General features: G+C 47.7%; 3 protein-coding genes across 3 annotated transcripts in view; all 3 read right to left on the reverse strand.

Moving 5' to 3' along the window:
- Window positions 1-5,476: 5,476 nt before the first annotated feature.
- On the reverse strand, window positions 5,477-23,043 carry LOC120388834 (maestro heat-like repeat-containing protein family member 2B). The gene is made up of 8 exons (XM_039510927.1): window positions 22,988-23,043; window positions 22,516-22,635; window positions 22,158-22,280; window positions 20,879-21,031; window positions 20,158-20,184; window positions 19,710-19,832; window positions 19,242-19,295; window positions 5,477-5,488 (listed from the first exon to the last, which is right to left on the reverse strand). The coding sequence occupies exons 1-8, from the start codon at window positions 23,018-23,020 to the stop codon at window positions 5,477-5,479; spliced, it is 645 nt and encodes a 214-aa protein (XP_039366861.1). The 5' UTR covers window positions 23,021-23,043.
- Window positions 23,044-26,803: 3,760 nt separating this feature from the next.
- On the reverse strand, window positions 26,804-32,224 carry LOC120388120 (maestro heat-like repeat-containing protein family member 2A). Its single transcript, XM_039509725.1, has 9 exons — window positions 32,176-32,224; window positions 31,634-31,703; window positions 31,403-31,516; window positions 30,282-30,355; window positions 29,897-30,019; window positions 28,527-28,610; window positions 28,006-28,150; window positions 27,499-27,539; window positions 26,804-27,174 (listed from the first exon to the last, which is right to left on the reverse strand). The coding sequence occupies exons 2-9, from the start codon at window positions 31,674-31,676 to the stop codon at window positions 26,992-26,994; spliced, it is 807 nt and encodes a 268-aa protein (XP_039365659.1). The 5' UTR covers window positions 31,677-31,703; window positions 32,176-32,224; the 3' UTR covers window positions 26,804-26,991.
- A 32,329-nt stretch (window positions 32,225-64,553) lies between these two features.
- The window catches only part of LOC120388118 (C-type lectin domain family 17, member A-like), a 10,668-nt gene continuing 4,555 nt past the window's right edge, over window positions 64,554-70,666 (reverse strand). Inside the window, exons 4-9 of the mRNA XM_039509722.1 lie at window positions 68,509-68,571; window positions 68,252-68,314; window positions 67,182-67,271; window positions 66,404-66,549; window positions 66,205-66,311; window positions 64,554-64,889 (exon numbers count right to left, since the gene is read on the reverse strand). Coding sequence (XP_039365656.1) covers window positions 64,742-64,889; window positions 66,205-66,311; window positions 66,404-66,549; window positions 67,182-67,271; window positions 68,252-68,314; window positions 68,509-68,571 — 617 coding nt within the window. The 3' untranslated portion in view covers window positions 64,554-64,741. The remainder of the gene's footprint in view (window positions 64,890-66,204; window positions 66,312-66,403; window positions 66,550-67,181; window positions 67,272-68,251; window positions 68,315-68,508; window positions 68,572-70,666) is intronic.

The raw sequence follows: 70,666 nt of genomic DNA on the forward strand, positions 1-70,666 counted from the left end.
TGTTTCTGAATCACCAACACTGTTTTTTAGGACTGATTAATAATAATTAGAAATAGGGTGACCAGATGTCCCAATTTTATAGGGACAGTCCCGATTTTGGGGTCTCTCTCTTATATAGGCTCATATTATCCCCCACCCCAGTCCTGCATGAGTTTCACATTGGCTGTCTGGTCACCCTAATTGGAAATGGCCTTAAATAATAACCAAGATCTATCCCTTTACATCTAACCATTAGGTGAAAAGAATATCCTACGCCAGGGGTCGGCAACCTTTCAGAAGTGCTGTTCCGAGTCTTCATTTATTCACTCGAATTTAAGGTTTCGCATGCCAGTAAGACAATTTAATGTTTTGAGAAGGTCTCTTTCTATAAGTCTATAATATATAACTAAACTATTGTTATATGTAAAGTAAATAAGGCTTTTAAAATGTTTCAGAAGCTTCATTTAAAATTAAATTAAAATGCGGAGCCCCCCGGACTGGTGGCCAGAACCTGGGCAGTGTGAGTGCCACTGGAAATCAGCTCACGTGCCGCCTTTGGTACCCGTGCCATAGATTGCCAACCCCTGTCCCACTCTTTCACAAATGGGAAAATGGCCTACACTTACTCCAATAGCTTTGAATGCTCATGACAGAGGGCTGCTGCAAGAACTTTTTGTTTAAAGAATTAGTCCAGGAAACCCCTCCAATACAGCCAGTGGCAGGGTAAAGAGAATGAAAATGTTTAGTACCAAGGGCTTGTCTACATGGAGATAGTCAAGAAAGCTAATCCAAATTCATTTTCAAACTGCATTAGTTAAACTTCATTAAACACCTCTGGGGACACACTTATTTAGAATTAAAGGGGCCTTTTTCAGGTTAGTTTAATTCATGTAATTCACTAAAATTAAGAAGGGCCATTTTCATTCAGAATCAGAGCATCCACACGTGTTTAATGACACTTTAAAATTTACACCTTTAGTTCATTTGGATTAACTCTCCTTAGTGTCCCTGTGTAGAGAAGCTCTAAGGAACTGAGCAGTTATCTACCTGGTGCAGACCATTTATTATTTGTACAGTTCCCAGAAGTGTGCCACACTCTTTACACATCATAATCGTCTCTTCTAATGAGCTATTTACAAGATGCCCACCACTCTGTTATCTAAGTGCCAACAGACAGGACAGAAAGAACTAGAGAGGCAAAAAATGGACATTACAACAGTGAAAGAAGGGGAAGAATTACTTATACCTGCTAATGGGGAAGAATTACTTATACCTGCTAATGGTCTCCTCACCTTGTATACAGAGAAGGCAGCTGATACAGTCAAACACCCACTGACGAGACGTGGCCAGTGAATCACAGCTGTATGGTGCAATTGCTCCAATCAGAGATCCAAACTGATGAAAAGTTTCCTGAGCCTAATTAAAAAAGAATGAAGAATGAACGTTCTCCAGCTGTACTAGACTTCACTTGTTGATACCAGTCAGCTCTGTGTTTTTGGGGAACCAGGGCACAGTATCTAGCTTGTGTGACTCATGAAGGACACCCCCAATTCCCATCTCTGTTTGAACCAAAACCGATCAGAGAAAAGGCTTGCAGAGAACAATGAAGGGTTTGGGGAGACATACCTAGATGCCTCCTGACAAGGGTGACAAGATTAAGACATCTCCATTTGCATACAGAATGAAGAACAGAGACAACTCCGCATGCCTCAACTGCATGAAAGATGGAATAGGGATTAGCATAAAGAATGAAGAACAGAGAACCGCACTGAACTCTGGGACCAGAAAGCAGGGACGCATTGAATCATGGGAATCCCTGCTCCAGATGCTAATGAACCTATGCCTGCACACACTCAGCTCAGCAATTATCAGACCAATTCTAGTAATAAATCTTTGACTCATATCTCAAAATACTGAAGCAGCCTAGTTGCCTTGTGAGCTCCCCGGAAGAAAACAACACCCATAGCCAAGAATGATCAGCTCCTATTGTCTAGCCTAAAGAAAACCCTTGAGCCATCAGTTTACCCATAAACAAATCTAGTGTTCTCCCTTCAACCACTGTATTTTCTCTACAAACTCCCCTACCTATGCCCAAGAAAGGGTTCTGATGTATAGACCCAAACTCTGCATCAGTTCCACTGGGATTCCACCTCCTGACTGATCGTGCTGGGGGCTCTGCCTGTCTCTAGCACTCAGGATCCTGAGCTACCACCATCACCTGGGAACCCCGACCAGTTCAAGCCTCATGGAGTGGGTGAGATCCATCTCTCTCTCTCTCTGTTTTCTTTCCTACCTCAGGTATTAACCTTTAAAATGTAGCTGCTATGTTTGTTTAGCCCTCCTGGTGTGGTTATCACTATGATTCAATCAATAACTGTTATGGGTCAGCTGGTTGCTTCTCTCTCTATCAATTTGAGATTTTTGTGTTTTTAGCTTCCCCCATTTACTCTGCAGCAACACTTCTTGTACCTAAGCTAAAGATCCCTGTAGTGCCCCAAAATACTGTGGGGTTTGCTCATCAAATGGGTTACTACCAGTACAATTGTAATGTGAAAGTGTGATAGGGATGTGTTCAACTTGGGGCACATAAGTGGGTGCGGGGAGCAGTGGAAAGTGCTGCTGAACCCAGCCTGTTGAGACCAGGGGCGCATGAGGGTACCAGCTTCAAAGTGCTGCTTAACCCAGCCCACTGAACACAGGGACATATGAGGGGGATCAGCTGGGGAGTGCTGATTGACTTGCTCTGCTAGTGTGTGTGCATGTTCGTCTAGTTCTAGTTATTAGCCCTGGGGAACCTAGGTCCTGCAGGAGAGCTCCATTGGGAGGGGACTTGTAGAAGGAAGGAGTAGAACCCACAAGTGACATAAGCAGCACATTAATAAAATTACAGAACCGCCCCACCCCTCCCTTCCCCCACAGAAGAGTAACCCTAATTAATGAGCCTCCCCAAAGTAACAGGCACGTCTGGTAACATTGTGCCTCTGATTCCTGTACTGAACTGGGTAACGCACATTGGAAAATATAATCCCAATTGTACATACAAATGGATGGGGTCTAAATTAGCTGTTATCACTCAAAGAAGAAACCTCAGAGTCATTGTGTACAGTTCTCTGAAAGCATCTGCTCCACATGCCGTCAAAAACGCTAACAACATTTTAGGAACCATTAGGAAGCAGATCGATAATAAGGCAGTAACAGGGCCGGCTCCAGGCACCAGACGAGAAAGCACATGCCTGGGGCAGCACATTGTAAGGGGCAGCATTCTGGCTAATCTTGGGGCGGGGCATTCCGGCCACCTTGCCGTGGTTTTTTTTTGTTTGTTTTGGCAGCCCGGTCTGCAGCTCTGGAGCCCCCGGCTGGCTCCCCACGCTCCGCCAGTCCCAGCCCAGCTGGGGCATGGACCCCGGCCCGGGGGTGGGGGTGGGGGGCAGGAATAGCGATCCCCGCCGCTCACCGTGCTGCCGGGCTCCCCGGGACGTGCCACTCCCCGCTGCCTGCACCGGCCTCCGCCTCCCATGCCGCTCTGAGCCCGGCCCGGCTGAGCCGCCTTTAAAGGAGTGGCTGAGCCAGCACCTCCTGCAGCCCCCAGGAGAGGCACCCCAAGGCCGGAGGAGGGAGCCCGTCTCACCCGGCTGCGAGCGGGCTGCAGCGCCTGGCTGCCTACAGGGGGTGGGCGCCACCATTCATCCCCCTGCGAGCCGTCTTGACCACCCTCCACACGCTCCCTGCGGCTGCTGGTTTTTTGTTTTTTGTTTTGTTTTTGCTTCGGCAGTCCAGCCACCCCTTTTTTTTTTTGTGCTTGGAGCAGCAAAAAAGCTAGAGCTGGCCCTAGCTGCACAGGCTTTGAGCTGTCCAAATCTCATTCATGTCAATACAAATTGTACTGCTAGAACTTCAGATACTGCTTTGTCCCACTTAATGATTCCTGAATCTACAGAATCTGGTGCCCCAATTACAACCCCAGCACCTTTCCCTACACACTGCACTTTCTGCTGCTCATCATGTATTTTGGAGATAGAGTGAGCAGACCCAGATGGGATTTTGCAGACTCTTTTTTATTCCCCCCTTCTCTTTTGAGCTGGATGTCAGATTGGGGCATTTTGTTGTGTTTGTCATTTCTAAGACATGGGAAGTGACTATTCCAATCTACTCATCACTGGTGAGGCCTCATCTGAAGTATTGTGTCCAGTTCTGGGGACCACACTTTAGGAAACATATGGACAAATTGGAGAGATTCCAGGGAGCTAGAAAAATGGTAAGAGGTTTAGAAAACATGACCTGTGACGAAAGGTTGGACATGTTTAGTCTTCAGAAGAGAAGGCTGAGAGGGAAGATAACAGTCTTGGTTGTTATAATGAGATGGTAATCAACTGTTCTCCATGTCAACTGGGGCTTGGGCAAGAAGTTATTGGCTTAGGGTATGTCTATACTACCCACCGCATCGGCGGGTAGTGTTCGATGTATAACGCATTGATTTATCGCGTCTCATCTGGACGCGATAAATCGATCTGCTAATCGACACCCATACTCCACCTCGGCAGGAGGAGTAAGCGGTGCCGACAGGGGAGCCGTACCAGTCGACTCGCCGCCGTGAGGATGGCCAGATAAGTCGAACTAAGATACTTCAACTTCAGCTACGCGAATAGCTTAGCTGCAGTTGTGTATCTTAGTTCAAACCCCCACACCCCCACTAGTGTAGCCCAGGCCTTATTCAGCAGCAAGGGAGATTGAGGTAAGATATTAGAAAAACTTTCCAACTTTAAGGATGGTTAAGCACTGGCACAGGTTAGCTAGGGAGGTTGTGGAATCCCTGAAATTGGGGGTTCTTAAGAACCAGTTTGGACAAACATTGGTCAGGGATGGTTTAGGTTTACTTGGTCCTGCCTCAGCGTGGGGAGATGACTTCTTGAAGGTCCGTCCAGCCCTACATTTCCATGATTCTTAGCAGCAGAGCATCCTGCTCTATGGTTGGGGCCAATGCTGTTCCAAGGTTAGCCTCCAGGAGAGGCTCAACTACCATCGGGGCATCATATCACCTCAATTCTGAAGATAAAGCATCACCACCTGTCCCCATTTGCAAAGGTAGCAACAGTCCCAGTAGTCACCCAGGACCTATATTCCATCCATGCCATAAGGCATTTTTTTTAAAAAAAAACAGTGATGGTGATTAACCATTGGAACAAAGCTAGGGATGTGGTAAATTCTCCAGCATTTGATGTCTTCAAAACAAGAGCGGGATGCCTTTCTGGAAGAGATTCTCTAGGGTAAAAGTTACTTTAACTATATCATGTACATTAATGCTACTGATGGAGAAAGTCAAAAGCTAAAAGCTTTGTAGTCAATGTAAGCGTGCCTTGGCTTAATGCCTCTGTTATTCACCTGAATCAAGCTAGCACTTTGCTGGACCCATCTGAGTAAGGCAAAGGACTCGGCTGCTCTTTCATGTGTGCGTGTTTTAAAGATGCATAGCACAATACAGGCTCCTACAGACAGACCCTTAATGAGAATGCTGCAGCACAGACATGAACATGAATGAAGGAATTGCAGAATACGTCGACCAACACAAGAAATTAAAGGCAGCATAGCTCAGATTCTGATCTTCTAATCAGTCCCCAAATGCTTGGCACTGCTAAGTATGTAAAAGGGTGTGGAGATACTGTGGCTGTGAGTAAACAGACGTGTTATCTTTCCCATTAAAGTACGGTTGCAAAGACTGCTCCCCTCATCCATCACAACGTGACCATCCTGCCAAGCAAGAGGCAGGCAGTAGCTGCTTCTGATGGGCTTCAGACTGTAGCAGGAGTGAGGAAAAAATAAAAGATCCATCAATTGGATCCAAAAATTAAAAGATGAAGGTTGGAAGTGCCAAGTTCTGAACAGCATGGTGCATCTGGTGTAGGGAGGGGCGAGAGGAAAAGTGGGGCCTCTTTTCCTGCTTAGTTCTCCTAGAATGCTCCTAGCGCTGCACTACCCTGCTTCAGTCCTGCTGCATTAGCTGGGGCAGGTATCTGTGGGGCATCCATCCACTGCGGTGTGATATGGTGGCAGAACTGAAGCAGCTGGAACACCTCGGAGAGGGTACTGTGTATAAACAGACATACATGAGTAAAGGAAGAGGTGTGAGGGAGGACAGAGAAGGAAAAAGGAGGGCTTGGATGAAAACAGAAGGGAGGGAAGAAAAGAACAGAACTAGCAGGTAAAGACAGACAATCTAGGAAGTTTCTGGAAAGTGTAGGGGACAATTTCCTGGTGCAAGTGCTGGAGGAACCAACTAGGGTAAAAGCTCTTCTTGACCTGCTGCTCACAAACAGGGAAGAAATAGTAGAGGAAGCAATAGTGGATGGGAACCTGGGAGGCAGTGACCATGAGATGGTCGAGTTCAGGATCCTGACACAAGGAAAAAGGGAAAGCAGTAGAACAGAGACCCTGGATTTCAGAAAAGCAGACTTCGACTCCCTCAGGGAACTGATGGGCAAGGTCCCCTGGGAGAATAACATGATGGGGAAAGGAGTCGAGGAAAGCTGGCTGTATTTCAAAGAAACCTTATTGAGGTTGCAGGAACAAACCATCCCAATGTGTAGGAAGAAAAGTAAATATGGCAGGTGACCAGCTTGGCTTAACAGTGAAATCCTTGCTCGACTTAAACACAAAAAAACAGCTTACAAGAAGTGGAAGATTGGACAAATAACCAGGGAGGAGTATAAAAGTATTGTTCAGGCATGCAGGTGTGAAATCAGGAAGGCCAAATCACACTTGGAGTTGCAGCTAGCCGGAGATGTTAGGAGTAACAAGAAGGGTTTCTTTAGGTATGTTAGCAACAGGAAGAAAGTCAAGGAAAGTGTGGGCCCCTTGCTGAATGAGGGAGGGAACCTAGTGACAGAGGATGTGGAGAAAGCTAGTGTACTCAATGCTTTTTTTGCCTCTGTCTTCACAGACAAGGTCAGCTCCCAGACAGCTGCACTCTGCAGCACGGTATGGGGAGGAGGTGACCAGCTCTCTGCGGGGGAAGAAGTAGTTCGGGACTATTTAGAAAAGCTGGACGAGCACAAGTCCATGGGGCCGGATGCGCTGCATCCGAGGGTGCTAAAGGAGTTGGCCGATGAGATTGCAGAGCCATTGGCCATTATCTTTGAAAAATCATGGCGATCGGGGGAGGTCCCGGATGACTGGAAAAAAGCTAATGTAGTGCCCATCTTTAAAAAAGGGAAGAAGGAAGATCCAGGGAACTACAGGCCAGTCAGTCTCACCTCAGTCCCTGGAAAAATCATGGAACAGGTCCTCAAGGAATCAATCCTGAACCACTTAAAGGAGGGGAAGGTGATCAGGAACAGTCAGCATGGATTCACCAAGGGCAAGTCATGCCTGACTAACCTAATTGCCTTCTATGATGAGATAACTGGCTCTGTGGATGAGGGGAAAGCAGTGGATGTACTATTTCTGGATTTTAGCAAAGCTTTTGATACAGTCTCCCACAGTATTCTTGCCAGCAAGTTAAAGAAGTCTGGGCTGGATGAATGGACGGTAAGGTGGATAGAAAACTGGCTAGATGGTCGGGCTCAACGGGTAGTGATCAATGGTTCCATGTCTAGTTGGCAGCCGGTATCAAGTGGAGTGCCCCAAGGGTCGGTGCTGGGGCCGGTTTTGTTCAATATCTTCATTAACGATCTGGAGGATGGTGTGGACTACACCCTTAGCAAGTTTGCAGATGACACTAAACTGGGAGGAGTGGTTGATACGCTGGAGGGTAGGGATAGGATACAGAGGGACCTAGACAAATTAGAGGATTGGGCCAAAAGAAATATGATGAGGTTCAACAAGGACAAGTGCAGAGTCCTGCACTTAGGACGGAAGAATCCCATGCACTGCTACAGACTAGGGACCGAATGGCTGGGTAGCAGTTCTGCAGAAAAGGACCGAGGGGTTACGGTGGACAAAAAGCTGAATATGAGTCAACAGTGTGCCCTTGTTGCCAAGAAGGCTAATGGCATTTTGGGTTGTATAAGTAGGGGCATTTCCAGCAGATCGAGGGATGTGATCATTCCCCTCTATTCAGCACTGGTGAGGCCTCATTTGGAGTACTGTGTCCAGTTTTGGGCCCCACACTACAAGAAGGATGTAGATAAATTGGAGAGAGTCCAGCGGAGGGCAACAAAAATGATTAGGGGCCTGGAGCACATGACTTATGAGGAGAGGCTGAGGGAACTGGGATTGTTTAGTCTGCAGAAGAGAAGAATGAGGGGGGATTTGATAGCTGCTTTCAACTACCTGAAAGGGGGTTCCAAAGAGGATGGATCTAGACTGTTCTCAGTGGTAGAAGATGACAGAACAAGGAGCAATCGTCTCAAGTTGCAGAGGGGCAGGTTTAGGTTGGATATTAGGAAAAACTTTTTCACTAGTAGGGTGGTGAAGCACTGGAATGGGTTACCTAGGGAGGTGGTGGAATCTCCTTCCTTAGAGGTTTTTAAGGTCAGGCTTGACAAAGCCCTGGCTGGGATGATTTAGTTGGGTTTGGTCCTGCTTTGAGCAGGGGGTTGGACTAGATGACTTCCTGAGGTCCCTTCCAACCCTGATATTCTATGATTCTATGAAGAGAAAATGAATGGAAAGAGGAACACAATAGAAAGGACAACAATGGCAAAGCTGACTGAAGCAGGGTTAATTAGAGACTCAGGAGAGAACTCTGCAGCAAACAGAGGCCTCTGTTGGCTAAGTGGTGAGGATTCCCCCAGCTATTTTCATTTATTAGTGCTGACCCTCCACCCTCTCTGAGAAGGTCAAATCACCCCTCCAAAGAGCAGCATGCAAGAGCAGTGGCGTGACTAGGAGAGTGCACACAGACAGAGTACAAGAGCAGCCTTTGGAGAAGGGGACCAGTGGATTGCAGTAACCAACTGCAGTTGCTGAGGGCTATTTCAACCACCATTGGGCATCAGTTCCTACTGCTGCTCTAGCGCCTCCTCCAGGAGAGAGGGACTTTAGGGTGCTCCCTACTGAGAGAGAAATGAAAAGTCAGTCACTGGGATGGGGCCTGCACAGGAATGAATGGGCAGAGTCAGACAAGAGCCTGTGGCATGGTGCTTGAATGAGCGGAGGGTTACACACAATGATGGGATGCAGCTGTGACGGAGTGTGATGCAATTAATATATACCGGGATTGAATTGCGGGTTATGCTCATAAATCTGACTGCAATTAGTACAGGTTTCTGGATTAGAGAGGACATGAAAAGGAAAGCAGAAGGTTAGAGTGCACATGCCACTGCTCCCTTAAAAGAACTTCTAGAGTCTTTTAATGTCATGAGTGAGTCAGCTCTCTGCAGCATCAGCAACAATGCACAGCTGAGCCACAAGCTTTGCAAAATAACTGTTGAAGCGCCTGTTTGGAGCAGATTTAGCATTGGCTGCAATTCACAGAGCAGGATTTCTGATAGGACATACCACAGGAGGATACTGGGTCTTTATAAATGGAGAGCCTGCTCTTCCTTTCAGCAGCACAGACCTGGGTTGACTGTCCTGTGATAAATCAGCCATTCTTTCTCATTCTATGAGCAGAACACAGCAGATGACAGCCTGTTGCTTATTCAGCTTACAGCAAAGGGGGACACAGGTCGCTTCAATTCCCAGACTCTGCCTCTCATTCATCTACCCAGTTGGGTGTGTGAAAGCTAAATGAGCTGGTATTCCAAACTCCCAGAAAGGCAGTGGAGGAAAAGAAAGTGACCCTTTATAGGCAGCTCAGTTCAGTCCTCGCTGCTGAAGGCAGTACTAAGGGAGGATAATCAATAGTGCATCTGAGACTAGGGTTTACGATTTCAAAAGGGCTAACTTTACTAAATTAAGGCGACTAGTTAGGGAAGTGGACTGGACTAACATATTTAGGGATCTAAAGGCAGATGACGCCTGGGGTTACTTCAGGTTGAAGTTGCAAGAGTTGTCAGAGGCATGTATCCCGAGAAGGGGAAAACGGCTCGTAGGTAGCAGTTTTAGACCGAGCTGGATGAGCAAGCGTCTTAGAGGGGTTATTAAGAAAAAACAGAAAGCGTACCAGGAGTGGAAAATGGGAGGGATCAGCAAAGAAACCTACCTTATTGAGGTCAGAGGGTGTAGGGAAGCAGTGAGAAAGGCAAAGCGACGGGTGGAGATGGACCTAGCGAAGGGGATTAAAACCAATAGCAAACAGTTTTTTAGCCATATAAATAGGAAGAAAACCAGGAAAGAAGAAGTGGGACCGCTTAAAACTTTAAACGGAGTGGAGATTAGGGATAATCTTGGAATGGCACAATATCTAAACGAATATTTTGCCTCGGTCTTTAATGAGGCTAATGAAGGGCTAAGGAATAGTGATAGAGGGACCGATGGGAATGAAGATATGGGGGTAGACATTACGGTATCTGAGGTAGAAACCAAACTTGAACAACTTAACGGAAGTAAATCGGGGGGCCCGGATAATCTTCATCCTAGAATATTAAGGGAATTGGCGAGTGATATTGCTAGCCCGTTAGCGATAATTTTTAATAAGTCTCTAAATTCGGGGGTTGTACCGTTTGACTGGAGATTAGCTAATGTAGTTCCTATATTCAAGAAGGGAAAAAGTGACCGGGGAACTACAGGCCTGTTAGTTTAACATCTGTAGTATGCAAAGTCATGGAAAAAATCTTAAAAGAGAGAGTGGTTCCGGAGCATGAGGCCGATGGCAACTGGGATAGATTACAGCATGGATTTACGAAAGGTAGATTGTGCCAAACCAACCTGATCTCCTTCTTTGAGAAAGTAACAGATTTTTTAGACAAGGGAAATGCGGTGGATCTAATATATCTGGATTTCAGTAAGGCGTTTGATACGGTACCGCATGAAGAATTACTGGTTAAATTGGAAAAGATGGGGATCGAAATGAAAATCCAGAGGTGGATAAGGAGCTGGTTAAAGGGGAGACTTCAGAGGGTAGTATTGAAGGGGGAACTGTCAGGTTGGAGGGGAGTTACCAGTGGAGTTCCTCAAGGTTCGGTTTTGGGTCCGATTTTATTTAATCTATTTATTGCTGACCTGGGAACCAAGAGTAGGAGTGGGCTGATAAAGTTTGCGGATGACACCAAGTTGGGAGGTATTGCCAATTCGGAAAAGGATCGGGATATCCTCCAGGGAGATTTGGATGACCTTGTAAACTGGAGTATTAGTAACAGGATGAAATTCAATAGTGAGAAGTGTAAGGTTATGCATTTAGGGATGACTAACGAGAATTTTAGTTATAAGCTGGGGACTCACCAGTTGGAAGTAACGGAGGAGGAGAAGGACCTCGGAGTCCTGGTTGATCGTAGGATGACTGTGAGTAGGCAATGTGATGTGGCTGTTTAAAAAGCTAATGCGGTCTTGGGATGCATTAGGCGAGGTATTTCTAGTAGGGATAAGGAGGTGCTAGTCCCGTTATATAAGGCGTTGGTGAGACCTCATTTGGAGTATTGTGTGCAGTTTTGGTCTCCCATGTTTAAGAAGGATGAATTCAAACTGGAACGGGTACAAAGAAGGGCCACTAGAATGATCCGAGGAATGGAAGGCCTGTCGTATGAAAGGAGACTTGAGGAGCTCGGTTTGTTTTCCTTAACCAAAAGAAGGATAAGAGGAGATATGATTGCACTCTTTAAATATCTCAGAGGATAAATACCAGGAAGGAGAGGAATTATTTCAGCTCAGTGCTAATGTGGACACGAGGACAAACGGATATAAATTGTCAGTCAGGAAATTCAGGCTTGAAATTAGACGAAGGTTTCTAACCATCAGGGGAGTGCAATACTGGAACAGCCTACCGAGGGAAACAGTGGGGGCGAAGGACCTCCACGACTTTAAGATTAAGCTAGATAAGTTTATGGAGGAGATGGTATGAAAGGATAACGGGCTTAGTCAATAGGTCAATTAAGTGCCACACTGGTAAATAGTACAATGGGTCAATGATATGATATAACCTTTTTCCAGAGGGTATGGCTGGAGAGTCTTGCCCGCATGCTCGGGGTTCAGCTGACCGCCATATTTGGGGTCGGGAAGGAATTTTCCTCCAGGGAAGATTGGCAGTGGCCCTGGAGGTTTTTCGCCTTCCTCCGAAGCATGGGGCAGGGGTCGCTTGCTAAAGGAGTGGGTGGATCGGCTTATGTGGCCTGCATCTAGCAGGAGGTCAGACTAGATGATCATAATGGTCCCTTCTGATCTTGAATTCTATGATTCTATGATTCTATGACTCATATTCAGCTTTTCGTCCACCGTAACCTCTCAGTCCTTTTCTGCAGAACTGCTACCCAGCCATTCGGTCCCTAGTCTGTAACAGTGCATGGGATTCTTCCGTCCTAAGTGCAGGACTCTGCACTTGTCCTTGTTGAACCTCATCATATTTCTTTTGGCCCAATCCTCTAATTTGTCTAGGTCCCTCTGTATCCTATCCCTACCCTCCAGCGTATCAACCACTCCTCCCAGTTTAGTGTCATCTGCAAACTTGCTAAGGGTGCAGTCCACACCATCCTCCAGATCGTTAATGAAGATATTGAACAAAACCGGCCCCAGCACCGACACTTGGGGCACTCCACTTGATACCGGCTGCCAACTAGACATAGAACCATTGATCACTACCCGTTGAGCCCGACCATCTAGCCAGTTTTCTATCCACCTTACCATCCATTCATCCAGCCCAGACTTCTTTAACTTGCTGGCAAGAATACTGTGGGAGACTGTATCAAAAGCTTTGCTAAAATCCAGAAATAGTACATCCACTGCTTTCCCCTCATCCACAGAGCCGGTTATCTCGTCATAGAAGGCAATTAGGTTAGTCAGGCATGACTTGCCCTTGGTGAATCCATGCTGACTGTTCCTGATCACTTTCCCCTCCTTTAAGTGGTTCAGGATTGATTCCTTGAGGACCTGTTCCATGATTTTTCCAGGGACTGAGGTGAGACTGACTGGCTGTAGTTCCCTGGATCTTCCTTCTTCCCTTTTTTAAAGATGGGCACTACATTAGCTTTTTTCCAGTCATCCGGGACCTCCCCCGATCGCCATGATTTTTCAAAGATAATGGCCAATGGCTCTGCAATCTCATCAGCCAACTCCTTTAGCACCCTCGGATGCAGCGCATCTGGCCCCATGGACTTGTGCTCGTCCAGCTTTCCTAAATAGCCCCGAACTACTTCTTTCTCCACAGAGAGCTGGTCACCTCCTCCCCATACCGTGCTGCAGAGTGCAGCTGTCTGGGAGCTGACCTTGTCTGTGAAGACAGAGGCAAAAAAAGCATTGAGTACACTAGCTTTCTCCACATCCTCTGTCACTAGGTTCCCTCCCTCATTCAGCAAGGGACCCACACTTTCCTTGACTTTCTTCCTGTTGCTAACATACCTAAAGAAACCCTTCTTGTTACTCCTAACATCTCCGGCTAGCTGCAACTCCAAGTGTGATTTGGCCTTCCTGATTTCACACCTGCATGCCTGAACAATACTTTTATACTCCTCCCTCACTTTCCTGACTGGAACTGCACTTTAGAGACTCAACATTCAGCAAACAATTCGAGCTGAATATGAGATTCTGGTTGGATAAAGTCAAAAGACTGAGAAAAACTTTTCACACAATAATGCACAGATCCACGTAGGAGGCTTTGAACATATGGACTGTATGTTCAAACCCAGCATGGGTAGTGATCCAACCAGAACAATAAATGAGAAAGTAGGTGTGCGGCTTGGTTAGACCTCTGACCAGTGCCACTCTTCCATGTCTGCTTCTTCTCATTCACTGTTACCACAGCACAAATGAAAACAACATGAAGGGAATGTCCAGGGGAGGTTTCCACACTGGATAGACCTCCATGCAAGAACACACCAGGAAGAAATGGTGACAGCAACTGGTTTTGATCTCATTTAAAATTCACAAGTTATTGTACTATCATCTCTTAATCTTTTAGTGCCAGGATTGGGCTGTTCCTATAGCTAACATCAAGTGCTATAACAAAAACTCTAACTTTTGCTGTCACTGTGTTCAACTGCCAATATTGGCATAAAATGCATTAGTGCAAACTACAAGGTCTATCAAAGCAAATACACTGCTAAGATAAGCTTGATGCTCTATTAGTTCCATCATAAGCTTAAATGAAAAGTCACCAGGTTCTGCATAAAGTTAAAAAACAACTAGGAAATCTGCTGTTACCTTTTGCATAAAGGGCACCTTCTCAAAATATACCAAATGGCACCAACTCTCTCAGCTGATGCACTGTGAAAATGTAACCCTTAGCAGCCTGAATCCATCCAGCAGCAACAAATTAATAAATGCAAATGATCTAACCATTTCTGATCAGTACCTTGGACTAGTATTTATTTTTCAGACTCCAAATTTTCCTGAGCATTAGCAAGCAAGATTTTTAAAGATGAACTTGGAGAATACATTAATGTCACTTCACTAGAACTCAGGAAATGAATTCACACCAAGTAGTTATTTTATTTTAGCAGAGTTTTCTTGGACTGAATTCTTTCATTTCCTGTTTGCTACATTTCTGGCTGTGTGCCACTGAATTGTGGCCAAAGCAGTAGGCCTGGTTTGGTGAACCAACAGCATTAGGATAAACTTTTTGTTTTCCTGAGCAGAAGGGGAGGGAGGTGGCATGTAGCCAGGGCCGGCTCCAGGCACCAGCGGGCCAAGCGCGCGCTTGGGGTGGCATCCCCCAGGGGGCGGCAGACAGCTCCGGTGGACCTCCCGCAGACATGCCTGCGGGAGGTCCACTGGAGCCGCCAACCGGCAACCGCCAAAGCGCCCCCCCCAGAGGCGCAAATCCTAGAGCCGCCCCTGCCTGCAGCCGCGGGGAACCAAGAGCCCTTTAAATCCCAGCCGCGGTGGGGAATCAAAGGGCTCTGGGCTGCCCTCAGCGACGGGGAGCCCAGAGCCTTTTAAATCCCAGCCGCGGCTAAAGCGGCCGGCTGAATTCCCCCCCCCCCCCCCCGCAGGGCGGCAATTCAGCCGGCTGCTTGGGGCGGCAAAAACTGTAGAGCCAGCCCTGGGCAGTAAATATCATTATACTGTAGATATAGAAACCTTGAATACTGCATGCAGTTTTGCTCATCTCACCTCAAAAAAGATATGTTAGAACTGGAAGAAATACAGAGAAGAGTAACAAAAATTATTAGGCATATGGGACAACTTCTCATATAAGGAGAGATTAACAAGACAGGGACTTTTCAGCTAGGAAAAGAGACGACTAAGAGGGACTATGATAGAGATCTATCAAATCATGATTGGTGTAGAGAAAGTCAATAAGGAAGTGTTATTTAGTCCTTCACATATCACAGGAACAAGGGGTCACCCAATGAAATTAATAGGCAGCAGGTTTAAAACAAAAAAAAGGAAGCATTTCTTCACACAATGCAGTCAACCTGTGGAACTCATTGCCACGGAGAGGTTGTGAAGGCCAAAAGCATAACTGGGTTCAAAAAAGAATGAGATGAGTTCACGGAGGATAGGTCCATCTCTGGCTACTAGCTAACATGGTCAGGGATGCAACCCTATGATCTGGATGTCTCTAAACCTCTGACTGCCAGATGCCGGGGCTGGGACTGTCCAACAGGGGATGGTTCACTTGACAATTGCCTTGTTCTGTTCGTTCCCTCTGATGCATCTGGCACCCACCACTGTCAGAAGACAGGATACTGGGTAGGTCAACCATTCTTCTGGGGGATCCAGGATAGCCACTCTTATGGTTTATGATCTTAGCTGATTACATAGAAATTCAGCTTTAGCATCCTGGGAGCATAAGAACCAAGAATGCATTTGTGACACTGGCAGATCAGTCAACCTGTGTATGACCCATAATAACTTAACAAGAGGCACTTCTACTGTGTCAAGACAGTTCACGTGCATGTGAATTTCAAAGAGATGTATTAGACTAGCAATCATCAACTCATTCAAAAATGAACAATAGATGCTAAGTGTATTTGTCTATACCCGGTTAGAAGTTTCACAATGTAACTAAATTAGCTTGTAGATGCCAATTCCCTTTCATGGCTTAATTGCCTTAATTATGTGTGCAAGGTGTTCAGTTAGCCTTAAAATCAAAGATGTAAGACACTTCAGGAAACCAATCATTTCTACATTATCTTCAGCTTAACTATCTGTGTTATAATGGAAGAACGGCTAATTACCTTATGTGAATGAATGTAACTAGTTTACTGGGTATGCACAGGAAATAGAAGATTATCTTCAAAGCAAAGTACAACAGGCCATCCGCATTGGGGGAAGGGCCTTCTGTGACAATTTCTGTGAGGTAGGCTTGTCAGACTGGTAGAATAACTATAAAAGAGAAGGCTCGGGCCTGATCCTATCATCTCTAGACTGCTTAAATGTTGAACAGGGACAGTGTAAGCCATAGGACAGAGATCTTCCAAATAATCATTTGGAAGAACCTGGAAAATACTTTCTTTTAACAATAAATCTTAGATTTAGTTAAGGATTGGTTGACAGCGTGATATTTGGGGAAGACCTGAGATTCACATTGACCTGGGGATAAGCATCTGGGCCTTTATGATCAGTGAACCCCACATATGGTGAATCAGGTTTCCAGTAACCCCTCACTATATTAGACATAGAATATCAGGGTTGGAAAGGACCTCAGGAGGTATCTAGTCCAACCCCTGGCTCAAAGCAGGACCAATCCCCAGACAGATTTTTACCCCAGTTCCCTAAATGGCCCCCTCAAATACTGACCTCACAACCTGGGGTTTAGCAGGCCACTGCTCAATCCACTGAGCTATCCCTCCCCCCTCTTCCAAGACAGAGATGTTTAGATGGGAGCCAAGGTCTGGAATGCCAAAAAGGGGACCGTGTTTGGCATCTTGTTAACTACGGTGGAAGCTCTTTTGTTGTTGACTTGGTGAATCTAATGATAGAATAAGCCATCAGTTTGGCGGTTGTCTCCCTCTACTTCTTGCAGTCTGCCCGCAGTGTGGTCACAGCATTGTTGTGTAAACCTCTCACTCACGGAAGCAGAGGGATGTTAGTCACCTTGAGATCCCAGCTGCTGTCCTGGAAGAGTTTTTCATGCATTTGCGTTGAGTGTCAGATCTGACGTAAGCAGGGAAGTCAGCTCAAGGAAGAGTACGGCTATACTCACTGTGCTGTGAACTGTCTCTCGATAGGCAGTCAGCAGCTGGGTGCTGGCCTGCAAGGCCCGTTCTCTCTCCCACTCCTTCCCCGAACTGAACCATGTCCTTAGGAGCTGTTGGCAGAGCAGGGGAATGGACAGAGTTAGTACCAGAAAATCCTTCCCAAAAGTTCCTCTTAAACAGGTTTAATTGTCACTAAAATCCCTCTCCAAAGCATCTGACCTCCATGTAGCAAAGGAATCACATGTCTAATGGAAGAGCCCCTTAGATATACAAGTCCCAGGGGCCAGATTCACCTCTGGTGATTGAAGCCAAAGGAGTTACATGAGAGATGAATCTGGGCCCGTGTATGTGATGTCTGCTGTAGACTGTCTGATGGGAGCTGTCTAGCACATTGCATGCTGTTTGATGTCTGCTGCTGTGGTCTATTTCCTGGGCAACTTCTCCCACATTGATTGGCAAAATGACAGAGAGGAGCATTTCTTTTTATTAATTTGAATAAGAGCAGAGAAGTCCCCCCAGCCCAGCTCCTTTTATAACTTCATTTTTATACTGAACGTGCATCAAACTCCCCACCCCTCAGCTCTTCACGATATTCTGTTCATGTCTGAGGAACAGGAAGTTTCCTCTGAATGAGTTTCCATACACAGGGCTTAACTCAATATTCATGAATTCCTCTTAGAAGAAGTGATCAGTTTCCACTGGTTCTCTTGGATTTGGCTACTGCAGTGGTGATTTTCTTGCTGCTCCAAGTAGTGTCAAGGACACTGTAAGAACCTGGTCCCAATCCAGCCCTGGCATAAAATGGCATAGCTTCCGTGGATTTCAGTGGGGCACATGCCCACTTATCCCAGGAAGAATTTGGTGCTTTCTCCCTAAAATTCACTCCATTGTGGAAAATTCCTCCACAACTGAAGCTTGACCCCCTAAATCTCTGACTCTTCCCTGCTGTAACACAAGAAACAATCTGTACCACGGTTCAATGATCTACTCACTTCAAACATTTCCTGGAACCAGTCTGCGGTTGGTTCTTCCTCCAGCAAAGTCTCCACTAGCTTGCCAAGGGCTTCCAAGGACCTCACGTAGAGTGACTGAACCCAGAAAAGAAGGAGTGAGGCTCAGCACAGATCATTTGTGTGTGTGGGCTGGGGAAAGCTAACCATAACCTTGCCAGGGAGGCCATGTGTGACTGCCATCACCCAGTGCCTGCTGGGCAGAAATACAGTGGATGGTGCCGGAGGAGAATTGTTGTCACGTACTTGTATATGCAGAGCATCCTTTGCTGTCCCGTCTTCCTCTTTCATCTTCTCCAAGGGAGGAAGGAGAAATAAACTTTTGAAGCACTGACCAAGGAGCTCACGGTTTTCCTCCATGGTCAGAGATGGTTTGAGCTTGCTGGCAGAAGAAAGATAGAGAGAAAAGTCATGTATTAGACTCAGTACCACCTCAAAGTAAAAGAAATGTGTCCAATGACTAGAGATTGTCCCAATCTAGAACCCCAAGTGCAAACAACCCTTCACTTTGCACCTCTGTTAAGTATTGGCTCCTCTAGAAGTAAAAATAAAACTTCAAATCTCCTTTTAGAGAAACCCACAAGCTTCCTCCCCCCTGCCAGCTAGCCAGACACCTCCCTCCCCATCTGAACTCTGCTCCATTGTACTGCATGCCCCACAACCTCCAATCTTGTGTCTTTCGAGCACAAACCCCCAAATGGACACATTCAAATCCTTAAGAACTGAAGTCCTGCTGGTGAGCAGCATGTGAGCCACAGGGCCACCCAGAGGATTCAGGGGGCCTGGGGTCTTCGGCAACGGGGAATTGCCGCCGAAGGTCCAGCACTTCGGCGGTGGGTCCCGGGGCAGAAGTTCCCCCCGCCGCCGAATTGCTGCCAAAGACTGGGCCCCCGTGAGAGTTTTCCAGGGCCCCCGGAGTGAAGGACCCCACTCCAGGGGCCCTGAAAAAACTCTCGTGGGGGCCCCTGCAGGGCCCGGGACCTGGGGCAAATTGCCCCATTTGCTCCCCCCGGGCGGCCCTGGTGAGCCAAAGCCTGCAGGCATTAGACTGCTCCCAACCTGACTTTCATGAATTAACAAATAAGAAGGCATCACAGTGGCAGAAAATAGCCTACCTCAGATGTCCAATGGCAAGAACTGCCTGGTAGCGAACTGGAGATGTCAGGGAATCCAGTGGTTCCATTTTAATGAAGTCCTGAAATGCATGAATGGGGACATCAAAAATGGGAAATGGATTTGAAAGGCAGAGAGGCCTTCCTCTCACACCCTGAAACAGGGCCATATGCCAGACCTGGAATAAACAGACACCGTGCCCAGCAGGCTCTCTGCCTCAGAAATGGGCCGTAGGGCCATCTGCAGGCTATACAGAGGACAGAAAGAGAACTCACAAGACACAAGCCATTCCTTCCAGTTACAGCCCACAATATATGTCAGCATCCCTGCCAAGCTCAGAGTGGACCCAGCATTCTGGGTGCCATGCAGGTAGCTCATGAGACTGCAGTAGTACAGTCACAGCCAATGGATAAAATATCATCTCCCAGAAAACCAGTCTCATTACATTACAACAAACTCTCTTGTACTTCAGTCCTCAAAGCTCCTAATCACTCACCAACATGTAGCCAAGGAGCTCCAGTTTGTATGAGAATTCGAACTCTTGGGAGTCTCTGGTCTCCAAGATGGCACAGCTAATCTCCATGACATTCTGGATGAGGGTTAATTTTAGGTTCATGTCCTACATAATCCAGAAGGAGAAACAAGAGGATGTGGATGAGAAACTGAGAGAAGAACCATAGTCCAGAAGATAAAGATCAGGAATTAAATCTAGCCTCGGGAGAGGAGAGAGGTGTCCCCAGACCCCAGAAGGTAGTGGACTCTGGCTCTGCACCCACCTCAGAAGAAGAGAAAACCCAGGTTCATCAAATAAATCCAGGCCTACTTACACCAGAGCAGCCAGGACTCCTGCTTGATGTAGCAAGGAAACCAAGCTCTGTGCAATTTAAACAAGCAACTTGTGTACAGAAAATGCAAGAACTGAGGGCAGATTATTTAGAATGTACCTTGTTCGCAACAGTGATGCCCAGCACCTGAAAAACGAAATGCAAAACAGCTATTAGCAATGTAGATAGTCCCACATAACACACATCCTCAAAATGTCCTGGCTGGTGAATATGGAGCAGAGAGAAATCACTATTGTTAAATCTTCCAAAAGGCAGGAAAGGTATCCAGTGAGGGTGTTTTGCAGAGGTCAATATCAGGGGCCATCCTCTGTAGTATTTGCATTTGTGAACTACTGGAAGATCTCAGTTTGGTTCAACTGTTTTTGGCAATGCCTAAGTGAGAGTCTCAGTTAGACAAGGCAGTACTGAATGGCAAAGTGACGTGGAGAGGTTGCATTGAGATGAGAGTCAGGACCAGCAGTCAGGCACCTGGGGAACAGAAATAAAGCACACAGACAAACAAGATGACAGATAAGAGGTAAGGGAAGTAGTGAGCAAATCAACTAAATACAGGCTAGCACTAGTCTCTCTTGGGTAGCAAAAGATAGAGCTAGATACACATCCATATCAGGGGAGTTAGAGTGTTATTCTGAATAGCCTGAGTGTCACTGCATCTGAATTACTGTGTAGCTGGGGTCTACAGAATTTCAGAAGAATATAGAAAAACTAGAGAGACTACAAAGAAGAGCAACAAAAATGATACAACATGTGACAGCTCATGCTCCATCCATTACAGGTTTAAATTTGAGTTATGTGACACTTATCACGCAAAAACTCTTACCTGACAACTGGCTCTGTAATGGAGAAGGATGTTCTTTGTGATGTCGGCCTCTACTCGGGAGAGAAGCTGTTCTTTTGGAGCATGGACAGCCACGCTGCTGTAGGTCAGCATCAGGGTGCTGTGAATCTGGCCTCTTCTCCCATGGTGGTAGTCCTTGACAATCAGAAAGTTCTTCTGATGCCTTTTGCTTTGGAATTCTGATCTGCTGCTGACCGAGGAATTCCTCACAGCAGCAATAGCAGCTTGCACTTGCAAAGCTCTTTTCAGCCAAAGATCTCAAACCACTTGCAAAAAGTATTTAAGCAATATAATAACTGTGAGGCGTGGAGATATTAGTATCTCCATCATTCCCACTAGGTAACTCTGACACAGAGAGCCTAAAATGCTGAACCTACAGCAGTGAAGCACACGGGAGCTTAGTCATTGACACTGGTGGGTACAAGATCAGGCGCTAAATGTCTTGCCTAAGGCTGCACAGTGAGTAAATGGCAGAGCCAGCAGTGGAAGCCCAGAGGCCTAGTCTCCTGCTCTAGCCTTTAGATCAGTGGTTTTCAACCAGAGCTACTTGTGTACCCCTGAGGGTCTGCAGAGGTCTTCCAGGGGGTTTATCAACTCATCTAGCTATTTGCCTAGTTTTACAGCAGACTACAAAGAATGCAAGTACAATATTTATATTCCAGTTGATTTATTTTATAATTATATGGTAAAAAAGAGAAAATAAGCAATTTTCAGTAATAATGTGCTATGACACTTTTTAATAGTTTTATGCCTGATTTTGTAAGCAAGTAGTTTTTAAGGGAGGTGAAATTTGGGGTACACAAGAAAAATCAGACTCCTGAAAGGGGTACACTAATCTGGACAGGTTGAGAACCACTGCTCTAAATCACAGGTTCCATAATTGTCATTCGTAGACCACTGGTGGTCTACCTAAAGCAGGTTGGTTGGCCACATGTTGCTTGCAACACCTCCTCATTTCCAGCTACTAACTGGGATTAAAAAAACGCTAAAAATACCTTAAATGCTTTTCCATGCAAGCAACTGAGGTAGTTCCCACACATTGTGCATGGGAGGGGCGCTCAAGCCATGAGACATCAGATGATAAAAATCATTTGAGAGAACCCCAGCTCCAGAGTGTGCTCCTCTCTGCTTAACTGCAGGCGTCACGTAGAATGCACACACTGGGGGACAATGCAAGCTGAGCAGAGCAGACACTACCCTGGGGCTGCTGCCCCTGCTATAGAGGGAGAGGAAGTTGGAGAGAACCCCCTGGCTCCTTTACCTTCAGGCGGCTGATGAACCCAGGAATCGTAACCTTGCTCATTGCATCCCCAAACTCCTGAAGTGTGTTCAGGGTGAGGTCCAAGTGGCTCTCAGCAGAGAGTGCGAGGATGGAAATGACTCCCTGTCACCCAAGAAAAATACTGGTTAGGATCTAACCCACGAGTCCCTTCCTTTCAGCTGAAGGAGTGTAAAGCGCCAGTCAGGCGTCAGACCCGTGGGCAGCGGGGGCTGAGTGAAACAGCAACGAAGAGGATATGAAGCAAAATAGCATCTGTCCCAGGCCAGCTCAGAGCTGAGCCCCACAGGGAGCATTCAGGGGTTACTTGGTAAAGCGGGGAGAGGGACAGGGTCCTCACCTGTCTCTCAGGGGCTTCCATATAATCTGTTGCTGTCAAAAATTGATGAAGCTGTGATTTAATATGGACCAGGTCCTGGCAAACTGCTAAGGACGTTCCTAGCGCCTTATACAGGAAACTCTGAAAGAAAGAGACCGGCATTGAGATACCAGTAACAGAACGTGCCAGTCAGTACAGACCCAGCTCAGCAACACTCAGGAAAGAACAAGATAGCCAAGTCCAAGCACTCATACTGCAGAAACATCCCATCATCTAGCCCAGCCAGAGAACCAACAATGCAGCACAGACGAGCAGCCTGTCCAAGCAAATATTGGATGGGCAGGGGGGCAAGAGAGCAGGGAACAAGTAAAAACAAATTTTATATGCAGAATAAAATATAAAGTAATGAAGCCTTGAGAGAAGCCTTATGCAGCCCCCCAATCAGAATTTCAAGGAAAATTAACTAGAAACTAAGCCTTAACAGAGAACAAACCTTCTCAAGGGAGGGGCTGGCATAGCTGGCCATCTGCTGGTTCAACTCAAGGCTTATCTGGCTGCTCCAGGCACTATCGTCTATCATCCCCAGAGATGTTCTTAGGAACTGAGTGTAAAAGAAGAGAGTTAAAGCAGATGGTTAATTGCAAGAATTTGGGGGTTGTTGTGGGGTTTGTTTGTTTATTTGTTTGGTGTTTTTTTTCTTCCTTGTTCTCTCTTGTAAACTTTCCAATATTCAGGTGTCATGGGAAGGTTATTTCCCTATTGAGAACTATAAACATCGACAACCCAGATTTCCTCTGCTGTTGTTCTTTAACCTTTGTGTGATGATTCCTCTCAGTCCTCAAATCCAGATGAACAGTGAATTGGAGAATGAGATGGAGCCAAGAAATCTGACCATTGAGGAGTGATTTTATAGTGGATGGAGGATGGGTCTAGTAAACTTTGAGCAAAGGGCCCTGGACTACGAAGGACCAGGCACCTTCTCTGAAGTGCTATGAACTCATTCTGCCACCTCCTGAGGGTCCCCAGGGTTGTGAGGTACCTCACTACCCCTGCCCTTAGCATGAGAAAGCCTTCTCTGTGCCTGCCAGGTGTCAGCTCCTGACTCAGCCAGCCACAGGAAACACAAGCACGCCCTTCTCACCCCATCCAGGTTCCACTCTCCTTCTACAGATAAGCAATCGGTACAGTCCAACCGCCGAGCCCTCTCTGCAGCCCCACAATGTCCAGCCCCTGTTCCACTGGACACTCACAGAATTCATAGGTTTGCTACACATCACCTTACCAGTTTCACCTCAGCATCACCGCTCCATTTCACACACTTAGATACATTTATAGTGAAAACAAGCAGAGTTCAATTGACAAAGATCAGAGAGTTGAGAAGCAGCAAGTAAAATTAATGTAAACAAATGGTTACGTAAAAATAAAATCCTAACACACTTCTAGAGCTTGAACTTAGATAACCAAATATTCCCCTGTCTCACAAAGGATAGCTCCCCCAAATCTCTCTCCCAGCATGAAACACCCAGACCAAAGATCATCCTCCATTCATAAGACAAGGAGCTGTCAGTTCGTCCAATAGATGAAGGATACCTGGGGCCAGATACCTCTGGACCTCCAGATATAGTTCCACGCATCCATTGTCTTCATTTGAAAACAGGGTACCCCCTATTGTTTGCTTGTTTTTCTTGTATCAAATCTCCTCTGGAGACTTCACAATCACTTGATTAGAATTTTCCTCTGTTGATTAGCATCCACTGTGAATAATTACTCACAGGCAGATAAGCGTCTCCTGCCTGAAAGAAAGTTGTTTATCACTTTCTGGTGACCAGCCCGAACTCACAGACCTTAAAAGCATCAATTTCAGTATAGAACCATAGCACCTTATATATTATCCATCCAATCACTGTGCAATGCTTATGATGAGCCGTGCGACACAGGTATCCAGTAAAGGCTTTACATGACACCCTTTGATTATATAGAGATCAGATCCAGGGAATCCAAGGTAATAATTGGAGATGTACTAATCTCCTAGAACTGGAAGGGACCTGGAAAGGTCATTGAGTCCAGCCCCCTGCCTTCACTAGCAGGACCAATTTTTGCCCCAGACTCCTAAGTGGCCCCCTCAAGGCTTAAACTCACAACCCTGGGTTTAGCAGGCCATGCTCAAACCACTGAGCTATCCCTCCCCAATCCTGTAGCCTAACTCAGTGGACACCCAAAGGACCAGGAGTCACACCCTCATCTCCCATTGAAGTCAGCCAGAGGTTAGTAACTTTCAGCACTTTGCTGTTTCAGGCCCTAATTTTGAACAGCAGCCAGGAAATCTCAGAAACCTCACAAGAAAACCTAATCTTAGTTGATTTTTTAGCCCAAAGAATTTCAAAGGAGGCTGGATCTGGAATGGGGAACTCCAGAGTGTAATCCAACCCCAAATGGAACTGCAAACCTTCTGGGGCGTATTTGTCACTAGGTCCCTTCCTTTCATTTTCAGCACTTGCCATCAAAGTGTTCCTTGTCTGGATTTACACGAGGCTGCAAAGAGCTCTTTCTGAGCAGAAAGGCTTCTCCCTGAGATACAGTCACCAAACCCTGTCTTGTCTCTTTTCCTTTTGGGGTTTCTCACAGCAAATTTTCTTTTGAGTGGCAAAGAGAAAAAAAGAATCCTTTCTATGTCCCCCAGTGGTGCATTAGCACCATGAGCATGCTGGTTTTCTGGTTATGTTGTGTGTTGTTCCCAGTGGTAACGCAGAGTTATTTATAACTAGCGCTGGTTGAACAATGGTAAGTCCATTTCACAAAGCAAGTGGGAGTTTTTTGTTTTCTTGATTTTTCAACACACACATGAACAGTGAAAGAAACAAAAATATTTTGCTTTTCAAAATAAAAAATGACCATTATTCAGTTCTTTGTTTTCCCCCTTTCCTTCCCTTTATGCCTCGTCCCCAGGCCTTTCCTCCCCTCTTCCACTTTGTGACTGAAAAAGCCGGGGCGGGGGGAGGGGAGGCAGGGGGAAGGAGACAAACAGGAAAGCAAATGAAAAAAAAAAACAAAAAAATCAACTTCAGTTAAAAAAAAAACTGAACATTTTCCAGTTGGGTTGGGTTTTGTTTTGTGTAAAAAAAAATAAAAAAAAAAATTTGAAAGTCTCCCATGAAAATAAAAAAGGCCAGTTTTCACTGAACAAAAGTTGCAAATGAAATGGTTTGACCAGCTCTGCTTAGAATGAATAGTTTATCATTAATATTTTCCCCAGCTGATACATTTGGAGGGGGGAGGGAGGGCTGTGACAATACAGCTGAAAGCCATCTTGTACCTGAAGCAGCATGTGCTCCCACCGCGCGTGGTCCAGGGAATTCTCTGTGTTTCCTATGAAGCAGGAGGCAAAACAATAATATCAGCTAGGTTAGCAAGAAGAGTCGTCCCAGGAATCTCCTTTGCAATCAGTCCTTCAAAAACCCCTGCTCTGCCAAGCTGTAACATGCCTGGGCTTTCAAGGCTAAATGGGACCTACGCCAACGTTCTTTGTTGGACCAACAGAAAGTATCATGTTATGTACCCTGCTGGCATTTTTATTCAGGGTCAGTCAACCCACCAGGAGTGAGATGCTGAGCACTCCCAATTCCTTTTGACTTTAATGGGAGCTGAGGGTACTTAGCATCTCAGAAAACTGTTCAGCACATCAGAAGACTGGGTTTAATGGGAATACAAACTTTTCCTGCATAATAAAAGATTCTGGACTTGATCCTAACTTGATGTAAATCGGTGTAGCTTCACTGAAGACAATGGAATTATACTGATTTACATCAGCTGAGAATCTGGCCCCGTTTCTGAATGTCCAGCTCTAACCTACCCTTCTTTAATGTCGGCACAAGGCAGTACTGGGGACTCTGTACAGCAACAACTAGGGAAGATACAGCTCATTTTTTAAATCTTTTTTTGACTATCAAACCCACTTGAACACTGACTGAGGAGGTCAATAGATTCATACCACTGTAAAATTGCTGAAAGACATTATTAGGCCCACAATACCTAGAGTCTACATGGGCACCCACTTGGCCAACCTAGCTTTTATGGCTCAGGTTTCCTTACAGAAAGAAAAACTCTGGGTTTTTAATTGAATCACCCTTGAAAGTAAACATGGGGTGTAATTTTCAGAAACATTCAGTTTGCAAAATCAGACTATATCTGGAACCTCAAAATATTTCACTAACCTCCAACTTCACGTGTAATTCACCTTCCCAAACATTAACCTAGCAAATGTGTGGGGGGAACTGCTGTAAAATTTCCATTCAGCTGAAACCTTCCTGGCCTGATTCTGCCCGGATTGAATTGGCTTCAGTGGTTTAACTCTAGATTTAGCCCAGTGGTTCACAGTTATCCAGATGAAGGAAAAGTGAGGGCCTAGAAGCCCAATTTCAATTCCCCACTGTTCCCACATACTGCAACAGGAATGGCACAACACGTGTCGATACGAAGCTGCATTTTCTGGCTTCCCTTCTATGCTCCATGGACCGCACTCCTCCTAACTAGCACTTTACCTTCAATGTACTGCAGCAGAGATGGGATCTTTACTCCCCACATCTCACCCACTGCTACATGGATATTTTGGTGCAGGGCCTGTAGTAACTGCAAGGCAGCACATCCGTGTCCTTCTCCTGCATAAGGGGACGAGGCTACTACCTGTCAGCGAGAGAGGAAGAACAGGATAAGTTTGGTCAGCACAATACCAGTGTGGTCCTGAAGGAGTGAATAGTTCAGACTCTCTCATTGTGGAGACCATAGAATAGAGTTGTTGATTCTACTGCAGTGCCTTCCTGAAGAAGAAAGCATTCTAGCTAGTATGAGGATGCAGAACAGTGCGTCTCAGGAGAGGGCAGAGACAGAGAGATCCAAATCATACACATTCCTCAGCATGTCTACAAGCATCTAGCTAGAAAACCCATTTTTATAGTTAACTGTCCCACTTCACATTCCACAGAAAACCTATTCTCATGGTGTACTCACCAGGAGTCGTGCCAGCAGCCCCTGGGGTCTAGGGAGTTTCACTAGGGAAAGAAAGAGAACATCATGAATTCTGCCAGACTTTCAGAGAGTCCTGCTGATGTTATTCACCTAGCCATTTCCAACGTGCCCACCAATGTTGCATGCAGCTGATCATAATTTGCATTTCCATAGTGCTTTCAGTCTGAGCTTCTCAAAATGCTTTACAGCCATGAATGAATTCCATCTCACAGCACCTCTATGAGGTTGCCATTAATTACTCCTTCATTTCACAAGTGGGGAAGCTGAGAGAGAAAGATCAGGTGATTTCCCCAAGGTCACATCAGAATTTTGGTGGCAAGCTGGGAACAGAACCCACATTTCCTAGCTCCATCCCATGGCCATGTTGTAATCACAAGACCATCCCTCATTTTAGCCTTCTCATTGCAGATGAGAGAACTGGAGCAGACTGAACCTGTTCATTGCGTAGTGTGCCTGGAGAGCATAAATGAAAGAGTTTCTGTTATAAACCTGGTCCACCGTAGTCAAGGCAAGCAGCTTCTTCTCCTTCCTGCTGCTTTTTCTCAGCCAGCTCCCTAAGGCATCTGCAGAGAGGCTTCAAAGTACCAGTGTACTGAACTGGCACCACATATTCGAGAAGCCTTGGCCATAACACCTGCAGAGAAGAGCAAGACTGTTCAGTACGCAGCTATTTCCATTCCCCCACCTCCAGTATCCTGCTGTCGGAATCCCTCCCTTTCATGTAGCTTGTAGCTTAGCCCCCTGGGGGACCTAAGGGGCAGTTGCACTCAGACAGTGGAAAGAATGAAGAGAAGATCTCTGCAACATGATTCCTTCCAGTTCAGTTGCTTTCTATCTTTTCTCTAATGTCAACCACTTACTCCGTGATGAAGGGGTCACATCCCTGACATGAATTTGACATGCTGTTCCTCCATTATGCTGACTGTGCAAAAAGCTTCCTTGTGGGGAGGTACAAGGAAGACAAGGAAGAACGTCCCTGTTTCAAGAAGCAGTAGCAACAGGTCACTTACTTGGGTCATTCCAGTGACCGAGGTGTCCAGACATTGCAGGATGTCAGTGCACAGGGTTTGGATCATGTTTTCTTCCGGAATAGCCTGGGTGAGAAGTGTTGTACCCTGCTGTGAGACAGCTCTATAGAACTTATTAGCTAGTAGCAAGACACTGGCTAGAGTATCAGTGTCCTTCTCTTACAAAGCTATCTTGAACATTGACCTATGCCTGCTTTCATATTGCACTGGAAGTGCACAAACATCTGAAGGGAAGAGAATAATGGAAACTCTTAACTGGTGGGTCAGATCCCAGGCTTAGGAAAGCCCTAAAGTGAAGGGAATGATTCACTGAACACAAGAGTTTCCCCAACAGGGTTAATTTTCTTTAAATTTGAAAAACTGTTTCATCTTTTTATCTCTGAGGAAAAACATTCAGTCTCTGCCCAGTGGAAATCAATATTCAGAACCAGGGGGATCCACTCTGTTTGTTCTGATGCCCCAACCAGCTTGGTCATTCTGGGTGTAGTGAGTGTGATTCTATCAACGGGCCTAATTCTGCTCTTACTTACACCAGACTAAATATTGATTGACTCTACTGATTTCAGTGTAAAGGAGAGCAAAACTGGCCCGAGGAGAAAAAGCAGCCTTCCTTAAGATGGATGTGTGTGTGCGCGTGTGTGTGAAAAAAAGGCCCTTGGAGAGTATTGCCACAAGCTCCAACTTTGAAGAAAAGGGGCCAGGCAGAGCTAAGATCTTCAACAACTTACTGTAAAGTTGAACTGTTTATGTTAATACAGATCATGGATCCAATCATGGAGCACAAAGTTTCTGGAACCTCTGGCTGTGTCCATGGATAGAAATACGGATTGAAGACATTTTTAAACTAGTACATGTAGATTAGAGCATGTAGTGAGGGAAATATGCAGCAAGCTTTTCCAGGCTCTTGACAGTCTGGGATGCAACCTGCACAACCTCGGTATTTTGCTGATAGTTTATGTTTGCTTCAACAGCCACAGAATTGGGCACCATTATGTTCTCTGGAGAGTCTATTGAAAACAAAGAGATGTGCTTCCTTGTACAAGAACATTTCACTGAAAAATGGTGTTTTCAGAATTTTCAATGACTCATCAGAGGGTTGAGGAACCTAGATGACTCTGTTAGATGTAAATACCCAGTGTGAGAGTCTGATCTGTTACACTAGTATAAATCCAGAGTAACGCCACTAAAGTCAGTGGAGTTACCTTGACTTTACACCAATATAACTGATCAGATTCTGGCTCTAATCCTTCAGTCCAGTTGTCCTTGAGTCAAAACTCCCACTGAAGGCAAGGGGAGCAGTCAACATGCAAGAATGGTAGGACTGAGTCTTAAGTGTTAAGAAGTCTCCTTACCAGTTTGCTGGTGGACACACTGAACTCCGTGAAAACATGTGCTACCATATCCCAAGCTGCACAGTTCTCCACACTTTGTAAGCTGAGCAGCCTCTGGATGAAATGAAGAACTGCCTTCCTCACCTGCAAGGGTAGAGATGACACACATGAGTTATTGTTATCCCTTCTGCCTGAAATAGGAGATAGGATATGAGAGTCCTTATGCTTTTGATTTGATCTCCTTGGCTTATAAACATGGATCCATTTAACACAGTCAGGATAATGACATGCCTTCTCTAGTCTGCAGTCTCTCCTCTAGATCTGAATGAAAGCTCCACCCAGATGTCCATTCATCCCATATCATTGAAAAAAAATTGAAATATTTCACTGCTCCACACAATCTTACCGTAGCATTCTGATCACTGAAAGTGGATTTCACTGCCTTCACAATCAGACACTTTTTCGGTCTTGTCTCAGGCACTGAAAGATAAGGAGAGGTGTACAGTACTTCTTTGATCCACACACTCACTTTCCACATTGGAATGAATCCCGGATTTCAAAAGGCCCTATTTAAGAATAATACCAAGCTTCTCTCATACACAGAATCAATGGGGAAAACATAGGACCAGACTCTGGTCTGAGTTACACTAGTGTAAATCTAAAGTAATTCCAGTTCTATAAATAGTGCCATCATGCTGCCATGATGGAAATAGTATAAAAGAATTAGATAGACTGAGGTCAATCTGTGTTTAACACAGTCTAACAGAACTCAGAATCTAGTCTACAGTGTCTAATACTGATGATTATCAAGTCAGGGGTATTATTTTATTTTTGATTATCATTAATGTGTATTAGCCCCAAGTCAACTTCTGTATCTGAAGTTGAAAAATATCTTGGGCTACATTCAGCACTTAGTTGAACCTGTTGATTTCTGTGTGGCCATAGGGGGGTAACTTAGGGCAGCATTTTGCCCCTTAGTGGATATCCAGACCACTGGTGACTGTGTGTTATAGAGATTCTGTGCCCCATTTGCAGAGGTGATGAGTCTGTTACAGCCCTGCCGGGCCTACAAAGCCTTGGTTCTTTAGCTCAATCTATAGTAGCTCATGCTTTTAGCTCTGGATCAGGGCTGGCTTTAGGCCGATTCCTCTGATTCTCCTGAATTGGGCCCCGTGCCTGACAGGGCCCTGCACATAACAGGACCCCGCGCCTAGTGACCTTTTACATTTTTACTCACCCGGCAGCACTATGGGTCTTCGGCGGCACTTCAGCGGCGGGTCCTTCACTCGCTCCGGGTCTTCGGCAGCACGTGAAGGACCCGCTGCCGAAGTTCCACTGAAGACTCAGAGCGAGTGAAGGACCCGCCGCCGAAGTGCAGCCGAAGTCTCAGGGCACGCCCGGTGAGTACAAACCCCACAAATCAGGCCCCGCACTTCCTAAAGCTGGCCCTGCCCTGGACGTCCCCAACTCAACCCTCAGCATGTCGGCCAAGAGGGCAGCTGGCACAGTTGCTCCTGTGTTACTTACAGTCAGCATCAACAATAGCTCTGAGCAGCTTCAAAGAGGTCACACAAACAGCCTCATTCTTAATCTTCAGCTGTGAGTGCAGAAAGGCTATCAGATCCTCTGGAGAAGAACGGGCTGCAAGGGAAGAAATCACGTCCTCGCTGATGACAGAACTCTTATTGTTACCATACCTTACAAAGGTAAGGAAGTTACAAGGAAACTACTGTGTAACTCAGAGTTTCTTCCCCTTACCTAGTTGAACTACACAATGGACCAGCTCTGTGTGATTTTCCATGCTGAGTGGCCTAGCTTGAGAACAGATCTGTGGGAAGAAGGGAAATGGTCAAAGAAAAACTAATCAGAAGCAATTGAAAAGAAAATGTTCAATTAATATCTAAGCTTCCACTTCCTACTTGTCCAACTAGAGGTCTGAACCCCAGGTGGATGGTACTGAACGCACAGCAAGAATCAAACACAATGTCCAATACATTAGATGAGAGAAGCTAAAGTGTTTTGAACGGCAGAGCTCATCGAATCAAGACACAGCCACAGTGTTTACTGTACAACTCTGACTCCCCCTGATAATCGGCTTCTGGTAAAATTGCTTTACAAACTGAGCTGGATATTAGCCAAGAAAGTGAGACCTCTACCTGCTTACTCTTGAGCCTGCAGAAATCAGTAAGGCATGAGGCAGTCCCCAGGCTCTGCACTATCATTTCATAGATTTGGATTGTTAATATGCTTCAGATCTGCTGTGCCTAAGCTCAAGGGATCCAAGCAAAACCACCCCTCACCTGGTTATGCAGAGCACTGCAGATGGCTTGAAACTTCCCATCAGGGAGAGGGATCTTATATTCACCAGAGACCTCCAAGAGCTGGCTCAGACTCTGCAACAGAGGGTGAAAGTCAGATGGTGGCACTCACAGGAGCAATATGTAGTGACTGAAGCAGATTCAGGGGATTCATGGATTCCAAGGCTGAAAAGGATTATTGCCATCATCTAGTCTGACCTCCGGTATAACACAGGCCACAGACCTTGCCCAGAATAATTCCCAGAGCAGAGCTTTTAGAAAAACATCCCAATCTCGATTTAAAAACTGTCAGTGAGGGAGAATCTGCCTCGGCCCTTGGTAAATGGTTGTAATGGTTAATTATCTCACCATTAAAAATGGACACCACATTTCCAGTCTGAATGTGTCTTGCTTCAGTTTCTAGCCACTGGATCAAGTTACCCCTTTCTCTGCTAGACTGAAGAGCCCGTTATAAAACATGAGTCCCTCATGTAAGATATTATAGACTGTCATGAAGTCACCTGTCACAGGATAGGTCCACCCCGTCAGGGTGGTACCAGGTTGTGGAGGAAATGAAGTAGATCTCGGGCGGCCCAGCTGGCCTAGTCTCCTTAGCCACCGCAGCAGTCCTGACTCCTATGGCAGCATAGCCTAATGGTTGGGATCAGCGCAGCAGCCCTTCAGTGAGGGTCCACAGCCAAACAGCCTGAGTCTGTAGGGCTCCCCTTCTAGGTATAGCAGTGCGGCCTAGTGGCCAAAGTCAATGGAACCACCCTTGGCAGCAGAGCAATGCGGCCTAGTGGCCAGAGTCATTAGAACCACCTTTTGCAGCAGGGAAGTGTTGGCTAGTGGCCAGCCCTTCTCCACTGGGTCCTACGTATTCCACAGGTCCCAGCCCAGGGCCCTGTCTTGCCGCAAGGGTATCTGCCACCCTTCAGCGGGGATCCTTCCAAAACACGCCAAGTCAAAGCCCAGTGCCTCAACTGGATCAATGCTTAGTCTACCTAGGATACTTTCCACTCAGGAATTCTGTGGTCTCTCCTCCATCTCTGGCATTGGGCGGCTGGGGGTCGGTTGCAGCCACAGTCTGGCTGACCTCTGAATCCTGGAGCACTGGCAGTCTCTCTGCAGGAGCCTCCAATGCACCCAGGGCCGGCGCTTCCATTTAGGCAAGCTAGGCAGTCACCTAGGGCGCCAGGATTTGTGGGGGGGCGGCATTTTGCCTGGAGGGCGGCAGGTGGTTCCGGTGGACCTCCTGCAGATGTGCCTGTGGAGGGTCCGCTGGTCCAGGGGCTCTCGTGGAGCATCCGCAGGAACGCCTGCGGGAGGTCCACCGGAGCCGCGGGACCGGCGGCAAAATGGGCAGAGTCGGCCCTGCGCCTAGGGTGCCAAAAACCCTGGCACTGCTCCTGAATGCACCTCTGCTCTCTTCGGCAGCCATCCCAGACTGAGCTGAGTGGCTCTCTTTAATATCCTGGTTCCAGCTGAAGCATGCCCAGCAGAGATGAGGGGCCATGGCCTCCTTAACCCATAAAGTATGATTATCCCGTGTTGAACCAATGTTGGGTAGCTAAACCCAATCACACACCCTTTTACTTTCTGTTTGTTAAACTAAATAGATTGAGTTCCTTGATTCTACCACTGTAAGGCATGTTTTCTAATCCTTTAATCACGGGGGCTCTTCTCTCAATCTCCTCTCCAATTTATCAACACCCTTTTTGAGTTGTGGGCACTAGAACTGGACACCGTATTCCAACAGTAGTCACACAAGTGCCAGATTTAGAGGTAAAATAACCACTGTACTCCTCCTAGAGATTCCCCTTTTTATGCTTTTCAGCTTTTTTGGCCACAGCATGAGCTCATGTTCAGCTGATTGTGGTGATCATGATGAATAATCTTTTTCAGAGTCACTGCTTCCCAGGACAGCATCCCCCATCATGTATGTATGGCCTAAATTCTTTGTGCCTAGATGCTCACATTTACATTCAGCCATATTTAAATGCACCTTTGTTTGCACCCAGTTTACCAAGTGATCTAGATCTCTGTGAATCTGTCCTCTCCATTTTTTACCACTTCCCAATTTTTATCTCATCTCCCAACTTTATCAGAGATGTTTTTATGTCCTCTGCCAGGTTATTGATAAAAAAGGTGACAATCGAATTCCTTCCTGCATCTAAACACTTTTCTCCTTTGCTGCTTCAAGCTTCCAGAATGTCTCTGATGCCATCTACAGATTTTACTATATTGAAGCAGTTCTGTAGTGCTCTGATGCTATCAAACAAGTCCATCATGCATTGGTTCCCTCCAAATCATGGGTATTTCAACCCCCAAAGTGACCACATACTGTACCAGAAAGCTTCAACCAACAGAGATGGTGAGTAAATATCACTACCAAGAAGTTATAGCTGTCTCGTGAGTTCATTTACAACAGTGTAGCCGCACTGAAGACAGAATATGGCCCCTTAATTCTTGCTCATGTGGTACTCAGGGTAGATGAAATAGAGAGAGAAGGGGAGTGAGACAATATCTTTAATTAGATTATCTCACCCACCTTGGCGCTGTTGGGACCAACATGGCTACAACAGCACTGCATAGAACGGGAGGTGAAATAGACAGGCAATGCTTTTAGATCCATCTAGTTACATAATCCAAAGCAATCACCCTCAAGCCTCCTTAGTATTAATTTTCAGCCATTGACCATTGGCTTGGTACTGACCAGAGACAACATATGGCAGACCATGCTCTGAGGAGCTTATGAACTAAAAGAGAGACGCAGAGTTGACAGGATGTACTGGGAAATCATGAGGGAGGATCTTGTTGGGGAGGGGGGCAGGTGCTTTGTTTTTTATCTCCTTATCATCCTCCCCAGGAAACAGAGGATGCTTTTCATAAGAGGCATTTACCTACAAATCTTCTTGCCTGGCTCACCATGTGTATAAACCCAGAACTCGTGTGGATATTTATTTTCTAACAAGTCACTGTCTCAACCAGGAAACCCCACTGGCAGCAAATTCCTTGTGCAGTTCATACATGCACACACATAGACAGTTACCTTAAGGAGTGGTACCTCACCTTGGTGACGTGAAAAACATCAGTGTTTTTGTTATATTGCTCAAGGAGCCATGAGAGGTGTTCAAATATCTGATCTTGATACTCCTCTTTGTGTAGCAGGAGGCTCATCATGGGACCAAGGGCTTTGATGATAGCCTGCTTGAGCTGCATAGATGAGACACAGAATTTATGTTTCTACTAATTCATTCAGTATCATCCAATGGGCACACCTTTTCTACTTCCAATGCCTGCAACTTCACTTGTTCCACTGTAGGAATGGGCCTATCTCAATATTTCCTGGTAAAGAACCGGGACTCGTAGGGTTGCTTTCAGGATTATATCCTAATGCACCTCACAACTATACCAGGTAAAATATTCCCCAGATTAGTATGCATTCTAGGCCAACTCATCCCTGCTGGAACTCCACTGGAGCTGAATGGAGGAATTAATTTAAGCCACTATCCCGTGTTTATCTGCACGTTAGGTGCATAAAACTAGAATCCATGTACACTGTGTACTGACAGAATTTCCATGATGTGGTGACATTATAAATGTTTGGGTTTTAGATGTTTTACATGACACTCTGTTCCATCCAAAAGGACCTACTACTAAATGCCATCATCACAATGAGTGTCAGACACATAGAATTTAACGTTACAATTTCTGCTAAAGGTTTAGAGAACCAGCAATTCTCACCTCCGGCTCCTCACAGGTCAGCCAGTTGCTGGTCACATGAGTGTAGACGGGAAGAAAATGATTGCAGAGTCGCAATTGGCCCACTTTGGGGAATGAGCACTTTTCCCAGTTAGCCAAAAAGAGACGTACTGCCCTTGACCATTGTTCCAGAACTGCATGGACGGAGAGAAGACAGGCAATGTGAAAAGGACACATTAGTAACGAGGAGAAGTTGCTTTATCCATGAAGACACCCAGGCCAAAAGTTTACTACAATTCCATGGCAGCTACTGCTCTGTTCAGGACTAGACGCTGAAATCCAACATCAATTTTGAGCTATTTCTCTTCCCCCCATTCCGTGTCTTGTTTCTCAAAAGGCTTTTTAATTTGCAGATCTCTCAATCTTTTTTCAATTACCAGCATCTGAAGACAATTTTTTCTCCCTTCCTTGTTACCTCTTAATTAGAGCTGCTTGAAAAAACAGTTTAAATTAAATTACAAATCTTTACTGATGGTGATTTTTTCTTTCAAAATTGCAAAGTTTAAAAATCATTTCTATTTTTCAAAAATCAAAAAAATCCAGCCACCTCTTTAGATACTCAGAAACACATCTTCCTGATCAGACTTGTCACTGACATTTTTCACATTTGTTTTTCATCAAATTTGGGGAAAAAATTATGGAAAATATAATTAAAAATCAAAATATTTCAGCAAGCTCTCCTCTGAATGACTCGTGTCCTCTGCAGTTATTGTTTATTTAACTCTAACACTGGATGATTTTATCTCGAGTTACAGTTTGTCTGAAAGATGTTCAGTGCCCCTAACTGCCATTGGCTTTACTGGGATTTGAAGGTAGTGGGGAGCACTTTGCCCTAAAGGTAGGTGTATCTAGTGTCCTTGCTAAGAAGAATTAGGTCCCAATCCTGTTGTCTATGAAGTCGATGGCAAAAGTCCCATTTACCTCAAAGGCACAGGATTAACCCCTTACTGAGCATCACCTGAAAAGCAAAGGAAGAGAGAAGTGGAGAGGAAGAGAAGACAGAGAAAGAGGGTGAAAGGAGATGATGATAAAGAAACTAAGAGGAGAGAATGGGTGAAGGAGTGGGAAATGGGATTTTTAAATGTACAGTATTGAAATCTGTTCCTTTCACCTCCTCCCGCAGGAGACTGCCGGCAGATGGGCAGCTTCAGCCTTTGTGTCTGTTTATTTTAAATTATATCCATGAGTCATAAAGGGCTTGAACTTACAAATGCTCAGTGCCTCCTGCAAAGTGAGGAGCACTCCCAACTTCACTGAGTGCTGCGGGAGCCAAGGAACGCACCACCTGGTGCAAACCAGGGCAGGGAGCACAGTTCAGGGCATGTTTGCAAACTTGGTCAGTCACTCCAATCTGTACCAAGACCCCCTAAATATCCATTTGGGGCACCTGCAGTAAGTGCTGGCACTTACCACCGCAAAATGCTTGTCTCAGCCTGCCGTCCTTGACGAACTCCAGCATGGAGAACATGGTGTTCAGGGTCACTCTCACAAAAGGGATACACTTACGTGCTGCAGAGAAAGGCAGAAGAGAAGGAAGATAGATAATCGGCTGCTCTCTGCCTTCTTAGAACACACTTAGAAACACTGAGGGGCAGGATACTATGGGCTCCTGGGTCATTTTGCGCTGCGTAAGCAGAGCAGACTGGCTTTAAAGGAGCCATTGAAAGCCAGTGGGGGATTCACCCTGAAGAGAGGAATCCTGCACCAGTGCACAGCTGTGCCCGATGCTCAACTCACTCCCAGCATAAGGGGAGAGAGCACTGGGGCCGGATGGGAAGTGGGGTGGAGAAGAGCTCCACTAGACCTGATCTTCCACTCATTCCCATCCTTAAGGAACTTCAGTTGGGGGCAGAAGTTAGAGCTTCCACTGCCGTCTGGACAGCTCATGATCTGGAAGCCAGAACTAGCAAGAGCAGTGAATCCTTTGTCTCTCCACACACGCACGCACACACTCAAGCAGAGCTCTGTTTAGCTGCAACATTTTTAGGTAGAGAGAGTAATCCCCTGTCCTTAAATGAAAGACGATAACTTTGAAAAAAACATGGAAGTTACCATACCATAGGCTGATGACAGGTTGCCCAGCGTAACTAAAATAAACTCTTCAGGCAGCTTCGGTGGTTTCAGATGACAGTGCAGCTCATACATGACATGATCAAAATAGCAGCTTGCCAGAGTCACTAATGTGTTGCTAGCTGCCACTTTTACTTCATTTGTTGCTTCCTACAAAAAAAACAAAACAAAACAAAAAAAGAGAAAGACTGAAGTAACTGAAGCCGGTTGCACTAGCCAGAGTTGTTTATATGAGTCAAGATCTTATTTCTGTGCATGTTCCGAATGAACTCACCCAACTTTCTGCGGATACAGTCATTAGTCATAAATATTCATTGAGTCGTTTGGCTAAACAATTTTCAGCCTTTGAGTTGCTTGCAAGCTGCTTAGTTAGACTATTCATTATTAGCTCCTTGTGGGTGGATGATTGATCACCATAGTCACATGATATTTTGCCCCGCCCTTCCCTGAGGAGGTAGTGAGACACAGACTGGGCAGCTTCAAAGATATTCAGAGAGCTTTCCTGGAATAAACTGTCCCCCAAAAGGAGGCTGACTTCCTTTGGAACAAGAGAGAGATTTTTCCATGGCTTTTCCTGCTGCCAAACTAGATTCTAAATCCAATGCTGCTGCTTTTGGAGATAGCTCAGATTCTGTCTGTCTTAGGGCTTTATACTGCCACTTATCCCTATAGTATCAGAGCACCTCCCACATAATATCAGTATCAAAAATGAAATCCCTAGTAGACTTTGGGAAAGACGTGCTCATTAAGAAACCATAGGCCTGACTCTGTGTCTGAGATCATGTGTCTCGGGTCCTGATCCTGCAAAGCACTTAAGTACATGTGTAACTTTTACATGTGAGTTTTCCCATCTTATGCATGTGCACAAGTACTGTCTAGGACCTGGGCTTTGGTCTGGAGGAAGGAGTGGGCCTCCAACAGAAGAATACATTTTCATTTCAGTATATAGTTTACCCCCTCCCCCAAAAAAGAGAGAGTTTTAATTAGTTAAAGCTTTGGATCCTTTGATTAGTAGCTCAGGAGAACTAACTTACCCGAGTCTCTCTCATCTGCTCTGAGGCTAGGCTTATAATTTTTTTCACTAGCCTTATCTCTAGGCCCCCAGTGTCCTGCTGTAATACCTTATCCAGGATAAAGTAAATGGCTACTCTGTTTTGCTGGGGACAAACCAGAAAAGAGAACAAACAATTGGGAAAAAAGTTTTTCGTGATGACCACACAGTAATTTGACAAATAAGCCCCTGCCCTAAAGAGCTTCCAATCCAAACAAGTGCCCTGGGGGTGACAGTGAAAAACCAAGTCAACGTGTATATGCAAGGGGTGACGGCTACCACAAAGAGCCATGTATGTTGGGTCTTTTCCACACAGGGATCATGGCACAAAGCAGGAAGACGACAGTTCCTCTCTGTTCATCTAAGGTGTGACTGCATCCGGATTATTGCATTTTCTAGCACCACATTCGCAGAGAGATCAACAAATTGGAAGTAATTCATGGGAGAGCAAAAAAGAATGCAGGGGGGTGGCAGAATTAACTTCTGAAAAGAGTCCTGCAACCTGACCCAAATCCTATGGGACCTGGCTATATGTAGCGTGTGAACATCAAGGAGGAAGAGGAATTTTTTAGGCAGTGATGAGCTCCAGCTGGTTCGCACCAGTGACCGAGAACCGGTTGTAAAATTTAGAAGCCTTTTTAGAACCGGTTGTTCCAGGACAAACGGTTCTAAAAAGTTTTTAAATTTAACAAAGGCTAGGGCAGCTGTCCACGCGGCCCGGCCCCACCTCACCTCACCCTCTCCCCTGAATGCTCCACCCTCCTTCTCCTCCCCTTCCCCTGCTTCCCGCGAATCAAATGTTCGCGGGAAGCCTGAAAAATGCAGCAGGCAGGTAAGTTGGGCGCGGGGGGGATGGTGTGTGCATGGCCCAGTCCGGCTCCCCCGGCCCTGGCCGAGCGCCCCAGCCAAGCACCACCGGCTGGGGCTGGTCCCGGCTGACCGGCTCGCACCCGGCCCAGCTGGGGACCCGCAGCTCCGGCCCGGACCAGGGAGTTGGGCCCCGCAGCCCCGGCCTCCCCACCCCCGGCCGCCCCGGCCCCCCAGCGCTGGCCGAGCAGCCCCCCGGCGCTGGCTGAGCGGCCCCAGCCCAGCGGCCCCGGCGCCAGCCGAGCGGCCCAGCCCGGGAGTCGGGCCCGCGGCCCGGCCCGGCACCAGCCAAGCGGCCCGCCCGCCCAGGAGTCGGGCCCGCTCGGGCCCGGTGCCGCCCGAGCGCCCTGGGCCCGCCCGCCCGGGAGTCGGGCCCCGCGGCTCCGCCCCGTGCCGCCGAGCGGCTCTGGCCCGCCCGGGAGTCGGGCCCGCAGCCCGCCCCGTGCCGCCGAGCAGCCCGGCCTGGCCCAGGCTGGGGAGTCGGGCCCCGCGGTGCCGGCCAATCGGCGCCGGCTGAGCAGCCCCGGCCCCACGGTGCCAGCCGAGCGGCGCCGGCCTGGGGAGTTGGGCCCAGCGGCGCTGGCTGAGCGGCTCCGGCCCGGCCTGGGGAGTCGGGCCCCGGCTCTGGCCCCGGGCTGGCTGAGCGGCCCGCCCGGCAAGTCGGGCCCCGTGGCTCCGGCCCCAGAGCCGCCGAGCGCCCGCCCGGCAAGTCGGGCCCCGCAGCCCGCCCCGTGCCGCCGAGCAGCCCGCCCGGCAAGTCGGGCCCCGCGGCTCCGGCCCCGGTGCCGGCAGAGCGGCTCCGGCCTGGCCCGGGGAGTCGGGCCCCATGGCTCCAGCCCGGGGAGTCGGGCCCTACGGCACTGGTCGAGGTCCCGGCAGAGCGGACCCGGACCCAGGCAGTGTGGTAAGGGGGCAGGGAGCAGGGAGCAGGGAGGCAGTGTTCGGTGTGTTGTGGAGGGGTCAGGGTGGTCAGAGGGCAGAGAACAGGGGGATTGAATGGGGACAAGGGTCCCGGGGGGCAGTCAGGAAGGAGCAGGGGTTGGATGAGGTGGCAGAGGCAGTCAGGGACAGAGAGAAGGGGTAGTTGGATGGGGCAGGGTTCCCAGGGGGCCATCAAGAATAAGAGGAGAGATTGGATGGGACTGCAAGGGGCAGTCAGAGGACAGGGATGGGTTAGGGGTCCCAGGGGGGTGTCAAGGAACATGGGGGGTTGGATGGGGCATGACCCCCGGGGGGGCACGACCCCCTCATGAGGTGAGGAGGAGGGAACTGGTTGTTAATATTTTGGCAGCTCATCACTGCATTTAGGTAAAAGTAGGAGTAATGGGATTAAACTAAAAAAAGACATACAATTTAGACTTTAATAACAGGAAAAATGCCTCACCTGTGAGACGGGTCTATAAGGTTATGACATAGTCTTCCTAGGAAAATAGCGGAAGTTCAGTCATTAGGGGCTTTTAAAATTAGTTTGGCCAAACCAGTGGGAAATGGCCATTTGGAATGGTTCTGCATTCACAGGGACATGGACTGGATGATCCAATAGATCTTTTCCATCTCTGTCTCCTGGGAGTCTCTATATCTAGGTGACCTGCATGCCAAGGTCATAAAGCCCTTTGGAATGTTCAGAGCCAATCAGATCTCTCGATTAGCTAAACATTCCAGGGGTGCTGCTTGAAAAGGAGGCTTCTGCAAACTGCAATCAGAACACACAGCTCCACTGGGGAGAAGCTCCTTCCATTCATTTTTAAATGTCAGGAGGATTTGTTTAATTGAAAATTGTCACTGATAATTTATGAATACATAAGCACTATGTAATACAAGTAGCTCTGGATTAGGCAATAATTTTATTCTTTAAAACCAAAAGAGATTCATCATTAATCAAGTAATTCAAATAATTAAAGTACTAGGAGGCCAAGACAAGCAGTTCGGTTCTGCTCATAAGGGCTAGTGGGGGAGGACAGACTGGGGCAGGGGCTGAATGGGAGTGGAGACCCAGTGTTACAGGGGGGAGGGAGGTTCAGAACCACATAGTGATGGGGGAGGAGGTGCAGAGCTACACAGGGACAGGGGATGGTTGGGTGGGGCATAGAGCCACATTGGGATGGGGGGAGTGGGTATCTGAGTGGGGGTGGAGGAACACATGTGGACAAGGGGTGCAAGGACCCATGAGGGTGCAGGAACACATGGAGGCAGGGGCAGATGCCTTACTGAATGGGAGAGGTTAGGAGTCAGCCAGGGTCTGCATGGGGAGAGCTCCCTAACAATTCCTCCCCGCCCCTCCCAAAAAAACTGTTCCACACCTTTCCCATCCATACCCAGCAACCCTCCAAGTTCACACCCAGGCTCCTTCCCAGCAATTCACCTCCCTCTCCCTCAGCTCCTCCATTACCCCTGACTCCACCAAGCCATGAGGGGTGCAAGAAATATGGCTCTGTAGTGAGTTGAAGTGAATTGTTACTCAGAGTTCTGTATTAATATGCATAGTAAGGAATCTATTTGTCAAAAAAGATTTCCTCAATCCTTTTTGTTGTCTATTGATACAGACATACTTGCTGACAGGGATTTTGAAATAAATAATTTGAACTGGTGCAATTATATTGTATATTTGCAGAAATGTTAAAATACTGTGCGCATCATTTTTATTTTTTTGTTGCAGAATCCGCCCCCCCCGAAAATATATAGATAAGGTCCATTCAGTGCTATAATCTCAATAATCTTTCTTATGATGAATGAGTGTTGGTTAGGAATAAGAGCAGGGAGTCAGTTCACTTGGGTTTTATTCACATTCTTTTACTAACTTGCTAAGTGGTGTTGAGCAAGTAACTGAATTCCCTGTGACACAAATCATCTGTAAATGGGAATCATGCTTACCATTCTCACAAGGGTGCTGTGAGTCTTAATTCACTAGTGTTAGGTAAATGCTTTGAGATTTTTGGATGAAGATGCTAAAGAAGGGCAAAGTATTATTGGAAGAGATTACTGCAAGTCCCATAGTGTACTTTTACTATATACAACCCATGTACTCCACTGTGTGAAAACGGACAATGCTCTTTTTATAGAGCATTATATCAGCCTGATCTGTAATAACAGCATTTTGCATGATGGAGGATAGAAGGGTGAATACAGATTATGCTGCTGGTGCACCAGGCCAAGTTCTATACTGAATTACCCCCATGCATTCCCCCAGGAAGTCAGGCAGAATTTGGTGTGGACACATGGAAAGCAGATTTAATTTCATGAAACTGCCCTACCTTATCCTGTTGCAATTTCTCCAGCAGAACTCTCACAACACTAGCCAGCTTGGTCTTAGCTATAGAGGTAATCCTGAGGGCAATTCTGTCCTTATCTTGGTCATCCATGTGTGCCAGGAGGGAAACAACCTCATTATAAACACCTGAAATTTAATAAAAGGATTTGGCTGGTTACCACTGATAGTAGAATTGGTGCTGGCCTCTTTAATTCACTATCCAGTAAAGATTCTGCAGGTGCCCAAACACTGTGAGGAGAAGACGACCTGGGAATCATGTAAATTCTCTTCCTTCCTCCTGATGACCAGGTTTGTGTGTGAAGGACCCAGTGTGTTTGGGAGGAAATCATAATGAAGAAAATTTGTTCCTTTCAAGTAGATCCCCATGTAAAATAATCTTCCTTTCCCTCTTTACTATCAATTGATGAGGTTTGATAGCATACAGAATAATAATTTATGGCCCAAATTTTCAAAACTGGGTGCCTAAACTTAAGCACCTAAATCCATATTAAGTCACCTACACCCTGATTCAGCATCCTAATCACATGCTTAACTCTAAGCCAACAAAGAGACCTAAAGTTAAGCACATGCTTTAAGAGTTTTGCTTAGTCAGACCTCCCCCATAACATTCAATAGAAACTCAGATTCTCAGGAAAGTTTCCAGGTCCAGAGGCTGTAGGCCAAGTCCTCAACTGGTGTAAATCAACACAGCTACAAGGAAGACAACAGAGCAACACTGGTTTACAGCAGCTGAGGTTCTGGTCATACAAATGGAGAACATTACAACTAATCTATCTGTATGCCTAGGCTTTCTGAATGTGTGTGTGAATAGACTGGATCTAGAAAATACAATGCTGACCCTTACCTCTCTCAGTTACCTCCTGTTCACTCACAAGATTATTCATGTTTTAGTCTTTTTTCACCACTTCCTCCAGTCCTTTCTCCAAAGAGCTCCTGTCCTGGTAGGCAGCTGGCCTCTCAGTCTGTCATGGCCAGGATAGCCAGTTCAGATTATGCAAGCACTATTATGACATCAATGTGACTGTAGCATACCACACAATCAGCTGCTGACCAGGTATGTGCTGTAATTACATGGACAAGATCCTCAAAGGTATTTAGGCTCCTAACTCACACTGAAATCAGTAGCTTTTAGGAACCTAAATACATTTCAATATCTGGGCCCATACATGTAAGCAGTTCAATAGATGGCTACATTTGCTCCAGTGTAGAATTTCTCATTCTCTCAACATCACTTTGAATTTTGGTTTGGTCCCTCTCTCAGTTTACCACACTTTCCAGTATTGGTTTTACCTGAAAATCTGTTCCTGGTTGAATTTATATAAATAAAAGCACCAAACAAAGAAAGAGAAGAAACTGCCTTGGAGAATGCACAGTGACCCTTGAGTGTGGTTGGTTGGTTTCCCTCTGCTTTTTAATTTGGTTGATCAAAAAGCCTGATGAAACCTTATTGAACTGTATTACAAATATTGATTTTATATTCTTTTACAATGAATTGAAATTTATACTTAATTTTTATTGTGTTTGATACAGTGTGGTGTCATATGTAGAGCCAACTCTTGATTTTGGAAGTTATGTTGCCTTTAAAGCATTCAGAGTGATGACACTCTTTGCAGTAAACCATATGGAAAAATAATTCCAATGACATTTGTCCCTTGCTATGTATAACTGTTTTTGTGCCTTACCCTTTCTGATTTTATCCTTACACATATATGCTATTCTTTTGTACTCCTCCTTAGTAATTCTTCCGTTTCACATTTTGTAGGATTTCTTTTTGATTTTCAGGTCATTAAACACTTACTATTCTTCCTATCTTTCCTTTGTATTGGCAGTTGTGCCTTTAATATTGTCTCCATGAGAAACTGCCAGCTTTCCTGAACTCCTTTATGCCTTAGATATTTTCCTTATGGATGGCTACCTACCAATTCTCTGAGTATATTGAAGTGTGCTTTTGTAGTCCTCCTTCTGTCATTCTCACTCCTTCCTTTCCTTAGAATCATGAAATCTATCATCCGTAATCACTTTCACCCAAATCACCTTCCTCCTTCACATTCACAACCAGCTCCTCCCTGTTGGTCAAAATAAAGTCTAAAATGGTTGTCCCTCAGGTTACTACCTCCATTTTCTGAAACAAAGCATTGTCCCCAGTACATTCCAGGAATTTACTGGATAATTTTGTTTTTTGCCATATTTCTTTTTTAACAGCTGTCTAGGTAGGTAAAATCCCCCATTATTATCATCCGGATTTGTGTTTTGAATATTTCTGGTTTTTGTTCTAGAAATGCCTCATCTCCCTCCTCTTCCTGATTGGGTGGTCTGTAATAGACCCCTACCAGGACATCCCCCCTGTTTTTTCCTTCTTTTATCTTTACTCAGAGACTTTCAACTGGCCTGCTTCTCACCTCCTTCTGGACCTCAGAACAAGTGTACAATGCAAGATGTGCTCTCTTTTTTTTCCCTGCCTGTCCTTCCTGACCAAGCTATAGCCCTCTATACCAATATTCTAGTCCTGAGATTTAGCCTATCAAGTATCTGTGATGCCAGTTAAGCTCAATTATGACTTATGTACTAAAACTCCCAGATTTTACGGTTTAGTCCTCTTTATTATTACTCCTTCCATTTGTGTATAGACATCTAAGATGTTAAGCAGATACCCCCATGGATTTCCCTTTTGTTACTCCTATAATGCTACTACAATTTTCCACATCTGCTTTTCCCCAAACATCTAGTCCTCTATTAAGGTCACCTTTTTTTACCTGGTGGCTTTTTTCACCCACCCCCTCTGAACTTAGTTTTAAGCTCTTCTCATAAGGTTGGTGAGTCGGCGCATGAAGATGTTCTTCTCCTTCTTGGTCAGATGGACCCCATCTCTTCCAAGCAAACCTCCTTCCTGCAATAGCAGCCATGGTAGAGGAAGTCAAACCCTCCCATAGACCCATCTTCATAACCCTATTATGTGGACCCATTGAGTGTGTATTGAGCAGAAAGCACACTCACTGCAGGAGATGAAGGGACTGAGTTAAACTGCAGATGTCAAGTTCACATACTTCCATTTTCAGTGACTAATCTCTTAAGCCAGAGGGAATGGCTACGGTAAAAAAAGTATTTCTGTAGATCAGCATGTGATTATTTGTATTGCAGCACTGCCTCATAGTCCCAGTCACAGACCAGGATCCCATTGCGCTAGGACCTGTACAGACATAGAACAAGATGCTCCTTAACTGTCATTAATTAAGACATATCAACAGCACAACAAACAGACAAGAGGATAATAAAGCAAGCAAAAAAATCCCCTTTGAACCAGGTACCAGCATGTAACTAATAGAATGCTACATATTTAGAGAACTTTCTCTCTGATTCAGGGTCTGATGTGACTAAGCCCCTGTTCCATACCATTGTGTAAACTGGGGACTTGTACATGATGGAAGGTACACAGTGGCACACAATCGAGGCCTACTCCATTTTTAGTACATAAACAGGAGGCCACTCTGTAAGAAGCTAAGGGCATGGTCAGCACAGAGAATTTGCCTGTCTCTGTGCTGGTTTTATGCACCCCTCACTATCTGCACCTGGCTCCATAAACTTTGGCCTTTCAAGAATGCAGCACTGTGTAGGAGCATGGGTAATTGTAATAACGCTTGTTCATTGCAGCTGTTAACATCAGGGCAAGGCATCCACATATAGGTCCACTACAGATGGACCAGTGATAGGAAGAGTGTTCATGCATGTGACAGGTAACACCATAAACTATTAAATGCCACAGAACAAATTAAGATCAATAACAGAACAACATTATGTGTGGCAAAGCCATGACAAACACTGTGCAGGCGTCAAGGAGCTCAGAAATTAGCACATCACACAAACACTGCCTCAGCTTGACTTAGATCTTGGGCAATAGTAGACCCTAAAAAGGAGGCCACAGCTTTACACCCATGGTCACTGTGGTGTTAATTGGCTGCATTTTACAAGAGCTGGATCATAGGTTGACTCTGAGTGTATTTACACGGGGCAAGGTTTGCACAACACAAGCATTGTGCACACACTTCCCCTCAGAGCAGCTGCGGGTGGAGGTCTGACCATTCCCCCTCCAGCGGAAGGGGAGACACGGCATCTGCCCCTCACTGCACATGGGGGTGATTTTCTGGCGCACAAACAGCCCATGCTGTATTCTGCGTGGGGGAAGGCCCAAGCCCCATGCATGGGGTGGAGGTTCCCGTCACCTCCTTTCCAATTTCAATCCTCCCCTCACGTCAATGACCTGATGGTATGGCCAGGTGGAGGCGGGGTGGGATGACAGAACAGCTAGGGCACTAATGTGTCTTTGCGGTGCTGTCCTTCGTTGCTTTATTGTGTGTGACCGCTGCGTGCTGGCATGTGCTCCTGCGGCCGGTCTGCCCCGAGAGGTCAGGGCAGCAGGAACCTTCTGTCCCGCAGCTCAGAAAATGACAAGGCAGAGCTGCTGGAGAGTAGCCTTCTGAAGGACAGGTGCATAGCTCCGTCCTGGATTTCAGGTGCCTGAGTGAAGCCCCAGGCTGTTGTGGCAGCACAACATCTTTGCTCAGATTTGGATGGGCCTGGCTGCTAAGTAAGTGGGCCGCAACCCACCCAGGCCCATCTGTGGCTACGCCCCTGATTCTCAGCCAAAGAGTTGAAAATACTGGTGAAAGAATATGTGGTAAGTGATCTTGTGGAGATAGGATAACGTCTTGTTGGTCACGTTTAGTCTCTAGAAAGGCTAGCATGTTATGATTTTGTTTAATATGTAACTGTTTCCAAAATTCTCACTCTCTCTCGCTTGAATCGCTGTTCTTTGATGCTAAATTTATTCCTGTTTTCACACACACTTTCTTTTTAAGTTCTGTGTGTTCAGTTGAGCAGTGGCCCTGAGTAGAATTGTACTATTCTTTTGGGATTAGTGGATCTAAAAGCGATGTGAGTTTTCAATCGAACAGGAGCGCAGCACTCCAGGGGGATTCTTGAAGGGATTCTTGATTAAGTATTGATAAAAATGGAACACAAATACCTATGAGTCTCTTCACAATCTAGACCATTTTTAACACAATGGGATCACTATGGAACACCATTCGTGCCTTGAATCACATGTTCCATCCTGCCTAACTAAACATAGGGCAGCTACCAAGACCCCCCCATGCCCTTCAGTGTTGCCATTACCTTCTTCTGTACCTACACAACAACAAGATAGGGATTGCATAAGAGACAGGGCCGGCTCTAGGCACCAGCAAACCAAGCACGTGCTTGGGGTGGCACCTTTTCAGGGGTGGCATTCCGGCCATCTTTTTGTTTTGTTTTGTTTCGGGCGGCAAAATCCTAGAGCCAGCCATGACAGCAGCAGCACGTTGTGCGCAGGGGTGCCCTGCGGCTGCTGCGGTTCATGCCACAAGGGAGCAGGTTCCACACCTTGTGGCTGGGCCGGGCAGGGTCCGAGCAGGGGACACTCGGGCTGGGGGTCGCCCAGGTGGGGCACACGGCACCGCCTGCAGGTGCCGCAGAGCAACTGCCCCCTAGCACCACAGCCGGGGTTGGGTGAAGCGGCTCGAGCCACCCAGGGACTGTGGCAGGGCGGCCAGAAGCAGCAGCAGTGGGGTCATAGAGGGGTCAACAAAATCTACAGCAGCTAATTGTGATGCTACAAACAGAATTGTGACCATAGGTGAGAAATACCTAGTACATGAATTCTAAAATCCAGTCCTGTGCAAGAATGAAACTATGGTAAAACACAGGAAATGATTTAGAATTTCCTTTTGTTGAATACTTTGAGTGTTCCATAGCTCAAGTCTTTAAGTTGCACAATTGTTTTATGCCTCTTTGATGGCGGGGTAGAGGACTGTCGCTTTTCCAGTCCTGATTTTTCTGTTTATAGTCTGGACTGTGTCCTCATGAGTTACAAGAAGAAATGCAAACCAGCGGAAGCCATCTCTCTCCTTCAAACCTGCTGTATTCTCAAGCCCTCACCTACTGATGTATAAAGCAAAATTATTTGGATTAGTCACACGATAACTTTCTCTCATTTATAGGAAATGTGTCTTTATTTAAAAGTTACACTCCTAATTTTAAAATACTAATAAGCACAGCCCACAACTTGCACAGTGCCTTGGTAATCTGGAGTATGAGCTGGTGAAGAGGATTTCATGTTTGCATTTCAGAATCTAGAAGCAATGTATTGTTGCCAGTGACTACTGCGTTCTAGATCAATTTGAAGAATATGTTTGGGTATCTGTCCTCTTCCCTGTCTCCTTCATGCCCCAATTTAAAGATGTCTCTTCTGACACACTACTAAAGGGATGGGCCATGCCTGCACTACCACTTATGTCGTCAAAATGTCTGTTGCTCATGTCTCTTCCTCGAGTGATATATGTTACGCTGGCATAAGTGCGTCATTGACAGGAGAGCTTCTCCCACTGACATAGTTTCTGCCGCTCACTGGAGTGGCTTTTTGATGCTGACCGGAGAGCTCTCTCACATTGGCATAGAGTGGCTTCGCCACATGCACTGCAGAGGAGTAGCTGTACGGTCCAGCTGCAGCGCTGTAAGTTGCCTTATTTTTCGGACCCGTTTGCCATAGTCTGCAGACCCCCAAGGGTCCGCTGACCACAGGCTGAGACCCACTAATTTGAGAGACTGTCAGATAGAGGGTTTTCTTTGCAAAGCCGCTCTGCTGGTCAAGGGAAAGGGAACAACAACAAAAATGTTGTTAAGATAAAAGCCTTCCTTAGTGTTTTACACCTCCAATGCTTTCACTGTTTTTCTTTCTTCTTCTGGATCTTCAGTAGAAAGTTACCAAGATTTTTAAAGGGATGTTTGCCATGGGACTAAGCAGCTTGAGGTCTCTGTATACCAGTCCCCCGACTTTGTATCCGAGTGTTTAACGTTGGACAGCTGCAGGGTCTCGTTAACACCTCTGACTCTCTGGGCCTGATCTTCCATCTAAATGAATACAATAAGCGCCACCCACTGACCAATGCAGATAGAAGGGAACACTGACTAGCTAGCCTTTCCATCAGCCCCATCCATCCTGTGCACCAAAGGAGGTGGGGCTCATGGAAAAGCCACCATGTGAGCTGCAATGAAGACTGTACTGGTCTGTCGCATCTTACGCTGGGGTTACGTTCCGCAGTCAGCATGTAAAGCGAAAATCTCCTATAGTCAAAATGACCCTTGAAAATCCCTTAAATCACCCATAAAGTACAGTTTTGTGTATACAACCCTGTGCAGTACTATGTATTGTATACAGCAATGTACAGTACAGTATAAAATAGACTACAAATGCACAATTTTACAATATTTTTAACAACATAACAGACGGAAGAATGAAAGAATAAAAAATGAACAGTACAGTACAATGCAGTACTGTAAACCTGAACAGTCACCAGTCATCCTGGATATTCTTGCTAGTCTTGTACTGTACACACTCCAATGATTAGTCTTCCTCTTCCCCTGACAACACTATAATTGAGTCATCAGGGCTTGATGTCGATCCAGGAGACGATAGATCAGGCTTGAGTGATGGAGAGCGAGTCGTAAACGAAGTGGTTGGCTCTGGTTTAGCTCGAGAAGTTGATTGTGTAGGCTCTGCTGCTGCTGGTTGTTTTTTCTTTAAAAACATGGTGATTGGCAACTGTTGCTCTTGTCACTTGAGCTCCTCAAACATTTCTTGGTACGGTCTCAAATCATCTGTAATACTACGTGCGATTTTGAGGCTTCGTTCCACAGAAGGATCTGCGACGATGCAGTTCTGGCGGGACCCAACTGAGAGTGCCAATTCAGGACCAATTGCTCAAACAGGGCAGTCACAGCCCAAGGCTGGGGTTTTTTCACCTCTAAGGCAAACCAAACCAGCCAGACAAAAAGGACTTTGGTTTCACTCCACTGGCTAATCACAAGTCACACAAGCTATTTCCTTAGACACTCCAGTCTCCCAGTATCCCCACCAGTGCCACTCGTCCTGGGGATGAATGGTTATGAAAACCAACACCCCAATAAAAGAAAAAGGTTCTCTCGATCCCAAAGAATCAAGCCCCAGACCCAGGTCAATATACACGTCAGCTCTTACCCACAAATCACGCTGTTGCCAGTCCTTTAGAATCTAAAATCTAAAGGTTTATTCATAAAGGGAAAAAGGTAGAGATGAGAGCTAGAATTGGTTAAATGGAATCAATTACATACAGGAATGGCAAAGTTCTTAGTTCAGGCTTGTAGCAGTGATGGAATAAACTGCAGGTTCAAATCAAGTCTCTGGAGTACATCCCCAGCTGGGATGGGTCATCAGTCCCTTGTGTAGAGCTTCAGCTTGTAGCAAAGTCCCTCCAGAGGTAAGAAGCAGGATTGAAGACAAGATGGAGATGAGGCATTAGCCTTATATAGGCTTTTCCAGGTGTAAGAACCTCTTGGTTCTTACTGTGGAAAATTACAGCAAAATGGAGTCTGGAGTCACATGGGCAAGACCCTGCATACGTTGCTGAGTTACAAGGAGTATCTGCCTTCTCTCCATGGGTCAATTGTGTAGCTGATGGTCCTTAATGGGCCATCAAGCAGGCTAGGCAAATCTAACACCAACTTGTCTGGGGTGTCACCCAGAAGCAGAGCACAAATACAAAATACAGACAGTATAGAGCCAATACTTATAACTTCAACTACAAAATGATACATCCATATAAGGCTTGGCTACACTGGAGAGTTGCAGCATGGGTGGTGGGTTTACAGCGCTGCAACTTACTCACCGTCCACACTTGCAAGGCACATACATCACTGCATCTCCCTGGCTGCAGCGCTGGCTGTACTCCTGCTCTGCCTTGGGTATAACTCATGCAGCGCTGCTCCGCCAGTGTGGCCACCAAAAGCGCTGTTATTGGCCTCCAGAGATATTCGGAGGTATCCCAGAATGCCTGTTCAGCCACTCTGCTCATCAGTTCGAACTCTACTGCCCTGGGCTCAGGTGACCCTCCCTTTAAATGCCCCGGGAATTTTAAAAATCCCCTTCCTGTTTGCTCACCCAGATGTGGAGTGCAATCAGTGAATCTTTCCAGGCGACCATGCCTCCATGGGCCAAACGAGCCCCAGCATGGAGCAATGGCGAGTTGCTGGACCTCATCAGTGTTTGGGGGGAGGAAGCTGTGCAGTCCCAGCTGCGCTCCAGCCGTAGGAATTATGATACCTTTGGCCAGGTATCAAAGGCCATGCTGGAAAGGGGCCATGACGCGGTGCAGTGCCGGGTTAAAGTGAAGGAGCTGCGCAGTGCCTATTGCAAAGCCTGTGAGGGAAACCGCCACTCCGGCGCTGCCCCCATGACCTGCCATTTTTACAAGGAGCTGGACGCGATACTTGGGGGTGACCCCACCTCCACTCCGAGGACCACCATGGACACTTCAGTCTTCACGGCTGAGGATGTTAGGAAGATTCCCAAACCTGAGCTGGCTTTTGTAGGTGACAAATCTGAGGAACTGTCACAGACTGAAGTGTCACTAGAGGAGGTTTGGGAATTAATTGATAAACTCAACATTAGCAAGTCACCAGGACCAGATGGCATTCACCCAAGAGTTCTGAAAGAACTCAAATGTGAAGTTGTGGAACTATTAACTAAGTTTTGTAACCTGTCCTTTAAATCGACTTTGGTACCCAATGACCGGAAGTTAGCTAATGTAACACCAATATTTAAAAAGGGCTCTAGAGGTGATCCTGGCAATTACAGACCAGTAAGTCTAACGTCGGTACCGGGCAAATTAGTTGAAACAATAGTTAAGAATAAAATTGTCAGACACATAGAAACATGGTTTCTCTAAAGGGAAATCGTGTCTTACTAATCTATTAGAGTTCTTTGAAGGGGTCAACAAACATGTGGACAAGGGGGATCCGGTGGACATAGTGTACTTAGATTTCCAGAAAGCCTTTGACAAGGTCCCTCACCAAAGGCTCTTACGTAAATTAAGCTGTCATGGGATAAAAGGGAAGGTCCTTTCATGGATTGAGAACTGGTTAAAAGACAGGAAACAAAGAGTAGGAATTAATGGTAAATTCTCAGAATGGAGAGGGGTAACTAGTGGTGTTCCCCAAGGGTCAGTCCTAGGACCAATCCTATTCAATTTATTCATAAATGATCTGGAGAAAGGGGTAAACAGTGAGGTGGCAAAGTTTGCAGATGATACTAAACTACTCAAGATAGTTAAGACCAAAGCAGATTGTGAAGAACTTCAAAAAGATCTCACAAAACTAAGTGATTGGGCAAAAAAATGGCAAATGAAATGTAATGTGGATAAATGTAAAGTAATGCACATTGGAAAAAATAACCCCAACTATACATACAATATGATGGGGGCTAATTTAGTTACAACGAGTCAGGAAAAAGATCTTGGAGTCATCGTGGATAGTTCTTTGAAGATGTCCACACAGTGTGCAGAGGCGGTCAAAAAAGCAAACAGAATGTTAGGAATCATTAAAAAGGGGATAGAGAATAAGACTGCGAATATATTATTGCCCTTATATAAATCCATGGTATGCCCACATCTCGAATACTGTGTACAGATGTGGTCTACTCACCTCAAAAAAAGATATTCTAGCACTAGAAAAGGTTCAGAAAAGTGCAACTAAAATGATTTGGGGTTTGGAGAGGGTCCCATACAAGGAAAGATTAAAGAGGCTAGGACTCTTCAGCTTGGAAAAGAGAAGACTAAGGGGGGATATGATAGAGATATATAAAATCATGAGTGACGTTAAGAAAGTGGATAAGGAAAAGTTATTAACTTATTCCCATAATACAAGTACTAGGGGTCACCAAATGAAATTAATAGGCAGCAGGTTTAAAACAAATAAAAGGAAGTTCTTCTTCACGCAGCACACAGTCAACTTATGGAACTCCTTACCTGAGGAGGTTGTGAAGGCTAGGACTATAACAATGTTTAAAAGGGAACTGGATAAATTCATGGTGGCTAAGTCCATAAATGGCTATTAGCCAGGATGGGTAAGAATGGTGTCCCTAGCCTCTGTTTGTCAGAGGATGGAGATGGATGGCAGGAGAGAGATCACTTGATCATTGCCTGTTAGGTTCACTCCCTCTGGGGCACCTGGCATTGGCCACTGTCGGTAGACAGATACTGGGCTAGATGGACCTTTGGTCTGACCCGGTACGGCCTTTCTTATGTTCTTATGCCTGATTGAATGTTTCACCCTTCCCTTCACAAATATTATGGAGGGTACAGCATGCGGATATAACCGCAGGGACGCTGCTTTCCCCCAAGTCTAGCTTCCCATACAGAGATCACCAGCGCCCTTTTAAACGGCCAAAAGCACACTTCACAGTCATTCGACACCAGCTCAGCCTGTAGTTGAACCGGTCCTTGCTCCTCTCAAGCTTCCCTGTATACAGTTTCATGAGCCAAGGCATTAACGGGTAAGCGGGGTCTCCAAGGATCACAATGGGCATTTCAACGTCCCCTACTGTGAGCTTCCGTTCTGGGGAAAAAAGTCCCGGCCTGCATCTTCCTGAATAGGCCACTGTTCCAAAAGATGCATGCATCATGCACCTTTCCAGGCCAACCTGTGTAAATGTCAATGAAACGCCCACGGTGATCCACAAGCTCCTGGAGAACCATAGAGATATACCCCTTCCGATTAACGTACTTGGATGCTAGGTGGGGTGGTGCCAGAATAGGAATATGCGTCCCATTTATCACCCCTCCACAGTTAGGGAAACCCATTTGTGCAAAGCCATCCACAATGTCCTGCATGTTCCCCAGAGTCACGGTTCTTCTTAGCAGGATGCGATTAACGGCCCTGCAAACTTGCATCAACACGATTCCAACGGTAGACTTTCCCACTCCAAACTGGTTCCCGACCGATTGGTAGCTGTCTGGAGTTGCCAGCTTCCAGACTGCAATAGCCTCCCGCTTCTCCACTGGCAGGGCAGCTCTCAATCTCATGTCCTTGCGCCACAGGGTGGGGGTGAGCTCAGCACACAGTCCCATAAAAGTGGCTTTTCTCATCCGAAAGTTCTGCAGCCACTGCTCGTCATCCCAGAGTTCCATGACGATGTGATCCCACCACTCAGTGCTTGTTTCCCGAGCCCAAAAGCAGCGTTCCACGGTGCTGAGCATTTCCAAAAATACCACAATCAATTTAGTGTCATATGCGTCAGGCAACTCGATATCATCGTCGTCGAACTCCTCACTGTCACTTTGGAGCTGAAGGAATAGCTCAACTGCCAAATGTGATGTACTGGCCAGACTCATCAGCATATTCCTCAGCAGCTCGGGCTCCATTTCCCACAGGAATCGTGCTGCAAAGAAACCATTGGGAGAGTCACAATGGTGCCAAACGTGGACGGAAAAACAGTGACTGCTGGGATGTAAGGTGATGCATCATGGGGCGTTGGGACAGGAAGCGGAATGACCCGCACTCTTCCATCCCCTTCCCACAACCCACGGCGCCAAAATGGGATGAGGTGCTCTGTGGGATAGCTGCCCATAATGCACCACTCCCAACAGCGCTGCAAATGCGGCCACACTGCAGCACTGGTAGCTGTCAGTGTGGCCACACTCCGGCGCTTTCCCTACACAGCTGTACAAAGACAGCTGTAACTCCCAGCGCTGCACATGTTTGTGTTTGGTGCTTGCGTAGTGTAGCAACGAGGGACCTAAAAGTAGATAGATAGATAAAGAGATAGAGAGCTAGTCTTGTAACTGTATTGGTCCCAGGATGTGTGGAAGACAAGGTGGGTGACAACCCTAACCCTGTTCTTGGACCAACTTCTCGTGGTGCAAGGGACAAGCTTTTGAGCTTCACTGAGCTAGTCTGGGGAAGGTAAACAGAGTTCAGTCTGATCACCATCCAGTCTGGCTGTCTGGCTGCAGGTGTTGGCTGGGGTGAGCACAGCTGCAGGTGTCAGGGGGAGCTGTTTTTCAGGGTTTGTCTCCTCCTCTCTCAGCCTGATTCATTCCTTTCTTTTCCTAACATGCTTCCTGCCCCCCGCCCCACCAATTCCATGAGGTACTGACTCTCCCCCCCAGAAAATTACAAGGGTTTGTGTGATTTAATTTTGATGAAAAGAAAAAAATTAGGTAGAGAGATATGGGGTGTGTTGGAAGGAGAGGGAAGGTGGGGGTGGCTGAGGAGAGAGAGAAGATTTTGCACCCACCCTGCACTCAGCACTATTGCTGCTGATGCACAAGTTGCTGGGCAATGGAGGCTGTTATACACATTGGAGCCCTGCAGAGGGGCTGGTACCCCTCGGGAACTGTTGCCATAGTAGCAGGAGCGGGTAAAACATACTGTGTTGCGGGTGGGATTGGGTGGGCAAAAAATACAGCCTGCGGGAATTTGTGGGAAAACACGAAATCTCTCATCGGTTTGCAATGAATAGAATGGCAGCAATGGAAAGCAAGATGGATTTTTTAACTAAAGGTTTTTAAGTGATATTTAAGCGAAGGCTAGAAAGAGATTTGATGTCTGTTATAACAGGAGTTAAAATATTTTTTACATGGTTTAAGCAAGATTTGTTTTATTCTTTTAGTGCTAAAAATTGTATCTCAGGACATGACTACACTTGCAGATGTAGATCGCTTTGAGTTAAACCAGCCTTCGGAGAGCGCAGTAGGGAAAGCGCCGCAGTCTGTCCACACTGACAGCTTCAAGCGCACCGGCGTGGCCACATTTGCAGCACTTGCAGTGGCATTGGGAGCAGTGCATTATGGGTAGCTATCCCAGCATGCAAGTGACGGCAATGTGCTTTTCAAATGGGGGGTGGGGGTGGGGTGGAGTGTGACAGGGAGTGTGTTGTGTGTATGTGGGAGGAGAGAGAGTGGGGTTTGGGGGAGCTGAGAGCATGTCAGCATGCTATCTTGTAAGTTCAGACAGCAGCAGATCCCCCTTCCCCGCCACTTCTCTCTCACACAGCATTCCACAGTGATGGTTGCTTTGTCTCAGAGCAGATAAGCAGCCGGCTGTCAGAAATGGAGCTTTGAAAGGGCATTCCCGCATTCCTTCAGCGATTCAAAACAATGACAAAAGTGGCCACTTGAATAAGGGGATTATGGGACATTTCCAGAGGCCAATCAGAGTGCAGTAATGCAATACCTAGTTCACACTGATGCCTGGGTGTTGTAGCCAAGGCGCAGCAAACGTTATTCCACTCGCCGAGGTGGAGTACCCGGAGCACTCTAGCTGCGGAGTCAGAGCGCTCTACGTGCCTTGCCAGTGTGGATGGGTAGTGAGCTAGGACACCCAGGGCTGCTTTAATGCACTCTAAATCGCAAGAGTAGTCAAACCCTGAACATCATTTATATATATAAAAATTAGTGGGTTTTTTTGTTTGTATTTTTATTAGCATGGGGGGAATCTGTGTCTCTTGTGGGATTTGAGGGATCTAAGGTTTTTACAGGTGGGAGTGGGATAAAAACGCAAGAAGCAATGTGGGAGCGGGTGGGCCTGCATATTGCAGAGCAGGACTAGAGCGGGATTTAAAAAATAGTCCCATGCGGGGCTCTCATACACATCCCAGGTCGTGCCGTCAGTAATCCTGGCTCCATTGTCAATGGTTAAACTCTCATTGGCTTCAGTGAGGCCAAGATATCACCCCACATATCCCTGCCAGCCCGAGCCATATCTCTGTCAATGGGCAGCATGGGGTGCTGCAGGGGTTGGGGTATAATTCCCCATAATGCACTTTGATGTGCCTTAGTACTCCTAATTGTAAGACAAGGCTCCTTAAGTCAGGCCACCTGACCTCCAGCTCACAGCAATGTGGCCAATAGGCACCAACTCCGTGGGTGCTCTGGGGCTGGAGCATCCATGGAAAAAAATAGTGGGTGCTCAGTACCCGCCAACAGCCCCGCCAATCAGCTCCTTTCCCTCCCTCCCAGCTCTTCCGGCTTGCCACAATTTGAGACAGTTTCTAGTTACAAAGAAAAGCCTGAGAAAGTGGTGTGACCACTCAGGAACCAGAAGGCAAAGAAAAAGGATACAAAATGAATCATTTTTTACAAAGCTCATGATTTTTAAGCCAATCTCATGTTTTTCTTAAACAATTGGCCAGACTGCTCCAGAGTGGGGGTGGCTCAGAGAGGACTGAGATTGTCTCCCCCAGACACGAGTGAGCAGTGGGAAGCTGGGAAATAGAAATGCAGCATTCGTCCCTGGGCCATGACTCCAAACTGCAAACCCATCCCTACTCCGAGTCCCCCAAACCATATAAATGACAGCTGATGTCTGCCCTTCTTTCTAGACACAGAGATGTCCAAGGAGCTGGAGCAGATGCGGACTGAGCAATCTGTGCTCAGAGCCAATGGTAATAATTCAGCTTCCCACTCACAGCTTCCCACTCACAGCTCCTTCAGAAGTGAGGGCTGGCAGGAGTGTGGATCAGGGCTCTGGTGGCGGAAAGCAGAGTTTGGTGGAGAACAGCAGAAGGAAGCTGAGATGGGGTTGGAGAATCCCAGCCCTGGGTGGCCATGGCAACCTGGCATCCCCCCCACACCGGATCCAGCCTGAGTGAGCGGCATTTGTGATTTGTTCCCTGAGATGGAGGAACCGAGGCAGGAAACCCAGGGCCAAGCCCCACCCTTGTGGACCCCAATGGGGATGCAGCCAAAACCCCTTTCTTTCTCCAAGAAGCTAGGTGTGATGCACTGTATCTCAAAGTAGCACACCATAACCCCCATAGTCTTCAATTGTATATGTTTATGATATTCCATACACGACATGCCTTATGAGGTATCATATGAAAGGTCATGATCTGCTGAAATTCATTGTTCTGTGAAATGATGTATATCATTGTTGTGTACGAAGTTATGAGATTTTGCTATATTGTTGTTATTGAAATATATTGTGACTTTGGGAGTTGCGCAATGCTAGCTCGCCAGTGACAACAAAGGAGGTGACCCATACCCATACAGGCATTAAGGGACCTTTGTGAGCTACTAACCAGCAACAGGAATGCTGGAAAGACAAAGACGTAGAACTAAGGAGACTGGTCCCAGGCTGAGAAGGAAATTCAGCCTGTGTGTCAAGAACTGTAACATGACTGCAACATCCAGTGGGATGAGAAAAACTGTTTGATTCAAATCTTGCTTAATCTGATAAAGTTTAAAATTCAGACTGCAATTTTGCTTTTACTTCTTTTGATATCACCTTTGTCCTGTATGCCTACCACTTATAATCACTTAAAGTCTATCTTTCTGTAGCTGATAAACTTATTTGAATGTTTTATCCTTACCTGTGAGTTTATCTAAAGTGGTTGAGGAATCGGCTCAGATTACATTAGGTGGTGCATGTCCACTGTCCTTTGGTGAAGTGGTGAACTAATTACTGAGAAGGTCTTGAGCTGTGTAAGATGGTACATTTCTGGGGTGCAAGAAGGGGGGCATTTGCTGGTGTTTCCCTCTGTATAGTTCATGAGTGGCTTGCACAGCATTCATATAACTTACCTGGGTGTATCTTGCATGCTGGTGGCTGAGTGAGGTTTGCTGCTGTCACTAGTCAAGCATCATGACAGACAGCCCAGGCTGGCGAGTTAAGGGGACATAGCAGTCCCAGTTCCAGGTTATACCCTGGGGACCTGTCACACTAGGAGACAATGCAAACACAGGAGATGGGGAGTCTCCCATTTCCCCACTGCTGCAAGGCCACACTATGAGGAAGATGGCTTGCCATCCCCACTCTGCTTTGAGCAAGGGAAGAAGTGGGAGTGTTTTCTTAAAAGCCATCAATATAAGTGGCACCAATATGGGCTGTCACTCCCTGAAGATTGCGCAGAACGTCCTATGAGCCGCTCTCTCCTCTGACACATCCTAACCAGCAGCATCAACATTTAAAGTGTCCTCAGGTATCTGCAGTAGCCAGGCTGAGATTAGTGGGGCTGGTCGCCCCCCAGAAGCTCCCAGCTCCACCCCCGGGCAGCAGGGCCGGCTCCAGGCACCAGCTTATCAAGTAGGTGCTTGGGGCGGCAACTCCGGAGCGGCACTTTCAGGTATTCGGCGGCAATTCGGTGGAGGGTCCCTCACTCCCACTCGGAGCAAAGGACCTCCCACTGAATTGCCGCAGATAGTGGCTTTTTTTTTTTGGCTGCTTGGGGCGGCAAAACCCCTGGAGCCGGCCCTGCGTGGCAGACATCTCTGACCACCAGTGTTGTGAAGTGAGAGGGGAGCGCGAGACAGTGGCCGCCCTCCAGAAGGGTCCCCTGGGCTCGTTGTCTCTTCTCGCCTTAGCGTCAGGCCCAGGGGGTCCCAGGGCAGCGTTCCAGGCCCCTCAGCAGCAGCCCCTGTTCTCAGACTGGGACATTAAGGAGAGGCAGACCTGGAACACACAATAAGAGCCCAGAGAACACCTCCTTGGGGGGCCAGCTTGACCTAACTGCAGCTCTCAGGGGGACAAGCGGTGATGTAGCTAGGTTTAATTTTTCTGTGAACATCTGGCCCCACTTACCCCTCCCTTACTGCCTGGTCCTAATCTTACCCATTAGGCTCCTCTCGGGTGTGGGGCTGGGGACCACCGGTGTAACTGAGCAGACCCCCAGTGTCAGCCTCGGGGATGTCACTGCTGATGTGACACAATTCGACAAGCCGGTGAGTTGGCAGCACCTTGGTTTGGTCCATTATTATTGTTGCTGTCATTGGATTGGGGCAGGAATCCCAGTGTGTGTGGGAGGGTGGTGGGGGGCCTCTCCATGGTCCATCTGGGCTCTAGACAAGTGTTGGGGGGACAGGCTCTTGCCTCCTTGGGGCAGGAAAGAACAGGATTCATGGAGAAGGGGATGCCACCTCAGATCCCTGCACCCCTAATAATCTCTAGCTCTTCAGAGCATGTTGCAAAGGCGGCCTGGTCTCACGAAGTCCCCAGCCCTTCACCAGAACATCTTGAGCTGCTGGCTCATGCTGGACTCTCATGGATGAGGAGGCCAAGGACTGCCGGAGGGAATTTGGTGGCCATGATGACCAGGGTGAGGCTCACAGGTGATCAGTTCATGAGTGGGGGGATCTGGAAAGGGGGGAAATGGCTCTGATAACCCTGTCCTGGCCACATCCTGACCCTTAACCCCAACCCCCCAGCACTGAGCAGGATGCACTTTGGATCAAGCGTGACAATAATTAAAGGGGCAGGGATCGGTGTGTAGCATCTTTAGCTAAAAGAGCTTTTCTCCCCGCTGTATCTCAGGCATCTGAGTTAAATGGGCATCCGCAAAAATGAAAAGGATGAAGCTAAAGGGCCAAACTCTGCTCCCAGTTACACCAGTGTAAATCTAGTGTAAAGGCACTAGTGTGTCTCAGGATTTACACTGGTGTAAATGGCAGCAGATACTGGATCAAATAGGTTCAAAACCTTTGTTGGCAAATAATCATGTCCCCTGCCAGCCAGTGTGGTTTCTCCTGCACAGGGTATGATGCTGTCAGTCCTGACAGCTCCCCAGTCACCCCCAGGGCTTCCAGGGATGGCATAGTAAGTGAGACCCCCATTTGTGATCTGTTTTTGAAAAGAGGAAAATCCAAATTGCTTTTTGAGCTTTCTTCTAGCATCATGGAGGAGCAAAAAGGGAAGGAACCCGACTGCCACCTCCAGAGAATGAGCAACACATGGAGCAGCAGGTTCCTCATCAGCCAGCAAGGGAGCTGGCTTGTCTCACCGCGGGGAGTGGACAGACCGCAGCCCATGTTCCTGGGTTCTCCTGGTCCCACTGAGGATCTCCAGCCGGGTTGGGCATCTGCTCTGGGTCCCCTTGGATCTCTCAGTCATGCAGGCATCTTCCTGTCTAAGGCCAAGGGTAGCGGGCTGAGTGAGTGCCCCATGTGCTCTGCTGTTAGCTCCCACTGGGCTTCCTGCCCCGTAAGGGGGTGTCTTATACACACAGTGACTCAGGTGTTCCCGTGGTGCAGCCTGCGTGGGCAATGTCAGGGCACTGCTCCATCACCCTGCCTCCTGCGCCAGGCAGTGGTGATCCTGAGTGAGTCACACTGTCAAAGAGGGAACAGCTCTGCTAGGTCCCATCTGGTCCATTGTCCCAGAGCAGGACTGTTCTCCCCAGGCTAGTTTTAAATAAAACATAACCGGGTCGGTTGTCGGGATCAAAGATTGAACCCTGGACCTCTGGAATGAGCTGCTACCACCTGAGCTAAAAGAGCCACTGCAGTAGCAGGCTCATAAACATCTCTCTGGGGTCCCACCGCTGCAGGGAGACAGGGTTTGGCCATATGGGTCAGGCAAATGTCCTTAGCCATGGAGCTCCCAGTCTGCTCCCAAGGGAAGTGACTCCCAGCTGGCACCATCACAGAGTATTTCCTGGTGTGCATATAGGGGGGTGAACAGTGAGGTGGCAAAATTTGAATACAATACAAAATTACTCAAGCTAGTTAAGGCCAAAGCTGACTGCAAAGAGATGCGAAAGGCTCTCAGGAGACTGGGTGACGGGGCAACATGATGGCAGATGAGATTCAGTGGCGACAAGGGCAAAGTAATGCACATTGGCAAACATAATCCCAACTATACACACAGATGGGTGGGGTCTAAACTAGTTGTTACTGCACAAGAAAGGGATCTTGGAGTCATCCTGGAGAGTTCTCTGAAAACATCCGCTCAATGTGCAGCGGCTGTCGAAAAAGCCAATAGAATGTTAGGAAGCAGTAGGAAAGAGCTAGATAATGAAACACAAAATATCATTATGCCTCTATATAAAGCCATGGTACGGCCACACCTTGAATACGGCGTGCAGTTCTGGGTGCCCAGTCTCTAAACGGATATATTGGAATTGGAAAAGGTGCAGAGAAGGGCAATGAAAATGATTAGGGAGCTGGAACAGCTTCCGTATGAGGACAGATTACAAAGACTTGGACAGTTCAGCTTAGAAAAGAGACGCTTGTGGGGACGGCTGTGACATCATGAGACAGTGACTAGGGACGTGTTATTTACCCCTTCACACACTGCAGCAACCAGTGGTTACCCAAGGAAATTATTAGGCAGCAGGTTTAAAACTCACAAAGGGAATCGCGAAGGCCAAAAGCATAACAGGGTTCAAAAAGGAATGCGATAACTTCCTGGAGGATAGGTCCAGCAATGGTTACTAGCCAAGATGCTCAGGGAGGCAACCCCATGCTCTGGGTGTCCCTAAACTTCCACCTGCCAGAAGCATCAGACACTTACCACTGTCAGAGAGAGAGATAGGACACTGGGTTAGGTGGGCCATCGGTCTAGCCCAGAGTGGCTGTTGGCCTGTGCCTCCTAATCTCCCCCTATATGAGGCCCATGGCAGGATGAAGGCCTAGGTGCTACAAGCCCCTGGCTAGGGCCTCAGCTCCTGGAATCATGTCGGGATGGAGGGATGTAGACCGTTACCCCTTCCCACCCCTGGGCAGGGCCCACTATGAGAGAGAAGCACCATTTTTATTCCATTTCAGCCCAGTGTGAGCCCCAGTGGCTCCCAGCAGATCATGGGGTTGCCACCAGCCTCTGGCTGCAGATGAGAAAAGTGTGTGTGTGTGTGTGGACACCTTAGCCCTCTGGTCAGCGCACACCCAGAATTACACAAAGAAACGAGTCAGTTTACACCGGCACACGTTCTGAGTCCAAGGCAACTGTATTCCACACAAGCATCTCAAGGTGGATCTAAAGCCTCCATTCGCCAGGCCCACAATGGGAGGCGGCAGCATTCTCAGCCCCATTTCACAGCAGGGTCGGCAGAGCACAGCACGGAGCAGCGTCACCCGGAGCCGAGACCTGACTCCCACCCCCCTGTTTTAACCACTGCCCCCCCGCTGCCTCTTCCCCCATAGGGCAACAAAACCGGCCCCGCTGGGTTCACACAGTGATGGGGGTTCAGAGCGGGTGGAAGCCAGGGGGGCCCGATGCAGCCGGTGGAGATTGCAGGGGCGAAGGTGCTTGCACTGCGAACAGCAAGTTTGTAAATGTGAAGCAGTGGGGGGGGGGAGCAAGGTGGCACAGGCAGAGCGTGGAGCATCTCCGGTGGATGGCCTCTGTGTGAGAAATTCGCCCCTGCGTGGAGAGGGGGCACACGGGCCCTATGGGCTGTAGGGTTGCCAGGGGTCGGACATGCTGCCACTTCTAGGAGCTGCCTAAGGTAAGCACCACTCGGCTGAAGTCTGCACCCCAAAATCCCGCCCGCACCCAAACTCCCTCCCAGACCCTGCACCGCTTCCCACACCCCAACCCTCTGTCCTAGCCCTGATCCGCCTCCTGCACCCCAAATCCCTCATCCCCGGCCCCACCCCAGAGCCCACACCTCCCCCTGAAGCCCGCACCCACTCCCACAAAGTCCTCGGTCGCAGCCTGGAGCTTGCACCCCCAGCCAGAGCCTGCACCCCTTCCCGCATCCCAACCCCCGGCCCCAGACGGTGAAAGTGAGTGAAGGTGGGGGAGAGCGAGCAATGGAGGTGAGGGGGGGAGGATTGTGTGAGCGGGGCCTCAGGGCTGGGGCAGGGCAAGGGTGTTCAGTTTTGTGTGATTAGCCCTAATGAACTGGTGTGGGGCTGGAACGGTTCACAGGCCTCGTTGACCGGGTACATTCCAGCCGGTGCTCAGAGCAAGGGCGGGACTCGGGCCATTTAGGCAGAACCAACTTTTTCGCAGATCCACCTGTAGTGCAAGTTGCAGGGCTCATCGTTCCACTGGCCATCCTCGTGCAGGTGGGCACAGTCCTCATTTCTGACGTGAAAACTGTACATGTTATTGGGCTCCCCTGAGGCCCAAAACCTGAAAGGTAAGGAACAGAAGAGCCCTCAAGTCACTGGGCTACCGGTTCCGGCTGAGATGCTCCCATCTATGTGCTGCCTGGTAACCGGGTCTCCCCTCAGCATAACCTAGAGCAGCCTCAGGGTTGGTCTAACTTACGCTCAGGCCCCTGCAGCATTGTGGGCAGCCAAAAATAGCCAAAGCACAGCCATGCTCCAGCCCCACCCCTACGTATGGGGCTTTTCTGCTCTTCTCCAGGCCCTTGAGCTCCAGGCAAGTGCGCGTGTGGGAGATTACGTTCCCTTTATGGCCCCTTGATGGGACTGGAGCTGCATAAAGGGGCATCAGGGAAAGGAGTGAACAACATGGCTTCCAAGGAAGGCAGGCTGCCCTCTCCCTGAATGGGCGTTTGTGGCATTTTCACCCCAAAAACCCAAGGGTTTATTAACCCTCCTCCCCCAAAACAGACAGATTTTATTTATTGTGAATGATCCAAATGAACACAGGGCTGGGGACAGTGTCACCTGCTAGCAGAGCAGACCTCGTTACTGGGCCACTAGGGGATAACAACCTACTACCAGTTAATGGAGCTGCTCCTTTGGCTAGCTTAGAGATAGTACCTTTCATCGGGGGAGAGAAAAGCACTTATAAGGCATCATTTGGCCTTTTTGCAGAAGGGGAAACTGAGGCACAGAGTAGGGCAGTGACTTGCCCAAGGCCACCCAGAAGGCCAGCAGGACAGTTGGGAATGGAAGCCAGCACTACTGAGTCCCAGAGCAGGGCTCTAACCACTGGGCCAGAATGTTATTTTTACAGGCCCTTAGTTCACACCCATGCAGTGGAGAATGTCACATTATCAGTGGTAGAATCTGCCACCTACACAGACTATGGCAGCACAAACTTCTTGCCATGGTGTCTCAGCCCTGCCCTGCCTTGGAGAGACCCCTCTGCAGGCTGAGAGGGGTGCTCCATCTCCTTGGCCCATTCAGTCCTTGGCCCCTCAGCTGTGATGGCCGACAAGCCCCCAGTGCGATCTGTGGATGCTTTTCCCACTGGGAACTGGGCTGAGACCCATCAAGCTCATTTCATACAGAGAGCAACCAGCAGCAGCGCCATGTAGTCGCGACAGACTTGGGTCAGATTCGAACCAGTGACCTGCAGGGGACCGATAAAGGCTCGAATCGGTCAGTCGTCAGGACATAGAAATCAAACCCGAGTGGTGCTGTCCCAGGCCTCAGCCTTGCAGCTACTGAGGTGGAAAGCGCCTGCAGGAGCAGGGACAGCTGGGAAAGGTTGGGGGCAGGAAGGGGAGAGCAGAGGATCGCCCCACGCTTACGTAAATGCCACAGGAGTGTTGTCCACCCAGTGCCAGACGCCTTCAGTTGCTTGGTCTGTGAAGCCGATCCAGTGACGAACAGAATCAGCTTTAGTGGCCAAGTAATTCTAGAGAGGATGACACAGAGGATTGGGTGGTTAGAACCCTTTGTGTGGGTGCATTTTACCCAATGGGGGGAGAGGGGGTTGGTGGGTCGTACCTGCTCCATTTTATTGTTGATCACCACCAGATCGGCAGCATGGCTCAAACAGGAGCTTCTGGCCGCCTGCCAGCGCTGGGCAGACGTGGAGAAAAAGTAGCACCTCCCTCGGTACTGCTCCCAGCCAGGCTGGCACTGGAAAGTGCCTGCCGGAGAGAACACAGCAGAGCCAGCGCGTGACTAGGGAGGTATGGGTGGGATAAACCCAGCGAATGCCTTCAGCAGGTGCGGGAGCTTCCTTCAAGCAGACCCTGCCCCCTGGAAAGCATTTCAGCAAGTGCTCAGCTGTAAGGTCACTGGGAGAATATTATTCACCCAGTAAATGTGGAGGAAATTCTGAGTCACTTCCCGATGGAACAAATCACTATTTACTCTGAGCTTGCCAGCAGGGCTTTAGATACTTAGCTAATGAAAAGAGAGAGATAGAAGGGTAGATACAATAGAGACTTTGCTTAATACTCAGCTGGAAACATTAAACGGACTCTTACAGCACAATCCTTCATATAACTCCGAAGGAAGAGCGCCCCCTAGGATCGTGCTGGGGGATTGCAGTCAGCACTGATTGTCAGGGAAGAGTGCCCCCTACAGACTCCCCTCCCTATGGCTTCGATGACTATGAAGGCCCCCAATGTTCGTGAAGGGCTTAGTATTACTCAGTGTTATCTGTATTGCCATAGCCCCCCCAATCTGGCCCCGTTGTGCCAGGCGCTGTACAGACGCAGAACAGAAACCGGTCCCCCTGCCGCGAAGAGCGAGCCGATGCTGGCATGTATCTCACCGTTCCCTTTCTGCGCGGCATCCATGATCTTGTAGGTCTCGGCCCTGATGTCATCTCTGTCATGTTTCACTTTGGCCAGATCCCCGAACACTGGAAATACAAAATGCCATCGAGTATGGGAATGGGGTCCCATCCCTTTCAATAGTTTGGGAGCCTCGAGTGGCGCTCACCATGTTCCGTGCGTCCAAAGCCGCCAGAAGTTAGCCAAGGGCCGCAGGTGTGTGCAGCTCAGCCTGGCGTGTCTGTGTACAGACCGTAAACACTGGGATTTGGGGCCTGGCTGTGACACTGAAACAGGGCCCCTTTCTCAGCAGCGGGAGCCACCGAGCTTGTTACAGTCGGTCCGATACAGTCATTAGGGACTGGAGACCCGGCTGAACACTCCAGCAGGACCCCAACCTTTCACCAGGGTCAAATTTATTCAGCTCAACCCTGCCCCCTCTCTCTCCCTAAACCCCAGCAGAAGCCCTGCCCCTCCCCACTGCCCTGCCCCCCAATTCCCTACCCCAGGCTCCCCCAATACCCCAAGCTTATTACACCAGGAACTCCTCTTTCTGCCCAGCCCTTGAATCTACCTGCCTCCCCTTGGCTCCTAATGGGTCCCTGTCCCCCATCTCCTCCCAGCTTTTCCCGAAATGATTTTGGGGAGCAAGAAACAGCCTCTCTGTAGCAGCCCAGCCCAGACTGTTCCCTGAAGGTTAGACTGGGAACACACTGGAGTGAGAATCCCCAGCACTAAAGGGTTAATCGGCTCCCCCGCCCCATTCAGAATGGGGACCCTGGTGCACACAGAGCCCTGAGCGCAGGCTCAGGGGGGGTTGACTGTGTCCCTGCTGGGGTCCACAAGGCTGGGGCTTGGCCCTGGGTTTCCTGCCTCGGTTCCTCCATCTCAGGGAACAAATCACAAATGTCGCTCACTCAGGCTGGATCCGGTGTTGGGGGGATCCCAGGTTGCCATGGCCACCCAGGGCTGGGATTCTCCAGCCCCATCTCAGCTTCCTGCTGCTGTTCCCCCCCCCCGACCCCTTTCTGCTGCCTGAGCCCTGCTCCACATCCCCACCTGCCCTCACCTTTCACTGTCAGCGTGGCCTGGTCCGACTGCAGCCTCTCCAGCTCCTTGGCCAGCTCCTCCCCTAAGAGACAAACAGAGCCCATCACACTCCTGGGGTGTCTCGGGGAGCGGGGAGGGGTGGAGATTGGTCAGGAAATGGGGTAGGGAGGGGCTTGTGAGGAGGAGGGAGGAAGGCCAAAGGGGTGAGATGAGAGAGGTGCAGGGAAGTCATAGAGGGGACGTTGGGCTGTGGATCGTGAGGACTCGGGTACATACCAGTGCTGCGCATGGCGGATTGATTGAAATGAAGCATCCCCAGTTGCTTCGCCATCTCAGAGTCTGGAAGAGACAGAGCCCGGTGAGCTGGGGACCATCTGTCTCCCCCACACTTGTCTCGTGGGGAAGGGCCGTGTTCCCCAGCAGAGCGGGTTTACAAGGGCCACCCGGGGCTGGTTTCCTTCCCTGGAGGAGGCTGCATGTGGGTGGATTTGCTTTAACACCCCAGGTTCTGATGGTCATGAAGGCCCCAGATGGGAATGAATTGCCCCAGTCCAGGCAGTGAGGCAAGGTTAGAACTCAGGGCCCCCTGACTCCCTGCCCTGTGCTCATTCCCCCAGACCCACGGCTGTCAGCCAGCCCTGCCTAGGGGAGAGCCAGCTAGTGGGATTAGTTAGGGTCCCCCCAGACTAGTGAGTAATGGAGCACCTCATCAAGAACATCCTTTGCAAACGGAACGCCCTGAAAAGTCGAGAGACAAAGCTGAGACTCTACAGAGCTGCGGTGCTCAGTATCCGGGCCTCTGGGACTGAAATCTGGCCCTGCACCATCAAGATTGGCAAGAAATTGGACACCATTCAGATGAAGCGTCTTCAAATGATCGAAAGCATCAAATGCCTGGGATGCAAGTCGAATGAAGTGATCTGCTTCCTAATGAATCAGGCTCTGCTCTACTAGACGGTCGCCCAATCCTCTCTCTTGCTCCAAAGTCCTGCCAATTTCCCTGAGAGACTCTCTTGGACTTGATGAAAGCTGGATGGGACCTAAAACACGACAGCTGGACGGTGTCAGAGACCCGTCCCTCACCAGCATCCTACCTCGTAAAGTACAGCTTTGGCTCAGGGCAGAATATCATGGAGGCCCAGAATGCCTTCAGTCACCTCTATGCTGTCCAAGCAAAAGCAAGAGAACTGACCGGCGCTCTAGCCTAGGGAAATTTGCACTCATGTCTCCATACCCTGGTGCAAATCTCTAGTGTGGACACATGGCACAGGGCTTGCACAGTGCCATTTCCTTTTGTAATTCGCCAGCGTGAGACCCACTGGAGAGAGTCCTGCTTTGCCCCTATGAAGCACGTCTACATGAACGGGTTTGCATCACCTTTTAACCATCGGGACAAAGTGTCCAGTGACGGGGCAGATTTTCCATCACTCGGAGCCTTTAACAGATTGGGCCTCTCTCCCGTAAAGCACCGCTATACTCAACCACCCAATATGGAATCGCTGGGTGGCCTCCTCTGGCCAGGGTTCTGCAGGAACAGATGCTCCGAACAGTCTCTTCTGGCCATAACATTCACGGGTTTGTGAGCTACCAGGTGTACATTTCCCTGCTGCAGACGGGCTCTTAGCTAAATAAAGCCTTATCCAAACACTATTCAAGATCATGGGAGTCTTTCCCTCAGGCTCAACAGGCTCAGATCATTAATCAGGGAATTGGAGTGCAACCAAAACAATAAGAGGCTTGGTACGTCCTGTTCCCTTGTGCTCCCCCGTCTGTTTGCCTGCCTCCACCTCTTGCCCCTTGTCTAATACGTAGGTTAGAAGCTCTTTGGGGCACAGACTGTAGATTTGGTCTGTATTTGTGCAGCGCCCAGCACAATGGGGGTCTGTGAGTGGGGCTCCTAGCTGCTACCATAATACACCTAATAGTGTTATGCGGGAGGGTGCTGTTGACTGCCCTCATGTGGGATCCACAGACAATGACAGACCTCATTAAAGCCAACGGGTGCCAAGTGTGGGAGGAGCAATCAAGCACCTGAAGGCTGTGAAATAGATGCAGACAGTGGAGGCAAATGCCCAAAGCACCAGGCTGCATGGCAGGTCAGAGCTGAGGTGGGGTGGCCTGAGGGTGTCACTGGTTGCAGCCCCAGGTGCTAGGAAACCAGCTGCCAGCTGCATGGGTGGAAGGCCGAAAAAGCTGCAAGTGGGACCCTGGGAGGAAGCAGAGACAGAGCTCCCTGGACACAGAGCTCGCTGGAGGGGAAGCTGTGGGGATTTCTGAGCAAGGAACTTGGCTGCTGCTGTTAGTTCCTGCCCTGCTCAGTGGAACAGGACCCCGGGTAACTAAACAAAGTCACAGCGAGAACACACCTGCCTGGGAGAAGCATTTGCTCCCCCTAATGGGAACAAACCCGGCAAGGCCTCAGATTTTGTCTTGG

This window comes from Mauremys reevesii, linkage group 22, assembly GCF_016161935.1.
Source record: "Mauremys reevesii isolate NIE-2019 linkage group 22, ASM1616193v1, whole genome shotgun sequence".
NCBI classification, from domain to species: Eukaryota; Metazoa; Chordata; order Testudines; family Geoemydidae; genus Mauremys; species Mauremys reevesii.

What these genes read in the sequence shown, in the direction of transcription:
- LOC120388120 (XM_039509725.1), bottom strand. Translation starts at nt 31,676, where the DNA reads ATGGAAAATCACACAGAGCTGGTCCATTGTGTAGTTCAACTAG. An exon ending in AGCTATTGTTGATGCTGACT is followed by an intron (nt 30,356 to 31,402) that starts GTAAGTAACACA and finishes CTTATCTTTCAG; the next exon opens with TGCCTGAGACAAGACCGAAA. An exon ending in CCTTGACTACGGTGGACCAG is followed by an intron (nt 27,540 to 28,005) that starts GTTTATAACAGA and finishes TTCTTTCCCTAG; the next exon opens with TGAAACTCCCTAGACCCCAG.
- LOC120388834 (XM_039510927.1), bottom strand. Translation starts at nt 23,020, where the DNA reads ATGGCCAGCTATGCCAGCCCCTCCCTTGAGAAG. An exon ending in ATTACAGAGCCAGTTGTCAG is followed by an intron (nt 20,185 to 20,878) that starts GTAAGAGTTTTT and finishes TTCGTTTTTCAG; the next exon opens with GTGCTGGGCATCACTGTTGC. An exon ending in GCATCACTGTTGCGAACAAG is followed by an intron (nt 19,833 to 20,157) that starts GTACATTCTAAA and finishes TGGATTATGTAG; the next exon opens with GACATGAACCTAAAATTAAC.